General features: G+C 37.7%; 5 protein-coding genes across 5 annotated transcripts; 2 read left to right on the top strand and 3 right to left on the bottom strand.

The window, feature by feature from the left end:
- Window positions 1-4,345: 4,345 nt before the first annotated feature.
- Window positions 4,346-8,816, top strand: grxcr1a (glutaredoxin and cysteine rich domain containing 1 a; the record flags this gene model as incomplete). Its single annotated transcript, XM_079250331.1, has 4 exons — window positions 4,346-4,750; window positions 6,752-6,991; window positions 7,083-7,148; window positions 8,637-8,816. 4 exons carry the CDS (start codon window positions 4,346-4,348, stop codon window positions 8,814-8,816), a joined length of 891 nt encoding a protein of 296 aa, XP_079106457.1.
- Window positions 8,817-11,541: 2,725 nt separating this feature from the next.
- Window positions 11,542-26,753, bottom strand: slc30a9 (solute carrier family 30 member 9). The gene is made up of 18 exons (XM_079250565.1): window positions 26,657-26,753; window positions 26,077-26,223; window positions 25,781-25,975; window positions 25,565-25,612; window positions 25,344-25,443; window positions 24,999-25,091; window positions 24,779-24,861; window positions 23,604-23,662; window positions 23,007-23,074; window positions 21,197-21,355; window positions 20,940-21,075; window positions 20,822-20,861; window positions 20,669-20,740; window positions 19,557-19,664; window positions 19,202-19,367; window positions 18,395-18,524; window positions 13,121-13,234; window positions 11,542-13,017 (listed from the first exon to the last, which is right to left on the bottom strand). The coding sequence occupies exons 2-18, from the start codon at window positions 26,180-26,182 to the stop codon at window positions 12,973-12,975; spliced, it is 1,722 nt and encodes a 573-aa protein (XP_079106691.1). The 5' UTR covers window positions 26,183-26,223; window positions 26,657-26,753; the 3' UTR covers window positions 11,542-12,972.
- A 704-nt stretch (window positions 26,754-27,457) lies between these two features.
- gsr (glutathione reductase) lies at window positions 27,458-32,706 on the bottom strand. Its single transcript, XM_079249573.1, has 13 exons — window positions 32,598-32,706; window positions 31,986-32,157; window positions 31,366-31,392; window positions 31,147-31,235; window positions 30,375-30,444; window positions 30,125-30,272; window positions 29,940-29,994; window positions 29,756-29,855; window positions 29,414-29,668; window positions 28,922-29,033; window positions 28,455-28,586; window positions 28,196-28,329; window positions 27,458-28,059 (listed from the first exon to the last, which is right to left on the bottom strand). Exons 1-13 carry the CDS (start codon window positions 32,651-32,653, stop codon window positions 27,910-27,912), a joined length of 1,500 nt encoding a protein of 499 aa, XP_079105699.1. The 5' UTR covers window positions 32,654-32,706; the 3' UTR covers window positions 27,458-27,909.
- A 3,398-nt stretch (window positions 32,707-36,104) lies between these two features.
- znf518b (zinc finger protein 518B) lies at window positions 36,105-38,615 on the top strand (the record flags this gene model as incomplete). The annotated part of the gene is made up of 1 exon (XM_079250069.1): window positions 36,105-38,615. One exon carries the CDS (start codon window positions 36,105-36,107, stop codon window positions 38,613-38,615), a length of 2,511 nt encoding a protein of 836 aa, XP_079106195.1.
- A 9,509-nt stretch (window positions 38,616-48,124) lies between these two features.
- Window positions 48,125-54,120, bottom strand: clnk (cytokine dependent hematopoietic cell linker; the record flags this gene model as incomplete). The annotated part of the gene is made up of 6 exons (XM_079250068.1): window positions 48,125-48,277; window positions 48,353-48,508; window positions 48,836-48,913; window positions 49,010-49,098; window positions 53,732-53,882; window positions 54,106-54,120. The coding sequence occupies 6 exons, from the start codon at window positions 54,118-54,120 to the stop codon at window positions 48,125-48,127; spliced, it is 642 nt and encodes a 213-aa protein (XP_079106194.1).
- Window positions 54,121-61,957: the final 7,837 nt, after the last annotated feature.

Here is a 61,957-nt window from a genome sequence, read left to right as displayed (position 1 = left end):
TACAAGGTTTCTCACTGTAGCACTGGAAGCTAAAGTAATGCCATCCAGGTTCATTACAAAACCGGAAAATTTAGCTCTGAGTTTTTCAGATCCAACGAGAATTACTTCAGTCTTATCTGAGTTTAAGAGGAGAAAATTTCTAGACATCCAAGTCTTTATGTCTATGAGACAATTTTGGGATGATTTGTTTCATCTGGTTTAAAGGATAAGTATAGTTGAGTATCATCTGCATAACAATGAAAGTTTATTCCATGCTGTCTAATAATTTTGCCTAAAGGGAGCATATATAGCGTGAAGAGTATTGGTCCAAGTACAGAACCTTGAGGAACTCCATGACTTACTGTAGTTTGGGACTTGTCATTTACATGAACAAACTGAAGTCTATCAGATAAATATGATTTAAACCAGCTTAACGCTGTACCTGTAATTCCAATCACCTGTTCTAGTCTTTGTAACAGAATGTTATGATCGACTGTATCAAATGCAGCACTAAGATCAAGCCAGATAAGTACGGACACAAGTCCTTTGTCTGAGGCCATAAGAAGGTCATTAGTAACTTTCACCAATGCTGTCTCAGTACTATGATGAGCTCTAAATCCTGACTGAAACTCCTCGCATAAATTATTTCTGCTCAGGTGGGCATGTAGCTGAGCTGAAACTATTTTCTCCAGAATTTTGGACATAAACGGGAGGTTAGATATAGGTCTATAATTTGCTATCACCTCTGGATCCAGAGATTTCTTTTTAAGTAAAGGCTTGATTACAGCAGTTTTAAATGATTGTGGTACATATCCTGTCACTAAAGACATATTGATAAGATTTAGTAGTGATGTATTAATTAAAGGGAAAATGTCCTTAAAGAGGCTCGTTGGGAGAGGGTCTAAGATACAGGTGGATGGTTTAGATTATGCTATTATTTTAGTTAATTCAGAGGGTTGGACAGGACAGAAACTATTTAGACACAAGTCAGATCCTGGTTCTAAGGATCCTTCGGAGACCACAACAGGCTCAACATTATAGGTAGAAGGAAGAGTATTGTGAATTTGATCTCTAATAGTGTCAATTTTATTCCTGAAAAAATACATGAAATCATCACAGCTAAGTGAGAAAGGAATACATGGCTCCACAGCGCTCCGGCTCCTAGTAAGCCTAGCTACAGTGCTGAAAAGAAACCGAGGGTTGTTTTTGTTTTCCTCTATCAATGATGAATAATAAGCTGTTCTTGCCGTACGTAAGGCTTTTTTGTATACGATTAAACTTTCTTTCCAGGTTAAGTGAGACTCCTCTAGTCCTGATGAACGCCATCTGTTTTCCAAACGCCTTGATGCCTGTTTTAGAGCTCCAAGCTGGGAATTAAACCAGGGAGCCTTCATAATCTTACCTAATTTCTTCTTCTTTAGGGGAGCAACATTATCCAAGGTTGTACGCATTGAAGCTGTTATAGTAGCAGCATGTTGATCAATCTGAGCAGGAGTAAGGCTTAAAGGGGGACTCTCAGTCATGCTAACACATGGTAGATGTGAAAAAATTGATTCAATTGATTGTTTAAATTTTGTAATATTATTGTCTGATAAACATCTACTATAGTAGAATTTATTTTTGGTCAGTGAGTAATCAAATAAAGTGAATTCAAAGGTTAACAAGAAGTGATCGGACAAGACAGGGTTTTGAGGAAATACTTTGAGCTTATCAGTCTCAATACCATATGTTAGAACAAGATCAAGAGTGTGACCATGAGAGTGAGTGGCTCCATTGACATTTTGTGAAAACCCAACTGAGTTTAGAATAGAGCTAAAGGAAATGTTTAAACTATCATTTTCAACGTCAACATGAATATTAAAATCACCTAGTACAATGACCTTATCAATAGTCAGCACTAACTCAGACAAGAGATCAGAGAATTCGGTCAGAAACTCAGAGTAAGGTCCAGGTGGGCGATACACTAATGCTAAAAGGAGCGGTTTCTCTGAATTCCATTTTGGATGAGATAAATTTAATGTCAGGAATTCAAAGGATTTATAGTTAGTTTTGTGCTTAGGATTTATTAAAAATTCTGACTTAAAAATAGCTGCAACACCTCCTCCTCTGCCTGTAGTTCTAGGAATGTGAAAGTTTAAATAGTTAGCTGGCGTAGCTTCATTAATACTAACAATCCTCTTGCTGTAACCAGGTTTCCGTAAAACAGAATTAATCAATGTGGTGATCACCTATCAAGTCATTGACTAAAAAAGACTTATTTGGGAGGGATCTAATATTCAGTAGGCCACACTTTATTGTCTTATTTTCAGATTTTATTAGATCCATTGTTTTTATTTTTATGAGGTTTTCACGATTAACCCCAGAAGTGTTTTTGTGTTGTTTAATTCTTACTGCTGGGAAGTTGTATAAGGTCGGAATGGGGTTTTGGGTGGGCGGCGGCAGGTGGGAAGCTGCAGAAAAGTGTGTAGGACTACAATTCTGCCTCCTGGTCCCAACCCTGAGTTGTCAATTTAGCTGACTAATAAAAGAGTCCATATTGCTAGATAAGAGAGCGGCTCCATCCAACGTGGGATGGATGCCATCTCTCCTAATAAGACCAGGCTTTCCCCAAAAAGCGCTCCAATTATCTATAAAACCCACGTTGTTATCGGGACACCACCTAGACAACCAGCGGTTGAAGGATGCCATGCGGCTAAACATGTCATCGCTGATTAAATTTGGCAAGGGACCAGAGAAAACTACGGAGTCCGACATGCTCTTGGCAAAGTTACACACCGAAGCAACATTAATTTTAGTGACCTCCGATTGGCGTAACCGGGTGTCGTTACCGCCGACGTGAATTACAATCTTACGGTATTTACGTTTAGCCTTAGCCAGCAGTTTCAAATACGATTCGACGTCGCCCGCTCTGGCCCCAGGAATGCATTTGACTATGGTCCCCGGTGTCTCTAGAGCCACGTTTCTGACTATGGAACTACCTATAATCAGGGTTTCTGCCTCAGCGGGTGTGTCACCGAGCGGGGAAAATCTGTTAGAAACGTGAACAGGTCGGTGGTGGCCAGTGGGTTTTGGTTTGGGGCTACGCTTCCGCCTGACCGTCGTCCAGCCCGCCTCGGCTCCCGGCTGCGCGGGAACTGCTGAGGGACGGCTCGGGATGGCTGCCCTGGCTGGTAGCTCCGCACTGGCTAATGGGGGCTTGCTGACTAACTGCTTCCCTAACTGAGTGCGGAGCTGGGCTTCTAACTCACAGAGCCTCGCCTCCAAGGCTGCCAAGCTGCTACACTTAATACACCTACCGTTATCACTAAAGGAGGCGGAGGAGTAGCTAAACATCAGACACACCGAGCAAGAAAAGGCAGGGGACCGGGGTGTGGGAAGAGAGCTAGCAGCCGTGCTAAAACCGAGTGCTTGAGCTGTTTAAGTCAGTAAACAGAAAGCCAAAGATCCCAAAAATAAATGAATATATAGAACAGTGGTTTGGGAAGATATTGTGCGCTAAAGTGAGTGGTTGGTTAACAATAGATAGAAGTTAGAAAGAAGTTAAAGGAGCCAACGGCTCGTAGCAATCCGCAGTGACACACTCTAGGGAAACAGGAAATGACACAATACGTTACCGCAACGTCAGCGCGTCCAGACAACGCCAAGCATCCTGATATCATGATCTCAAGTTAGTTGTTTAACAGGAAGTCTGTCAGTCATTGTAGCACAATCTTAAAGACGATCTTGGTCTTGATACTGAAAGCAAATGGCAGTTTGAACGCAAATTAAACCAAAGGAGGGCATGAAATTTTCAGAAGTCACCGCCCAATTGAACCAAGTCCCCCAGACTATCCTGGTGCGAATGCCCCCTAAGTCCTAGTTTCTGCAGAGAGTTTTATGTCCTGGTTGTCCAGTTTGAGATATATTTTAGTCTGTTCCAAATGAATGGGAGAGTTCTGCAGGTGCAAATGTGGCTAAAAATCAGGTTTCCTCATAGGGCAGCTCTGATCTCATCCAAAGAAAGGGAAATGTTTGTTTGATTAAAGTGTATGAAATCAGGCTGTTAAAAGTCTTCTGTCAAAGCTGTGGTGAAAACTGTGTAAACTGTGATGAATAATTCAAAGAACACTATCATTTTACTTGAGATTAGCTTGCTAGGTTGCCATGGCAGAACTGCATGTATTATTTAATGGCTATGAGAGTGTGACTGTAAGGCAGCTTACAGGCTCCCAGTCATTTTTAGATCTGTTCACACAGCGAGGATTAAACCTGGTAGTAATCCATGGAAAACAAAACAGTGTGTCTGAGTTGCAAATTTACCTCTGAATGAGAGGAAGGGAACTGGACTGCAGTGTATTAGACCATGTAATGTGGGAAAGGGTTTGCAATGGAGGGGACAGTGGTGACAGCGGGAGCGGAGAAGCCACAGAAGCGGGTAAGGTTCCGTGTGGCTTCGGGGAACAGCGGCCGGGTGCTGAAGGAGATGTTCAAAGATGAGGGGCCCTCGGATTCACTGGATTCAGACTGCACCAGCAGTTCTGATGCCGAACGAGCTAGTACACCCTCTACAAGTGGAGACGTACATGGAAACCTGTATGGATGCTTGGGCTCTGAGCTGGACAACAGTGAGAGTGAACCCGATGACCTGCTCTTGTATGCAGGGGCCACCAAGGACTGGATGTTCACCACCAAGAGGGTCAACATCCTCAGTAAAAATGGGACTGTGAGAGGGGTCAAGCACAAAGTCAGCGCAGGTCAGACGCTGTTTGAAAACCTCCCTAATTCCAACAGTGTAAGTATTTCTAAGTGAGCCCGGGTTTACTTAGTGCTTACTGTGGCATTGTTGAAGCCATTTCCCATCACTGTCAAGTCTAGTTACAGGTAGGAGCAATGCAAATGTGAGATTGTGATAAAAGCACACAACAGAGGACAAGGTCATTGTGCAATTAAAGATTAATGATGCATTTCGTTAAGTGTTTCAAGAGAAACTAATCAGGTTAATGATTTCTCAGGACTGCTTTCTAGTATTCCTACTGACTGCTGTTTGTCATTTTGAAGTAATTCTGGGTCTGTTTGCTGATGCAAACGTAAAACAGAAGGTCATAAACTATTCTATATGAAGTTATACAGGGAGAACTCACAGCATTACCAAACTAGAAACAGCTTTTCAGCACAATTAAGTGAGATTATCTTTCTTTTGGGGTAAAGATTAAGTGCTTATCAAGGTGAAGCAGCCTGTCTAGAACCAGGAGGAAAAGTCTAATGTTTTAAAAAGCTTTATGCACATGCTATATCTAATCTGACTCGTAGACCATGCATAACATCTTTTTGGATCATTTTTAATACGCTAAAAGAAAATGTTAACACAATGAAGATTTTCCAACTGATTTCTAAACTCTATTAAGATACATGCCAACCAAAGACGGAATGTGTAAGAAAGTTTACAAATCAAAAGCAAAGAAAATTAAAAATTTACCAAAGGAAAGCTTATGTGACTTTTCTTATCATAAAGCTGCTCAACAGTTGTCTGATGTTTATTTTATCTTGCTAAAATTATACTCATTTATCAATAAAAGTCACACAGTTCCCATAAAACTCCAAAACAGTTGCTCATATATTTGTGTATGTACTTTCCCAAATATTTCTGTCTCCTGTAATTGGTCTGCTCCAGTGTCTGAGGCAGGAACCACCTATTTTTTTTCTTTTGGAATTTCAAGTTACTGTATACCCTTAAGCTTGGGATAGGCTACTGGTATTGCATAATGATTTTCAGGAAATAAAAAAAACTTTAAGAGGCAATTAAAGACAAAACACAACATTTTTGTTATTATTTAGGCAAGATTTTCTGTAAGCTGAAATGAACACATCACACCGAAAATGTAACAGAACTCAGGGTCACATCTACCAAGATGCAATAAACTCATAAGAACTTGATGACTGCAGCTGTTTGACCAGCCAGGTGCAAAAGAGCTGTTTCAACATTCACATACTTATACATGCATAAACAAATTTTAAAAAAGAAACAGAGGCAGAGACAGACAAAAGGATTCCTGCAGTTTACAGAGACAACTTGCATCTGGGTCTAAAAAAAAAAAAAAAGATTTGCAATATTTGTGGTGCAGGGCCAAAAAGAAAAAACCAACCAAACAAACATACAAACAAAGAAAACACCTCCAAATCTGTAACAAAGCCTTTTCTGGGCAAAACTGAAGATGTGGGTAGATGTTGAGGTAGTCATGGCAACATTAGAGTAACATACGTGTGATTGATTTGAATGTTTGGACTTCACTGAAACGTTGCAGTCTATAAATTCTTTCCAATCTCATGTTAAATTAAAATGTAACTTATAACAAAATGAAGAATAGAGTACAGAAAGCAATTCTTTTACTTTTTTTTTCTTGTTTTTTGGCATCAACAAGCAAATGTGTATTTATTCAAGCCAGTACTGATGGAGAAGATGTATGCTCTTATATCCTTTACTGTTATAAACTTGCCATGTTGATGGCGTTCTGCTAGACTACCTGACCAACTCCTGCATGTATGTTGAACACTTAGCTTCTTTTTCTCTGGATTTGGTTAATCGCCATTGTGACAAATTTATGATGGCAAACAAAGTTTTCCTTTCATAAATAACATTCAAATACAAGGAATTGGCTTTTATTAGAAGATCACAGTTTTGTAAAAAGTTTATAGCTCACTTTTTATTGATAATTTTTGTATTACTTGTGTTTCAATAAATGGATACAGTCTGAAATGTTGAAACTGAAAACCTGCAGCATATGCTTTCTCACAGATGGAGCTGGCTCTTGAGTTTGGGCGAATAGTTATTTACACCACAAGTTTCCGTGTGGTGAGGACAACCTTTGAGCGCTGCGAGCTGGTCAGAAAGATCTTCCAGAATCACAGGGTGAAGTTTGTGGAGAAAAACATTGCCCTGGACAGCGAGTATGGCAAAGAGTTGGAGGAGAGGTGCCGGCGTGTGGATGAATCTCCTTCATTACCAGTAGTATTCATTGATGGACATTACCTTGGGGTGAGTCTTGATTACTCTTTTCTAATTATACACTCAGTAGTTCGTGCATCCACTCTAAAGACTGAGCTTTTATATTTCACTTGTTTTGCAGGGTGCAGAAAAAATACTAGGCATGAATGAATCAGGAGAGCTGCAAGATCTTCTGACAAAAATTGAGGTTGGTTTCCTTGTGTTTGTCTGAGAAAAGCAAACCATGAATAATTGATTTAGACCCAATAGATGAATTTCTTGGGAATTTATCTCAGTCAGCCATTTGTTTTTTCCACACTAATTTTAAATTATTCATACATTTTTTTTTTAGCTTTACTGGACAATATTGTGCTGTATGTGATTTGTAGCAAATTAAATATTGAAAAGAAAGTTTGCTTGTAATCATGATAAATTCATGATTTCTTTTTAGTTCAAAATTACTGAGATGAACATATTGCAAACAGGAGAAACCATTTCCTCTCACTTGTCATGTCATCAATAAAACATGAGCAAACTGTAATGTAAAAATGCAAGCACATCAGTAAGCAGGCATTAGTTATGAGGGTCCTGTCATTGATTGATCTTTTCAAACACAACATTACAGAGCAAATGACTCTGAGGTGCAACTGACATGGTAAAAAAGAGACACACATACACGCACACACACACACACACACACACACACATATATAGGCCTATATCTATCTATCTATCTATCTATCTATATATATATATATATATATATATATATATATACATATACATATATATATATATATATATATATATATATATATCTCCATCCATCTATCTATCTGTCTATATGTATATATATATATATATATATATATATATATATATATATATATATATATATATATATATATATATATATATACATGTATATATGTATATATATATATACATATATATATATATATATATATATATATATATACACATATGTATACGTATATGTATATGTATATATATATATATATATATATATATATATATATATATGAAGAAGTGACAAAAATGTCCTTTCAGACACTCATGAATCACCAGCCTCATCACACAAGATGAAGTCCATTTTATAATAGCTTAATATCATTTGAACAGGAAGCCAGGCCACAAGTTGATTTTGAAAGAAAGTACAGCATGAGTACATAAGAAATCTAATCTGTATCTAAATCTAAATCTAAAATCTCATTTTGTGAAGATGAAGCACACAGATCACACAAGGATCTGGTCCACCAGTAAACCAGAACTCCTGTAAGAACAAGTTGTAAATCCTACTACCAAAAAGACCAAGTGGCAGCTTTGTTTTTTTTAACTTGTTGCAAATATTTCCACATGGTGTTTCATATTATTAATGCAAAGATGTTTTATTTATCACGTTTCTCCAATGCAAACACAGTTATCACAGCTGTGTGTATGTGTCTGTGTGTGTGTGTGTGTGTGTGTATTTTGAAAGAGGAATACAATACTTTTCTTGATCCTTTTTTTCCTTCTTTTAATATTTGCCCCCACTGGCCCACATATGTATAAAGTATAGTTCCACCACTGGTTTTGATATGCATTAAGAATACAGGGCTTGGTTATTCTTTAATTTGATGCATTATTAATTTATTAAAAAAGTGACGTTTCCTCTTTTTGTTTTGTTTTTTTAAAGAGGGTACAGCATCCCCAGATGTGCCAGACCTGCGGGGGCTTTGCCTTCATTCCGTGCCCTATGTGCCATGGCAGCAAGATGTCCGTGTTTCGCAACTGCTTTACGGATTCTTTCAAAGCCCTCAAGTGCACTTCCTGCAATGAAAATGGCCTCCAGCCCTGTATGAGTTGCAGCCAGTGAGGATGTTAAGTGCCTGTACCAATATCCCTCCTTTTTTCACATAGGAACTGGAACTCAACAGCTACACAGGCAATGAAATGCCCCAATCTTCCTCCAAGGCCATTGTAGCAAGGAAAAATGGAAATTTCTAATAAAATTTGTGAACTTGTTGATATGAGTATGTTGAATCTATGCAACTTATGCTCTGGTGCTAGTGTCTGTACAGTTCTCTTGTAAATGTGGTTTGCCAGGGTCTAATAAGAGGGAAAAAAAAGTTTACTGTGAGGTCAAGACCTAGTCCGGCCTCTGGTACACCTAAGCTTGTTAGTGAGCAGGCTACTTAATTAACAATTCTCCTCTCAGTAATCCCATATCAGACACGGTTGAGGATAACAGACACTCAGGACAAACAGTGAAAGTCAGGGAATCAGTTTTCAGAAAGTAGATAGCAGGAAACTGGAACTTTATTCCCAACAGGGCACAACACAACAATCTGAAAATAAAGACTCATAATACTGTGAAAATATTCTAATCATTTGAGTATTTATCATACAACTAAATTTACTCCTTATCTATGCAATTTGGCCTGACTGTCCTGTCTGATGGCATTTTAATGGACGGAAACCTTAAAAATAAACAGTAGCAGTGAGCAAATGTACCATAGATTGATATAATGTAAAGACAAAACTGGGTGAAAGTTTTTCTTTCTTCATTGGTCTTAAGAAGTTAAAAAAAAAATTATAAAACATTTTAGCTGCAGTGGAAGGTGAAAACATTATGAGCCTATCTGAAATGAATCAAGAGAATCAAACGATCTTTTCCCCAGCATTTTATGTATTTATACTCCTTCCATAATGAGACAATTTTATCACCAACACCAACTGGTTTAAATGCTTGCTTGCCTTTTACAATTAGACAGAAGAGACCAGGTTAAATTAAATACATGACAGTCTGAAAAGCTGTCTGAAATAATAAAGTTCCACAGACTTTCTTTATAGATTTCTTAAAAATTGATTATTTTTTTTGTACTGTAAACAAACAAGCAGATGGAACACGGTGTTTCAACTCCAGATCTACTTAATAGCTCAAGATAAACACATCATTTATTTTTTTTTTTTTTAGACTGAATTCTAAACAGGATAAAAAAAAAACCAAAAAACAAAACTAAAGGACATGCCACTAGGTAGACCAACGATCCATGCCAGTTCACACGCAATCTCCGCAGTTTTTGTGTATTTAACGAATGATGTCATTAACCGGCTGCCATCCATGGGGTCAGAGAAACGCAGCGCTCGCGCAGCACAGCTCTCTACGCTGTCATAGCCCTGTACAATGCTGCTTGAACATGATTAGACAAGGCAGCACTGTAAAGAGGCTAAAAGCGTAGAGCAGGGTGGTGGTCAACATGATGCTCCTCCGCCATGAAGACCCTTCCTGTCATCTCCGCCTCTCGCACACAGCACCTGGATTCTTCAACATGCGACTGCGCCTGTGATGGAAACAGCAACCAAATCGATCATTTAAAAGACAGGGGAGAAGAAGAAATAAATAATAAACAATGTAAATATAAGGAGCACACACAGATGACAAAAAGTAAAACGAATAGATTGGCTTTTTGCACAAGCACAGGTTTTATTTCAGTACAGCGCTGAGTAGGCTGCTGATGGGATTTAGGATTTTATAACCACAGGCTGGGGGTGATGGAGGGAGGCTTCATGAAAATCTTGAGACCCCAACCGTACAGGTTTAGTGCGCCCCCATCTGTGGGCTGCTGGAGGGGGGAAAAACCCGAGAAAGAAAGAAAGGGAAAAAAAGGAAACGGACATACATCGACAATATAACACAATTGTCTACACTGTCTTTGTTTTCAACTTACAAAAAAAAGAAGAAAAAAAAAAAGAAGAATTAGATGCGCTGAAAGAGGCGATTGGAATGTGCAGAGCTGCAGGACTGAAAACGTGTGATTTCCAGTCTCCAAGCATGTTGCTTTTTATGAGACGACACGTCAATCCGATGATTTATTATTATTATTATTGTTTATGAACTGACGTGCAGAAACGACTTTGTCATGTTCTGAGTAAGGGGAGACATGAAAGGAAACAGGATGGGCAGTGGCACTGGCACAATCGACTTGGGAATGGGAATGAAGAGACATGACATTGATATGCGCGTAACACCCAAAAATGTTAACACAACATTCAAAGGTGGAAAAACCTGCAATGGAGCTCTTGTCCGCACCGTGTCCGCCTCTCTCCAGGATCAGCGAGAAAAAAAAAAAAAAATCAGTCGAGTAGTCTAGCGTGGTCCGGCCGCGGTGCTGCGCGTAATGTTTTGAACGGTTGGTCAATGCGCAGACTGGTTGGAAATGACTATTTTTATTGACGTCAGCGTGCAGGCTAGTGCCCCCCTTTCTCATCCCCACAACTGCACCATCTATTGGACTTGGGTTTACATTCCAGTCAACCATCTGTGACTTAAACAAGAAAAAAAAAAAAAAAAACAGGAAAATGAACCCACAAAAAAAAAAAAAAAAAAAAAGGATGGGAAATGTACCTTATTGTTGTCATCTCATCTTTTGCGCAATGATCTTCAAGTTTGCACACCAAAAACATGCAAGAGAGAGCTGCTCCTGACTTAAAACACCAAAGACACCTCATCATCTGGGATAGTTTAAGCAAAACAGTAAAACAAGAAAATATAAAGCAATTTAATTTAATAAATTATTTTAAATTTATTCCAAGTCCTTCAACAGTGGCAACATCAGTAAAATATTTCACTATTAACACCTTCAAAAAAAAAAAAAAAAAAATATATATATATATATATATGTATATGTATCCGCCTCCCAAAGAGTGTCATGGCTCCGGCCCACCTCCCAAAGCGGTACAAGATGTTGGCTGCAGGTGTTTCCAAGCTGCAGCTGTGACAGATCTTTCAGCAAACGCACACCCAGTCCGAAAATGCAAAATCACAATCATTGCATGTTTTACACAGATTATTCAGCACAAACACCAGCTTTGGACAACTCAACTGATAGTTAAGCACAAATACTGCACAAGATGACTCTGTTATGAGAACATTTTTTTCTCTTCTTTATATATAGTTTACAACAGTTTGTGGAGGTCTGCAATAGAGCATTTATTTTTCATTCCTTTAAAAAAAAAGAAAAGAAATAAAAATAAAGACAATGAAAATGAGGGAAAAGCCATTTCCATGTGCTTTTAACTTCAACTTTGAAATAACAGACATTTGCCGATCAACTAGAAACATCACAGAACGTTTCTCAGTCTTAAATATGAACATCAAGGTTTACAGCGGGCAAAGAGACACAAGAGGAGAGGCCTATAATGTCTTTTCTTTGCTCAGGAGGATGTAAATATGATCATAAATATATAATTAGGTCATAAAATATCAGTAATACGATGATTTAATGTCACTTTTTATACCTTTTGCATAAACATACTTTTCTAGTGCTTCTCTTCCCACCATCAGTTAAGTAAATTACAAACCAAACTGCCGATTCTTCTATAAAAGCAATACAATCTAGTCAACACCATCTTCATTAGAAACCTGCTGATCTTCAGTTAGCTTTAAGATTAAAAGAAAAAAAAATCTAATATAGTCTATGCATGAAATAATTCTTATCTTAATATGCAGCCCATAGGTTTTCCTCTGCACTAATGAAGGAAACGCTGTCACTGTGGTTCAAGCACAACATTAAAGTACAAGTCTCATTAATGATTCTGGTCCTGCTCTGGGTTTTGCTTTTCCAGCAAATATGACCTCATCCAAGTCCAGACACATTTATGGAGGAATGTGAGCTCAAGCAAACAACCAGGAGACCACACCGTCATGTCCGTGGCAGAATTTCTGTTGAAACTCAAGGAGACTCATGACAGTCCGGAGTCCGCTGCCAAAAAACCGCTCGCATGTTGGCGTGAAAGTGGATCTCTGGCAGGATGACCTCAACAGTATCAATAACAATCACTGCTCAGACGCAGTCAGTGTTAATGCTGCTGAACTAATCTACAGTAAGACTTGATGACTTGTTGGGGTTTGATGTGGTGGTCAGAGCAGAGGCAGATGGTGAAGGCGGGTGCAGCCATCCTTCACCTTTTCTTCTTCTAATCTTCTTGGAGCTACAGGATGTTTCCTCAGCAGAGACCTGGAGGTGCTGCTATAGTATTTCCAAGTCTACATGACGAACTTCTGGGTTACGTTGCTACAAAGGAAACAGACAGAGTTACTTACATATCCCAAACTACACCCTATTAAATAGTAAAAACATGTTTCCAGATACTGGATGTTGCATAAGATGAGCAAACCTTGAGCTCTTTCTCCAAGCGGTCCACCTCAGCCCCCAGTGTGTCAATGATGTTCTCCCCGTGTTTTAACATGAAGTTCTCCAGCTCCTCTGGTGTTTTTACCTGCTGAATGTCCTGCAGAGACAAAGACACTCAGACAAATGTGCAATGTAGACATGTAATGGATACGACAAAAGCCAGAATAAGATCTGATGTCTGTTACTACTAAAATATTTCTGTTCTTCCAATTTATGAAGCTCATAAGAACCATCTGGTGTACAAGCAAACCGCTCATTTGAGTGGCTACCAGTCTGTGTTCTCACTTGTTCGGACTGCAAAAATGTCTTAATGCAAGTGTAGGGGAAAATAAGGTTCAAACTAAAGTGAAAAGGAAAAAAAAATTGTAAAACAGTTTTCAGATACTTTAACAGAAAAAAAATGCATATTTAGTTTAAAACTGTTGTATGCAGTTGTGTTTCTGCAGGGCCTGAAAGACTATGAAAATAAATCTAATTGTAATTTTTATGAGCAATATTGATCACAATTTAAACTTATAGATTCCAGCTTCTGTTCAGTATTAAAGCTGGGGTAGGTAATGTTGGGGAGCTAGCAAGATGTGAAAGTAGCACCCTGCCTTAGCTCCTCCCCCTCTGGTTTTGCTCCTTGTGTGATCCAAGCTTTTTTCTTACCTCCACCAAGGAGGTTATGTTTTTACCGACATTTATCCGTTTGTGTTCAAGATAACTCAAAAAGTTATAGTCTAACTATATTTCTTATTGTTCATGATTACAAAATGTACAGAATACTATCAGGATGAGGAATCACTTTGCCCAGAGTAAAAAACAATAATGTCTCTGGGCAAGATTACCTACCCCAGCTTTAATGCAGACATATATCAACATTTTTACATGAAATGGAGGATTACCACATGAGACGCCATCTAAATAGGAACTGCTCTTCATTCTAAGACCTGGAATAGCTTCTTTTATAAACTGCAAGATGCAACCTGGGGCCAAAACACCAACGCCTAAAGGTCACATTTCCTCTACAAAAGGTTTAACCTTGTATTAGAACATAAACAATCTGACAGAGATGGGACTTGGGTTGCATTTCCAGTGACTTGAGACTTGATTTGGACTTACAATCTATATATATTTATTTAAATGACCTCCTCTCGATCGGATCTCCTGTTTGTGTCATTTCCCCAGATGTAACACTTCTATAATGTCACACAAAGACAGATCAAATAATTAAAATAATAGCAGCACCAGTGAACATGTTGGTTGCTGCAGCACCGCTGTAACTTCTGGGAATTATAAACCTCATTTAAAAAGAACAAATAAAAGAGAAGCAAATAGCAACATCTGTGTTTAAGAAATGCAGGATGCTGGATCTACCTCACCCACCTTCAAAGCAGCTCGTCACTGTAATGTGAAAGCTTAATGTTAGCATCTATGTTAGCAACAATGCTCGTGCCACAGCGATGAAAGCAGCAGCTTGTTACTATCTTTATTACAAAATAATGTCAACTCTATCTGCCTGAAAATTTCTGAATGTGTTCAGAGGAAGACAGACATTTACTATGCAAAATTAAACTGCTATCAAACTGGGATCAGACCCACTAAACAACCTGGCTTTACTGGATCTCTTAAAAAAAAAAAAAAGCAGAGCTGATGCTGGTTTGGGAACGCACAGACTGTTGTACCTACAAGTATTGGATCTAAATTAAATATAATCTTAAGTTGCTGTTGTTTTTTCTTCTTTTTTCCAGTTTTTAAATTTTAAAATGAATATTTTCTCTAATCATCTTACTGTTATTTCTGCTCTTTAAAAAATATTAAGATTTTTCTGATGAACTAATGCAGAGATCTCTGCACAGTTTTTTTTTATGTTTACCTGCTGAAATATATCCAAGTCAATTTATTACTGGGCGATTAAAAGGCCTGTACAGAACCTGACTGGCTGTCATTTGGATCAAGTACAACTTTGATCAGGTATGTTGAAGCAGGAAAATGTGTAAAACCTGCAGGACAGTTGGTGATCCCTGCGCTAAAATGTAGCATATTAACTCTCCTTTCTACGTTCAGGGCGAACAGTTTCAGAACATTTCTTTGTGGGTCCTCATGGATTTTTGTACATGTTAAAAAAAAAACCTCTTGTATAATTTATGTTAAGAGAATATTTAGTATTCTGACAAAATTTCCATGTTCATGGTTATCAGGTTTTCATAAAATTGTCCAGTGAAGAGGGAGAATGCTAAAGATCAGCGCTGGAAATAAATTTTGTCAGATAAACGGTGAATACAGATTTTACACTCCTTGGATATCATAATGTAGTCTTCTGGGCAAAGCAGGCGGCAGGTTTCAAATGGGAAATTACTCGTACAAAGTGACTTGCTTTGTAAAAGAAGATGAGTAATCTGCAATCTGACATTAGTTATCTTCTTTACATCACAGCGCACCATTTCTCTCTATAAGCAATCCTCGGTTTACGAACTAGTTCCATTCCGACCGCTGTGATGTAACTCGAAATTCTGCGCAAGTCGGATTTTTATCCTTAAATACCCGATATCACTCCCTTGATCACTAAATAACTATCTAAATACACATATTATACATCATATTAATAGAAATACAGTACAGACAATTAAAATTTGCACTGAGGGGTCATCTCAGCCTCCGTGTCACACGTCGTAAGAGCCTATGTGGGCCCTTGTAACTTTGAAACTCGCTCTATTTTTATTGTTTACATTTTATGTAATGAGCGTCGTAAAGTTGAAACGATATAAGTCGAGAACCGCATAACCTGATGACCACCCGTACATATTTTTTGTATTGGCTACAGCAGAGTCACACCTGAAGTGGAGGAAAGCACACTTTAAGCAACAGACAGAAAACGTTGCTATGTGCGCAGAACATGTTAATTCAGCAACATTTTTTTTATTTTTTTTACCTCTCCCAGGGAGGTAATGATGGAAATGATCAACAACACATTATCTTAGGTCTGAACGTTAAGAACACTTAGCGTACATTCACTTAGTAAAATTCTCTTTATTCGCTTCATCAGGACATTTCAGGCACTGTTTTTTTTTTTTGTCATAGTTTTTCAGTCATTTATGGTAAATGAGTCTGTGATGAGGGTTTTAAAATACAACATGGCTCCATAACTGAGTGTAGCCGTCACATGATGTTTAAATGACTTTAGCATAAATAAAGATGACAGGAAAATGGCTGAAGGAGTGTATCTGTAAAACCTTGGATGCTCGCTGCACTTTCGAAACTGGGATCAGGCAAACTTTAACATGAAAATTACCCACCTCTTTATTAACTTGAAAATTTCAATGTTTTAAATAGCAACTTAATGTTAAAAATGACTGCTCAGCCCTAATTTTTGCACATACGGAACTTATCTGCTGAAAACTCTGATTAGGAGTTATCTTTGTATTATTAGAAATCCATATCAGACTACTAATCATACATATATCAATTTATTACAACACACCTATTCAAAAAATTTGAATATGTTTTAAACCAAGGTGGTGTTCCTATGACAGGAGAGCAGGAGGGAACTTCTGCAAATAGCCTGAGCATAATCTAAGTAAAATGATAATAAAATTAGTTATTAAACGTGAAGTACGTCTGGATAGCAACATACACTATTCACAAAAAGTTAGGGATATTCAGCTTTTGGGTGAAATTTCACAACAAGCCTAAAATGCATTCAAACCTGTACAGGTGAACTTAATGTGATCTTCTCTAAGCTTTTAAATGCACATTTCCAACTGTTAAATGTTTCAATAAATTTTGCACAAGTTGCTGTTCTCTAACAAGGAGCTTAACGGCAAAAATCACGGCAGGTGTGTGATCCTTGAATTGACCAATAAATGTCCTGGTTCAATTAGAGCTGGTGTTTAAACAGTTGTCCTCATCATGCTGTTCACATTTTGACATCATGAGACCAAGACGACACCTAACAATGGAACAACAGTCCCTTGCCATTGCGATGCTTCAAACAGGACGTTCTCAGACAGAAGTGGCCACTGAGCTTGGAGTGTCACAGAGTGTCATCAGCAGGTTGCAACAGAGATATGGAGAGACTGGAAGAGTCACAGAAAGGCCTAGAAGTGGACGTCCTTTGGCCACATCCCGTGCTGATGACCGCTACATTGTGAACACTGCCCTGAGAAACCGGATGATGAATGCCACTCAACTCCAGGCACGTTTAAGAGAGGTGAGAGGCACCCAAGTGTCACGTCAGACCATTCGAAACCGTTTCCATCAGCGTGGTCTGCGTGCTAGACGACCTGCACGGGTACCTGACCACACCACCAGGCACAGGCATCATCGTCTTGCATGGGCCAGGGAGCATTTACGCTGGACGAGGAACCAGTGGGCCTCAGTGCTGTTCTCTGATGAAAGTCGATTCACACTGAGCAGAAATGATGGCCGGCAACGATGTTGGAGACGTCAGGGAGAGCGCTATGCATCAGCCACTGTTGTCACCAGGCGAGCTTTTGGTGGTGGCGGTGTTACAGTGTGGGCAGGGGTGTCCACTTGGTACAGAACCGCCCTACACTTTGTGAATGGTACAGTGACAAGCCCATACTACCTGAACATCATCATTAATCCAGTGATTGTGCCCCTACATGAACAGCACAGGCCTAATTTCATCTTCATGGACGACAATGCTCCTGCTCATCGAGGCCGCATCATCAGGGAACGGCTGTTGGAGACTGGTGTACCTCAAATGGAACGGCCTGCACTCTCTCCAGACCTGAATCCCATTGAAAACCTGTGGGATCAGCTGAGCCGTCGTGTAGAGGCTCAAAACCCTGCACCCCAGAACTTCAATGACCTGAGGGCTGCCCTTCAAGAAGAGTGGGATGCCATGCCTCAGCAGGCAATAAGTTGCCTTGTGAACAGCATGAGACGTCGTTGTCAAGCTGTAATTGATGCTCAAGGGCACATGACGAGATATTGAGACGTTCAAATTTTTTGTTGTGGTGTAACTACCATTGTTGTTACCTTTTGTGTTGAATGAATTTTTTGAGATGAGGAAATCAGTAGTGCATCCTTCTACTTAAATGTCTTACTTTTATCATATTATATCACTGTAGCATGAACATATTGCATTTTCCATAAATTTCACCTGAAAGCCAAATATCCCTAACTTTTTGTGAGTAGTGTATATGTAAATATGAAGAGCAGCATTGTGAATAAAGAAAAATTATGAAATGAGCGTGAATCGTGCTTTGACTGAATGTATATTAATATAAACAGGACACTGAATACTTACATTAAGGATTTGGTCAATGTCTTGTTTCTCCAGATAAGACCTGGTCACCACTCGGCCATCAAAGTCGACTTCAGCCTTGAAGCGCACTTTACTCAGACCCATATCAGTGGCCTTCACATCATGGATGGCTCTGCTCAACAAAATAAAAGACTTCAGGAAATCTCAACACAACATCATCTCTGAATAAAAAGTAGTATTTCTGTAGCCAATGTGCAACTTTTAACACCATATAAGCACATCAAAAACTGGTGATACTTGCATTACTCAAACAGCAGTTTGTAACTCACACCCTCCTGCATCAACAAGCTTAAACTAAATAGGGTTAGAAAGCCTGGTATGGTGAAACACGAAGTCAGGCAAAGTTGCACCTTAATTGAAATGATAAAATTTAAGAATGAAGCCATCTACTTAGTCTTTCAGTTGTGGAATATAAAACAAATCTGTCAACTGAGGAAACCATTTACTGATTAAAAAATGATCAAAATAGTTGTTAATGGCAGCCTTCGTGGCCATGTGACTGAGGCATTAAACTGGATTACTTTGCTCTACACTGAACAGCTGAACAGAAGAACGGTTGCATGTCAAGTGAGTAAATACCAGGTTGTTTATTTTAAGCCTGAATGCTGTTAATCAACATAAGGAGACCTATAAACTCATTGTTAAAGCGGTCTAATGGGCTCACGTGGTGTGGATGCTGGATATATTCCCTATACATGTCAGTAATTTATTGTCTGATGTTAACAGCAGCATGTACATGTTTGAATTCATGAAGTAAGAAGGTCATAGTATTTTTTTCCATTTGCTGACCTCACAGCAGGATCGTTTTCCAGAAACTCTGTAAGCTTCTGTACCCGCTCCGCCTGAATGGAGCGTCCCAGCAGGGCCTCGGTGTTAGTGTAGATAAGGAATGCTGAGACGGTACCCAGCAAAGTGCCAACACCAAGAGAGCCCAGGCTGTCATAATATGGGTTACCTACACGCAAAAAAGGAAAGAAAAAAAAAAAAAAGTCAGCAAATTCTACAGAGTCAAATAAAAATATTAAAATTTAAACAAGTAATCAAAATGCAAAAAATTGAGAGGAAAATTATTATTAGCAAGAATAAAAATGATAGCAAGGACAGATAATGCACATCTCATAACAGTAAAAATATTTCTACATACCTGTTAGTGAGGTGAGCCCCATGCACCCAGCTGCCATGACGACCCCTAAAACAGCAGCAGCATCCTCCAACAGCACCACATTTGTACTGGGGTCTCTACTCTGCATTACTACACAGAAAAATCCAGTTAGGAACAAGGTATTGCTGGGTCTAAATTAAACCAGGGTTTATTGTCAGAGTTCAATCTACTGTCAGAAAAAAAACACCATTTAGAAATGTTTCTGCTCATATTTAATCTCTTTTAGTCTTACTTCTCAGTCGGAGACAACACACTCAGCAGGTCTCTAATGCAAGAGAAAATGTTGATTCTGTTTTGTGAAGAGTTTGAAGGTATGCATTTGATAAAAACACAATAACACATTCATTGTTGAAAGACCAAAAACTGCACATACGAGAATAACCAATCTGGTAATTCATAGATTGAAATTGTCCAAAAAGCACAAAAGTCTTTAGACTGAGGAACGAAATATCTTTTATCCCTCCTTCACAATTTTGCTGATTTTTACATGATGCTATTTGTTGTAGTTGTGCAACAGCAGAGATAGTTGCATTCTCTATATTAGTCACTAGATGGAAGTAGTCGTTGCACGGTTCTGCTTTAAAAAGCGAAGTCGTGCACAGATCTCATCTTATGTCAGTGCGACTCATGACCCTCACATGACTTACCAAATTTTAATCTGTGTGTCTCACACTGCAGTTGAAGGTTTAGTAAAACTGCAGGCAATAAACTACAAAAACATTTCAAACAAACTGGTCCATGACAGAATAGGTTATGAGCACAGATTCATTATAATTTGCTCAGCATTTCTAGGGATCACTGTGCCAATCATGACTTTGACAAATGAATAAATAGAAGATTGATAAGAAAATTAAGACAGTGAGAAAAAATAAAATGTGCAATTTAGGCATTTAATAGAGCACTGCACAGTTGAGACATGAATTGCAGAGTTTGTGTCTCAACTACAGTGGCCAATGTGGCTCTCATGCACAAAAAAGGATTGTTGTTTTATGTGATATCAGTAAAAAAGGATTTGAATAAACTAAGTGGACATTAAACTGTCTTCATGTCATGTCACGTGTAATTAAAATGAGGCAGATTTCTGCTTTACATACCGTACTCATAAAAAGACACTCCCTGTTGTTGGGCACTCTTCTTTATCTCATTAATGGCAACTAGTAGTGTGGCTAAGAAAGAAAAACAGAGGTCTGAGTATAAGCAGCAAGATTCCATTCAAAACAAATGTTTCATTCATCCTTACAACTCACCTCCTTCAGACACGAGAGAGCCTGCCAAAATACAGTAAGCCTGCAAAATAAAGATGTTGGCCCTTATTTAGCCTTCTTATAATATGAACTACACAGCATGACCAGTGCAGATACTCACCCATAACAAAGACTCAATGGGCTCTGGGTGCAGTAATCCCATGATGCCATGATACCAAGAAAGCCCTGCTCCCATCATAAAAATACCCACTCCACTGATGAGGGAGGCAATGTAGCGCATGTTGGAAAAGCCGTACCTGAAAGCCAGCATTAAGGTCGACATGACTGGGAACTTACTCTGAATACACCGACATACAAGTTTGTAATTTAACTACCATACATCCCTTTCTGAGTAGTACAGAAAGGTGTGGTGCTTACGGGTGCACGGCGTCTGGGTTGCGAACAGACTGACTGATTCCCAGAGCGAGAAGAGCTTGGTTGCAGGTGTCAGCCAGGGAGTGGATGGCTTCCGAGAACATGCTAGCTGATCCAGTGTAGACCCAAGCCAGGAGCTTGAAGAAGAAATTTAGGCCATTTCTGAGGACGCAGAGAATATAGAGCACATTTCGAGTTTATACTTAACACTGGTTCTGAAATAGTTTATACATCTCGATTGTGGCTTTTAAAAGTTGACAATGTAACGAAAAATAACTTTTTCTGCTTAAAATAAAAGCCAAAATCAAACCAAAACAGTTTATATTCCGTCGTAATTCTCATTTTCTTTTCTGCCTCTGAAATGCGTCCAGACTAGACATCTGATGACTTGACTGTTAAACGTACTACGTCTCATGAGTCTTTGTGCATTTTTGTTGCGCTTCATGTGACTGCACATCGTTTCTAACAGTCACTTTAATCCAATAAGCAGCAGAAGTGCATGTGATACCAGGTTCCCACCCAGCTCCTATTAAAGACTTGCACATTTACTTTGCAATCTTTTTATTTGTTACTGTCAGACTACATAGTTTCTTCAGTGGGTTGTGCAGATAAATGAAAAAAGCTGCATCACTGTTTTCTTGCCATTTGTTTTGATTTATTATCTAAACTGATCCTGAACAATCTGAAGAAGGTTTTCACTCAGAGATGCAGTAAATTCTCCTAATCTACTTTTCCCCTCTATCCACACTGGAAGGAAAACAAATTCCTGTGTTTGCCTATAGTGACGGGAATAATGAGCTGATGCTCAGTGCCTGGGTTTCCTCACACATAATGTCAGTAACGGTGGTCATCTGGAAACTGTAGTAAAGCTGTTTAATCTTTGCTTCATCAGAAACAACAGGATTTTTGCTACTGCACTTCAGGCTAGGTCTGGAAGACTCCCAGCAGTGTTGTGGCATTTTAGTGAAGAGTGGCTTCCGTCTGGTCACTCAACCATAAATCCTTCTTTGATGGTGTAATGTAATAACAATAACAGTAAAGTTATCTTGTTTCCATAAAAGGAGCTGGATCTTATCCATCATGAGCATTGTCTGGTTGGGTGAAGTCTGACCAAAGCTCTTTGACTACTTGGTCTGGTGGCTAGATTGCTTCTCCCGTTTTAAAAGGACAGTTTCTTACTTTTGGAGCAATTCATATGTGGTCTTTTCTGAAAGATTTCCGAGGGACACCATTTAAAAATAACAGTGTCCTCTTTAAGGTCTAATAAGCTTAAATTCTCAATCTTAAAGCAATTATGAGACATACAGACTAGTCTTTCCCAACGCTTTGAATTAACTGGTATTCAAGTGTTTCCCAGTTAAATCACACAATCACTGATAGAATCAACATGTAAAAGATACAAAATTAGTTCTACACAAAAAAAACATTGTGTTAATAGTAGTTCGACTCATCATTTTAACAGAGCAGTGTTTTTTTGTCATTACTAAGGAAAAAAAAACTATTTTATATTGTTTGAGTCTGAAACTTGACAAAATGCAGAAGACCTTAAAAGATATGAAAATTGTATATCTGATAGGTTCATTGTTTCCATATATCTTATATACATCCACAACAGACTTTAGTTCAGTTTCCAAGCCAATCCAAATGATTGTGTGTAGTAACCCTGCTGTGAACCAACACCCAGTTATTCTCTTTAATCCACTACCTCCCACTGAGTGCCACAGCCCAGATAAGCCACTAGCAAACACCTTCACAGGAAAAACAAACAGCATTCAGAAACAAGTAGAGACAGACCAGAGTATTAGAAACTTACATGCATATGGCTACCATGACCACCTTTCCTGGTCCCTGTAGAAATGTCCCCCTCTTGCCTGATCGTGGCTTTAGGAAAAGAAAAAGGATATGAAAAGTCTGCAAAAGGTCATTATTACCCAATGAAATACAGTTTTGTATTTCAGTGGATGATGTTTCAGTGTTTATGGAGCTTATAAATTCCAAGAAAATGCACATATACATATCTGCCTTGTAGTCAGTAAAGAACTAAATGGTACTGATGTTTGCTCACAAGGCAGGTGGATGGACACACTGCCAAAACAAGCCAGCAGAGTACAGAATATACTATGACATACCAGACAGGTGCAGTATAGTACAGTCACTAAAATAACATCAGCATCGTACAGTAAAGAGAGAGGGCATGAATGTCATTGTCACATAAATGCAGTGACCCCTGCCATGGGAACAAAGACCATAAAAACACAACCTGGTATTATTAAGGCATATGTGATGACATTATTGACACGCTCTACACCGTAAAAAAAATAAAAATAAAAAAAAAATAAATAAATATATATATATATATATATATATATATATATATATCATAATTCAATATCAGAAAAACAGTGTTCACCTTAGTATTTCCCCAGAAGTCTTTGTATTCCTTCAACAGCTGCTGATTTCGGAAAATATCTGCATGCCAGAAAATAAATGACACAAATGAAGCATTTCCAGGTTCAAACAGCACAAAAACTAATCTAGTAGGTCAAATAATAAGTTCCAAAAATAGCCTTTTACAGCAGTCAAAAGTGTGGCTTGAGCTTAGTGTATATAAACATCAACTTAACTGTTTTATTTATTATTGTTTTTTAATGTTTTGTTTTAGCTTAATAGAGTGTTTCTGATCACATATGAGAAGCTGTTGAGCAGAGTGTAAAAATTCTTCCCGTTTCTGACTGACTGGATAGATGTAGGCTACAGTTTTAAGGGTTGCTGCTCAGTTCACATAAGAATCCCTTTCACATTTTGTACATAAATAGTTCAAAAAACAATTCAACAAATAATAGCAACCTATGCTGCAAATTACACTAAAACATTACACTTTACAAAATAAAAAAAGTTTCAATGGAGACATGGGTCTGGCAATATGGTAGACCTGTAAGTTACACAGTTAAATTGCTGAAAAAAATCAAAGATGAACATGTTTACAAGACTCGCAATAACATTATTGCATATTTACTCACTAAAAACATATTTAATGTTTTGAACACCAGCCTCATAAGAGCACCTTTGTTGATTCCTGGGTTACATCACTAAATACTATTGTGACTGGCTTTAAAATAAACACAAAAAACACATCCAAGAATATTAAGTTGTGTCTCTAAACTTTAGTAATGAACATATCATCTTTGTTCAGTCTGTAGAAAGGATAAAGCTTCCTGCAGGACTACTTCATAGGCATGCCTAATTAATTGGCTGCATGGCTCACATTACCTAGTTGCTTTCTGATTTACTCAGAGCCAAGAAACATCAATTCAGAAAACTCACCAATCTAGTGGTCAGTTTCACTTTTTTTTATTTTATAAAGCAAAATAAGGTGGTGTAATACTTTTTGATAGACTTTCTGGAAAGTCAAATAAATTTTCTAAGTGTTTAGTTTTAGGTTTAATGTACAGTATAACTGAATTTTTTCATCAAACTACTTTAAAAAGTGAAAAATCATGTTCTGAAAAATGTTGATTTTTTTTTTATTTTTTTTTATTTTTTTAAGTTCATTAAGAAAAAAGGTCCATGAGAAGAAACACTTACTCTCTTGGTATTCTCTCTCCACCTCTTTTCTTAGTTTTCTCTCTCGGGCTAAAGCCTCATGGCTTCCCCATACATCTAATGCTCTAATGGTCACAAAGTGGAAAAAAAAAATCAATTAACCAACATTTAGGAAAATATGCAGGCCAGAATGGCATTTAAAGACATTTAGAGCTGTATTCTGTCAATTTGAAGATATAAATGAGAATGACTTGACACTAACTTGGCCTCCACGTCTGATCGCAAAAACACTGTGAAAGCCTCTGTGTCATCATGAGGACTGCGCCTTCTGATCTTCCGGAGCTGTTCCAAATCACTGTGAACACGAAGTGGGTAGGGGGGTAAAATGGAAATTTAGATTAGACATGAGTTTAGCAATAGGCAGCCTTATATTAGCTAATCACACCAGCACGCTTACTTATTAACCCAAAGGAATCTGTGCAGCGGTTGTAATGTGCCAAGATGTTAGTCCGCACTGAACAGTTACTAAGTCTGCTCTGCATCGATGCAGTAAATGATGATAAGCCTAATCTAATGTTAAAAACATACATTAAAGAAGAGGAGTTACCTTGGTTTCAGACAGAACTCATTCATAGCTCTTACAGCAGTGATGAAATTGTTCTGAGTGTATTTGGCTCCATATTCCCTTTTCTTCAGGACAGCCCGAACTGTGTGTGACATTTTGGAGAATTAAATAATAATAATTGCTGATTAATATAATTAAAAAAGCAAAAAATATACAATGAGCTGAAAGAAAAATGTAGATGATTCACATATATCACACATTACCTTTAACTTGAATAGTCTCAGCTTTACTTAGCCCTTGAGTTGTTGTACCTAAGAGAGCGAAAAAAATTTTCAGCAGATCAAAGATGTGACATGAAGCCCAATTTTTCTGGAGGACTTTTTGTTTTGTGATGTCACTGTCTCAAAAGATCAGAAACAGGTGAATAATATGCTCATCATATATTTCATTGGCTACTGCACAAGAACATTTAGGTTTACCTGGTGAGGCTGGGGTACGTTTTTCAGACTTAGGTGCATTTTTCTCTGTAGGAGCATCGCCTGATGCTGAAGTTGTAGAACCATCTTTACTACTGCCAGAGGTACAGTAGTACTGGACCTTACCGTGTCCAAAAGAGGCGACACGGCAGTCTGGAAGGCTGAACCATAAGCTATGTATACCTCCACTCTGCCAGCCTGTTAAATACAACAGGACATGACAGATTATCTTTACTCTCGAACATACCAGGGTTAAACTAATATTCTGTTATCAGAGCTAATGTAAAGCGCATGCTCACCGTAGCACAGCTGGGGAAACCTCGGGGATCGTTGGGACAGGGACCTGTGTTGCAGGGAGACCCTGCAGAAGACATGCCATGGTCTTTGGGCTAGGCTGGGGAACATCCTCGCTGCAGCGGGGCTCGATGATGAGGTGCAGGAACTTGCTAGGTAGTCACAAATATCCTGGCTGTTATGTTAGCAGACCGCTTGTCAACTTAACCCCCTCCAGACAGATTAAGGCCAGGAAATAGCCTCTCAAGTTGAGACTGTATTATCAGTCAAAAACGTCATGTCAGCATGGCCACAAACAGAGTCACGTTTCATACTGCTGCCTCTGACTTTTAACTATGGTAACTGTGAGTGGGCAAATCATTAAATGCAATTGCCGGTTGGCTAACGCCGACTCATTACAGCTCCATCCAACCCGGTGGCTACATTTAGCCACACATACATGCTAAACAGCTAAAAAAAAAAAAAAAAGCTAACATCGTTAGCTTCGGGGGTAACAAGTGTTCTGAAGCATCTAATATATTTTCTTCCCAAAATAACAACTGTCTAGACTAGCTTTTAGATAAGGTAACTTAGATAAGCAGATACCTTTCTATTGCGTTGTTTGTCCTGCATATTCTGTATCCATTTTACGAATCTATGGTCAAAGCTTGTGTGAACACTATGGACGTGCAGCGAAAGCGCTACAAACAGACTCACGTGACCAGTGACGTTATGTGACGAAGACATGATCTCGCGTGAGGAGATTTTACCCCAACGTTGATTCACCTTTCTCGCGATAATTTGTACTACGTCGTGCAAACTATGGTGCAAACAAGGTCATTTAATGTTCATATTACTGTCTTTAAAATCTATCATATATAAAGGCTAGCCTAAGGAAGTAAAATACTAAGTATAACTTAAAATACTTTGTTGAAACTATCATAAAATAAAATGTAACATATTTAATTGTAACAGCTGTCTTGTGGGGAAATTTTTACCTTAAGAGATGAAATGGACATGATCACACTGTCCTTTTTCAAATTGCTACAAAACACCTTATAGTGCCATAGATAAAATTTACTGTGACAGAAGATGATAAGTAGATCTAATGGTGTATGTATAACTATAAGCCATTATCTTATCCATCTGAACAAATAAATACACTATGCAAAAACAAAATCTAAATTGCTTCTTCTATTTGACTGCAAAAAGCACTTCAGTTATTGCCACACCTGAGTCAGGTTTAAATACACAAAGGGAAGGGCTCCTTAGGAATGCTAAATGATCCATCAGCAACTGACACAAAAGGAGAAAGTAATCCCAACACATATGAAAAAACCTGCAAGTTTATTAGATCTTTAAAACAGTACAGTAGATATATTTCATTCCTCTGCACTTAGCAGGTGCCTCAAAGAGCAGCAGTGTTTGAAAGATTTATTTGACAAATGGCTGACAAGTCAAACACATACACTAGGAGAGAGGTATTTTGATTTCCCAAGTGATCTCTTGACAACAATACCTGCAGATATATCACTTCCATTTCACAATCATTAAACTTGAATCCAAAGGCTTCGATAACTATGCAAGACCCACAGTACAGATTAAGAGGGCCATAACTCAGTCTTGGTCCATTTAGGTAAAAATTAGTTTAAAAAATAAGAAAGAAAAAAAAAAAGATAAGTGAAACACTGCGTACAAATAAGGTCACTTAAATGAGATAAAATGGAAGTAGTTTCAGAAACCAAGTTGTCAAGCTGAATCAAGAGTAGTACAGAGCAAGGACTCTGTCCTGGTATACTTGTCTGGGTTGCTGATCTTTATGGGAAGCAAGGAAGGTGGGGAGAGGGAATATGTTTACATTAGCGCATTGTGACAAACTCCTCAGATGAGGTGGGATGAATGGCAACAGTTTTGTCAAAGTCTGCTTTAGTAGCGCCCATTTTGATGGCCACGGCAAACCCCTGCAGCATCTCGTCGCAGCCGAGCCCCTGCATGTGGAGGCCCACCACCTGGAGAAATAACATGATTTTAGTGTGTGTGTGTGTGTTTTTTTTTGTTTTTTTTTAATAATAACTACAAAAAATTGTGCACAACAGAGTTGAAAAAATAAAGACACCAAGAATCTCAATAACACAGAGTTTCTACCTTTTCTTCCTTGCCCACACACACCAGCTTCATGATACACTGACTCTTCCTGCTTGTAATGGCATGGTACATTGGAGTGAAAGAGGTCTTGTAGATCTTCATATTCTCTTTTCCGTTGGATTTAATGGCCTCTTCTGTGACACAAACGTCAGTGAAATGTCAGTGAGTGGGTTTCTTGTCTTGCTGGACGCAGGTTAAACTGTGACTGTGGCATAAACATCATCCCAAATCAACACATCCCCGTCAGGGGTGTACTCACCCTCTGTAAGTCCCACAGTGCCGATGGGTGGGTGGCTAAACACCACGGTGGGGATGCTGGAGTAGTCCAGCTTGGAATCCTTTTTGCCCTCAAACAGTCTGTGTGCCAGCTTTCTGCCCGCAGCAATGGCAACTGTACTGACAAATGACATATCAGCGAGGTCTGAATAACAGCAAGCGCGCCACAAAAACATTCAGGTCCTGACTGAGGATAAAATGCTATATTCTAAAACCAGAAAAAAAAGCTAAAAACCAGTATTACAGCCACTATATTTTAGACAGTTTCCTTGGCATGTGAATGGAATAAGGACAACAATCAAATGAGATGGAGACTCCACCATGTGGAATGTGAAGAAAATATCAAAAGTTACTTCTAACAAAGCACATATTCTGCTGAGTTTTAACACTAACTTTGTTTATGTGCTTTAGCAGAACAGATGGGAATTCCTCATTTGTTCTACCTCTTACCAGGTGTAAGGAGAGCTTTGCCGCAAACATCCCCCACAGCATAGATGCCAGATCGAGAGGTGTTCTGAAAATCATCCACAATGATATGGCCTCTTTCATCTGTATCTACACCCTGACAAACAAAGACAGGCAATGTTTAAATTTGTACAATAAGCAGCAAAAAAAAGAGCTCTGAATACATTTTTAAGACATCGTGTTAAATCTCCCCGATTCATTCAGCTAAGGAAAAGAATCAGATCCATCAGTTGTGAAGAAAGTCAGTGACGTGAGACAAATGATTTTGCTGCATCTCTTCTGCTCTATGGTGATAATGTGCTGTGTTTATTATCACTAAGGAGCAAGCTTTGGAGAAATTATGTCTATAGCATAAAAATAATGACTCATCAAACAGCAAATCTGATTTGTGGTACACGTAAATCCTTTTGTAGCTCCAAAGTTAAACAGTAACTCCGACGTGTACATAAAAAGCACCATAAATGAGCAGATTGTTACCAAGACACCAATGTTCAGTCCAGCTGTGTTGGGCTGTCTGCCGATGGCCCACAGAAGGCAGTCCACTTCCTCAATGGTACTGATCTTCTCTTCATCATTCTTGTTCTCTGGGTCTTTGGTGACGATCGTGACCTCCAGGCCTCGCTCTGTTTTACTCACAGACTTCACCTGAGAGTTCTTCCACAAGTCTACACCATTGTTTTGCATTTCTTTGGTGCAGTTTGCACTTATGAAGGCATCAAAGTTCCTCAAAACCTTCAAGGACATATAAGGCATGTTACTGCAGGCCGACATACTGATGAAGGATGAAATATTTATGCATGGTGACCTTTTTGTTCTTACTCCTGTCTGTCGAATAATGAGAGACGTTTTGGACCCCAAGGTGGCAAGAATGCCCGCCATTTCCACTGCAATATAACCAGCACCCACAATCACACTGCGCCTGTCAGGAAGACATAACATCATTTCAGGTGGAAATGTTCCTGGCTGTGTCAAAGAGAATAATAAGTATATTTAAAAAGCTTACTTTGGAAGGGTTTCCAGTTCAAAAAAGCCATCACTAGTGATGCCCAAACTCGCCCCTGAAATTGTCAAGAAAATAAGTGTTAATATGATACATTTGACAAATAGATTGAATCAAAACAAACTGCTCGTTCACACAAAAAAATGGATTTTCTTTAAAAAGTAAAACTTCATTATAGTCTAGATTACCTGGTACTTCAGCATCACTCAAAACAGAAGGCTGCCCTCCAGTGGCGATGAGGATGTGGGGCGCTGTATACTTTTTCCCACCAACCTCAACAGTAGGTTCAGGGTCTTCCGTAAACCTGGCATAGCCTTGAATGGTTTGGATTTTAGCCTGGAAAAGAGGAGATATCATTTCTAAAATAAGGAAGAAAACACATTTATATTTCTAACTTGGGACACATTTAGATATACCATAAAAGAATATCGGACCTACCTTGTCAAGATTGTTACGATAAATGCGATTTAGGTGTGTGACATAAGCATCTCTTTTGGCCTTAAGTGTTCTGCAAACAAATAGAAATCATGAAGGCAGTCGAGGAAATCTAGATCTGTAAGCAATCACCAGCTTGACCAGAAACACTTGTATTACATGTTAATTTGAATGAAACTTTCAGAAGCCGAGTGATTTCTGGATAAGCTACAATAAAAGTTCATGTTATAATTTAGCAGATTATCCTTGCTTTGGATGGGGAAAAAACACTGATGTACAGTATTTTCAAATGATATGTTTGTCATATTGCAGGGCTGCTACCTGTACTGGCAGGATAAAGTGACAGAGCAGGAAACATTGCCCTAAGTTTTCAGTAAAGGGCTCCTAAGAGTATTGTGTTGCAATATCACTGATAACTACTTTTTAATACACATACAAAAGAGTCTTAGTCCACAGAGCCACACCTTAAACCGTTGCCCAGCTTTGTAATCGATCAAGTACCCCTGACTGAAGTTTGCTCACTCCTTCCTTGGGCCTTTTTTTTAAAATAGTCATCCAGACTCAACCACAAGACAGAGAAGCAGGCAGAAGTGAGGAAACAAAAGAGCAACAGATGCAGAAGTTGTACACTGAAATGAACACCACTTTGTTCCTTCCAGCTTTCAAAAAACCTTATTGTAGTTCCACAAAAGAAACAAGTAAAAAAACAAAAAACAAACAAAAAAAAAAACAAACAAAACAAAAACAAAAGACAAATAAAGCTTCAGAAACTTACTCCCAGCTGAAACGAACATTTCCCGTTTCAAAGCCATAATCAAAATGATCATGTAGATATTCTGCATGAATGGCTGCATTCCACATAACCTGCAAAAAAATGGAAAGGCCCTGTGACTTTTTATGGATATTGATTATGTGTTGGGGGTCTTAGTTCAAACTTACAACTACCATAAGAAAAATAGAGGAAAAAAAAACCCCAAACAAAACAAAAACTTACCTTTTTGGGAACACAACCAACATTGACCTAAGAAAAACAGTAGAGGAGAGCATGTCAGTTCATTGAAAACTTAATGAAACTGGGAAAATTGTAAAATTCAAAAGGAAATATAGCACTGCTAATGAGGAACAAACATTATTTAAATAACAGCAAATTGTTGGGATATGAGCCAATTTCCATATTTATATACCAAAGTTAGGAAATGGATCTAGTACACAATCTAGTGTTTATGTAATCACCATGTCATTTAACGGTTTTACATCTATTCTGCAGAAATACTCATAAGAGACAACATTCATTTGCAACACGTTCAACAACTCCGCTTTTTTCATTTCTGAAGCATTCCTGAATAAGGACCATTTTTTGGTGACATTTTAAACTGTGATAATAGTTTACACACTATTATTTTGCCCCCCTTGTGTGTTTCTTCTTCGCGGGTGTTAGCTGGACTGTAGGACCGCTGTTTTTAACTAAATAATTAGTTAAAAACAGCCAACAAAAAAAAGAAAGAAAAAAAAACCACAAGAAAAGCCCGGATGCTTCCCACTGAAGCTATAAATGTGTGTCTATGTGTGAGAAAGTTGCAGAAAAAAGTGGAAAACTGTTTTATTTTTACTCACGCAGGTACCTCCGAGTTTGTGGCTCTCGATCACGGCGGTCGATGCTCCGAGTTCCGCTGCGCGCCGAGCCCCCGCCAGACCTCCAGACCCCCCACCAACAACCAGAAAGTCAAACCGGATTGTCTCCGCTGCTGACGGATCCAAAGCCATGGTGCGGCGGATAACCCTGCGTCTACGAAAAGACGAGAAAAGTTCCTGTCTGAGAATAAAGCTGCTAGCTTGCGTCCGGGTTAGCTGGACTAATACTGCCATAACCAGGAAGTTTGCAGGCGTGTGCGGTCGACGAATGGGGAATGGGAGGGTCAAGTGAAAGCCACTGCTGTGTCATTGTGAATTGCAACAATGGTTTGTAAATCCCAGAAACTAGTTTCACAATAGTCATGGTGATCCTCACATGAGCAAGCGTATGAAGGTTACAATAACAGATATAAACCACAGCAGATTCTGTAGCAAGGTTGGTTTTTAATTAAATACACACGTCCCTGTTTTAGTCATTCAGCTCTCATGACTGAAGATCAAAACAAATATCCAGTTATAAAAGTGTTTCATGATATCGACCTTTTAAAAGGTGGTATCAGCCAAGACTGAGATCACAAATACACAGTAGCTCACCTTGGTAGAACCAGTGACACTTTGGGAAATAATTTGCAGATTCTTTTTAGCAGCATGCTGTTTGTTTTTATGGCATTTTCATCCCACAGCGTTCCCGTTTTTCCGTGTCCACGCTGAGCTAGCAAAAGCGTACCGTTTGGTTTTATCGCATAAAATACAAAAGCTTTAAACCACTTCCTGTGTCGTTAGCTGTGAGCTCACCTTGAAGCCCGGTATAAATAACCACCGTTTGTCTGTCTAGAGATAAACACCGACCTGCGGGGGAACTCTCTGGAAATGTTTAAATTTAACACCGTGATGGTGGAAGGGGTCATATGAAAACGTGGGTGTTACATGTGGTGATGCTCTGTAGCTTTGCGTTGTTTACAAACGTTTTTCCAGAAAATTAAGAATTGCCGCGTTACCTCTTTGGGAATTGCACCTTGCGCACGCATCGTTTGTACATTTGTCAACTTTAAATTATACTTCCGTTCAGATCTTTCAAAATAATAGCCTCCTTCACCAAGGCGTCAGAGTACACTGAAAGATCAGTTGCGGAAAATGAAACAAGATTAAAACTGTAATGTGTAAGGGCTATTTATTTGTTTATTTATTTATTACATTCAACAGATAAATATTCTGTGGATGCCCAAGTCTAGGTGTATGCCGCATGTAATATATTTGTATGCCTTACTCTATAGTCAATCTAATAGTATCGCCATGTTTTTGATCATCATTCGGGATTGAAACATAAACTTGCAAACTTCCTGAGAAAGTTAAATAGCCAAGAATACAAGAGAAAGCACAGTTAAAACGTTGGCTAAGTACAAGTTTTTCTTGTTATCAGTGAAGCTGAATTCTGTGGAACCGAGTTTTAAGTATACGCTATACAATGCAGAATGTCTCTAAGTAAAGAAATGTTATAAAATGTTATGATATATATATATATATATATATATATATATATATATATATATATATATATATATATATATATATATATATATATAATATATAATATATAAACAAACAAACAAAAAAAAACAACTTTTAAAATAACCATTGTTTGATTGCCTTCAGATTAGATTCGATATTTCTTTATTTTGAACAAAATAACACAATTTAATCAACAGGTTAAAAAAGTAACAATTATTATAAAGTCCGAAAAAGGGGCTGGATGAAGCAGTGCTGATTTATTCCTGCCCCCCTTTCCATCTTGTTCATGAATGTTTTTCCATCAGATGGCCACTTCAGTTGTTCTAATCAATTTAGTTTCACCCACAATATTCTTGCGTTACCTCCCAACACTTTTTCCTTCCCTTGCAATATTTTTGTGTTACCATGCAAAACTTTTCTTTTGCAATAGAAGATTACAGACACTGATTACATGGCAACAAGAGTGCACACAGCCTGTTAATTTTGTGAAAAATACATCATAACACTAAATGTATAAAACATTTCTTAGGTTGCTTTGTCTACATTATTCCCCAAAGGCATCATCTGACCTCTGTGATGTGGCTTTATCAGCTGTTATTCATGGCAGATCCTGCAGGCAAGACAAACGTAGCCTATACTAAAGTTATTAGAAAAGTGAGAGACAAACACAAAATATTAATTAAAGAGGAAATAAGAATAGAAATGATTTAAAAAAATGGTAAAGAACACAAACTACAGGGATGAGGACGCTTTTGTACTCTCACACGGAGACCATTGTGTGGTGGGGACTAACCAGGCAGATCTGTCGGCCCATCAGCTTGTCCATACCTAGGAATAACAGCTGATGATCAGACTTATTTTGTCTCCACTCTTCATCAGAAGTGTCATATGGCCACTGTGACATGTCATTCATCAGCTGTTATTCTGAGACATGCACAACCTGAAGGACCTGTCAGATTGTGAAGGAACGAAACATTATTGCTAGGTAATGCAAAAGAAAAAAAAAACAAAAAAACAACTTCCCTGTGTCCCATGGGGGCCTTTGTACAAAAAAAATAAATTTTGGAGTATTTTAAAAATCTATTTTTTTTATATTTACTGAAAAAACAACCAGTTAAATGAATACACTTAGTATTGCCTGTAGTAAAAACTGATTAAATAAAAATACCTTGAGAATACTTTTGCATTCCTCACTACATAAAGTTATCACAATGTGGATGAAATGCTGTTTTTAAATCAATAGGTGTATGAAGGACTTTGTATTTTATAATTCAAAATGTACTAATCATGGTAGCAAAATTTATAACAAAACTATCAATCCCAGAGAGAAATTATCAAAGTTAGGCTAGGATTTTGATATATATTTAAAAATTGATTACTTAATCCCTGATTAATCAAATTACAAAAAATATTTTACAACAAATATTATTAAATATTTTCCAAAAGTTGCCTGGACAAATTATATTTGCACAATTGCTTGCAGCTGGATAATGTAGACCTAATTATGAAATCATTATTTATCTGGATTTGATTATAATATCATTGTCCAATGTTAACGTAAACCACATAAATAAAATTGAGTAAAGTTTCGGTTTTTTCTGTGGTTAAAAAACACAGAAAAATTTAAAATGTAAATCTAAAAAATGTTTATATATATATATATATATATATATACATATATATATATATATATATATATATATATATATATATATATATATATATATATATATATATATATCATAAATAAATCACAATATAAATAAATTATTATTATTATTATTATTATTATTATTATTATTATTATTATTATTATTATTATTATTATTATAATAAAAGAAGTAAAAGCTTGTTTCAAGTTCTTATTTTGAAAATTAAAGCTCTTCCGGAATAATGTCGTCTAGCTGCAGACGGCTAATGATAGCTAACTCAAAAGCGATTTGCTTTGCTGCGTAGATTACCTTTAACATCACGTCCAAATAAGGTAATTTTATTGCATTTATTGTCTTTAAATATGTATACTAGACCAAAGCGTTGTTTAATGATACTGTAGATATGTATTTGTTAGAGATTATGCATGTCTGCAAACATAAACATTGCAAAACCGAACCGTCGTGCCCGAGACCCTCCTGAAGGGCCTTTTTCCTACATTCAAAGGAGGACAGCTCGGGACGGCGGCGGGATGCAAATATATACAACTGCCTTCGACTCGATTTATCTCGTCGTATCTTTTGCATAATCCGCTATTTCAAGAATAATAAGTCACCGTTGTAAGAAAATGCGGCATGAGCTGTGTGTGTATGAGGGGGAGGGTTTATGGGCCTCGTCCTAGTGTCAGCACTGTGCTCTCTATCGTAAATTTGACTCACTCATAAAGCTGTTAAAACCTCTTTTTTTATGTTCACACAGGTGGAAACGCCTGAGTTGTATCTTCACTGCTGCATGTGTGCGTGTGTGTGTGTGTGAGACTACCCGAGGAACAAACCCAGGAGGACATCATATGAGGATGGATGTTTACTCCATTGTATCATTTTTGCTTTGGAGCCTGTGAGACCACCTGCGCCAGATGACCAGCAGACAGCATCACTCACCATGAAACCTGTCAGCTACCAAAGTATGCCATCATCTGTTAATGGTGGACATCCAAATTTTGCATTGGACCATCTATTGAGCACCACCAACGTGTTGTGTTGTGAGAAATGTGGATTTGCTTCTGCGGATGAAGTTGTGCTTAAGAAGCACATGACTGAGCACATGGGGACAAGGTTTTATTGTTTTTACTGCAACAGTGTCTCCTTCAGTGAGGCAGAATTAAATGAGCACTTGAAACAGCACACTTCAAAGTATCCATACAAGTGCCCTCACTGTGGACAGGACTATATGAGGAGGCGGTGCCTTGTGAAGCACATTGACCGATTGCATAGTAAGAATATTAGCCAAGGACCTGCTAAGCCCAGCATGACTAAAAGTTTACTTGACCCTGTCTCCAGTGCCTTAACAAGTGCACCCACTTCTGATCCATCACCACTACGACCTCTTGTCCGCGTGACAGTACCTACCCCAATTGCACCTACTATCCTATTGAGAAAAGATGAACAAAGAGGGAAGGCACTGGATACAAATGTGTCAAATTCCACCAGTGGCAGTATTGACTGTGTGCCCCCTTTAAATGGACTCATCCAGCATAACAGGGCTCTAACGGTTTCTCTGCCAGAGGAGGTAACAATCCCAGCTGGCTGCCTGGTTGAATTAGTTGAGGTGAAAACTGTAAATGGGACTAAGGAGCTAAAGTTGAGGCTTGTTTCTTCACAAGAAAATGAATCGGTGATAAAGGACACGAAAACTGCAGTTTCTCAAATCACTTCTGGGGGAAAGTCATTGTTATCCACGTCACATCCCACAAACGCAGTGAGGCCCGTGACGATGAGCATGTGCACAGTTAACAGGAAACAGTGTGAAGTAAAGACGGTAAACATGGAGCGGCCAGCTGTCGTCCCAGCCAATATTTCCTGCAACCCTCCTGGTCTGGTGAGCAAAGAAAAAAGTGGATTAAAAAGGGCATCATCAGAAATAATCAACTTGGAGTGCAACACAGTCATCCCAAATAAGGTTTCCAAAAGCTCCCTCAGTCCCATGAGGGAAGGAAATAGTGGAATCAGAGTTACACAAACTGCAGCTGTCAACCACAGTGCAGCTTCTCCTGCTGCCATCACTGCCAGGGTTGCCAACAGATTGAGTGCTTCTTTGCATCCAGGCTGCATGGGAGCGAGTGTTCCTCAAAGAGTGTTGGATGAGAGAAAAAATCCAACTCTGCAACATTCCAAGAGTGTTCCACTCAGGAGAGCATCCGACACGAACGACGTTCAAGATGTGTCAACGGCTGTGAAGCTGGAGCCGAGGGAGAACTGCATCAGAAGCAGCAGCTCTTCTAAAGCAGTGACGGAGGTAGTGTGCTTGGACCAGCAAAGCTCACCATCTTCTAAAACGTTGAGTGTTCCTGTAACTGCAGTTACCCAAGTGAGACCTTCACCGAGTTTAGTAAGTAAAGACAATGTTGTAAATCAATCTTTTCCAATCCCAAGGACACTAAATAAACCCATGCCAATAAAAGTATCCCTCAAATCTTGTCACACAAATCCAAAACTGTCTCCTTGGACCCGGGACGTCAGATGTAGTGATACAGCAAGAAGGAAAAAAACTTCAAAACCTGAACATTTTCCAGTCATTTCTTCGGTGTTTTCTTTAAGTGAGCAGCAAGAGGAAAGCCAGGGTCCTATTCGGCCGTTGGTAATGGCTCTGCGAGGCATCGTGATGGATAAAAAACACGGTTCTGACAGTAAAACTAAAGATCCCATTACGATAAGCGACACAGAGCCGATATGTAAGGACCCAACGTCAAAACAGTGTGCTCAGGGGTCCACAAAAAATGGATTCTTCACCCATGATGTGTTGCTGACTGAGCTGGAAAACCAGTCTGTAAAAGCCGAAGATCAGAATGCAGGGGTTCTGCATCCACCTGCGCTGATCCAAAACAGCAGCCTTGTCAAAGAGGAAAAGAGCGAGTCTAAAACATCCGGTGGTGACAAATGCAGTCACACTCCTGCTTCTGAATCTTCAGCATGCGCAGAATCTAAAATTGCCCCGCATGTAGATGAAATTGCCTCGCATGTGCAGGTGTCTACAGCCACCGATCCCCTACAGGAGACAAACAAAACCGAGCAGGACATCTCGTCAAAGTTCCTCACTATTTCTCTGAAACGGGTTCAGGTCGGTGTGTGGAGGAAGCGCAAGAAGGGACTTAAACTTAGAATATCCAGATACAAGCCTCAGGCGTCTGCGAGCACCATCACCGACTGTACGTTTATTTCTCTGATGCCGCTGAAGGAGGACCAGCTGGTACAGCAACCAGGACCGAACCAGCCGGTGGTGGTGCTCAACCATCCGAAGCCTCGGCTCTCCGTACACGGAACGAAAACAGACACTTTTGCTGACGTAAAAACATCTGAGGCAGTTCCAAAGTGCCAGATCTTAAAAATGAGGCTGAGCAAAGTGATGGGACAAAAGTACGAGGTAATGGGATGCACGGTCGGGGTCTCTCCATGAATGTATTGTTCGTCAATGGACTACATATATGGGAGAAGTAAATGGTGTTAAAATGGAATGGAAAAACTCAGAAATGATGGCAATTATTTTCCTAATGTCAGAAATATGGACATAAACAACATTGTCTTATTTGTACTATATGGAATAACCATGTGCAATGCACTTTGACTGTTTGAAATCATAAAACCTGAACTGTCTGCCACAGTAGATTGTATACAGTAAGTCACAGTGTTAAGTACTGTTTCAGAAGTTAGAGAAACCAATAGATCTGCCTAAAGTATTGTTGCATGATGTTTATTTGAACAAGATCACTTTTTAAATTTGCATCACAAATTTTCATCTGGCCCCTTACACATATTAAGTGGGATTAGTCTGCCAGTAAGTGATGGGAAAAGTAGAAATAACGTTCTTGTGGGATACAAGTCTCATGCAATAAAGCATATAAAAGTCTTATTGCGGTAATAATCTGTGTCAAGAGAGGAGCTCAAGACAAAAAGTTGATTTCCACGTGTAAAATATTTAGCATTTTCCATCAGTTCTCCTGTTCCTTTTGTGTTGTGGGATGATTAAACACAAATGTTTGTGGCATCTTGCTGAGGTAAATATTTGAAACTTGATGACCTTGTCATTGTTCCAAAGACCCCAAATATTAGAAAATCAACTCCAAATTGGCCAAATAGATCAGAGCTGGTGAGCTGCTGTTGATTCTGTGGTGGTGCTTTCAGGGACACCTTAAACTCTTGTATTTGAGAAACGATGAAGATGTGAATAGTAAAATTAGATCATTGTAATTATTTTTTTTTTTTTTCCAAATCAAGTTTGATTATTTTAAATAACTGGATGTAATTGATTTCAAAACGTTTTTTTTTTTTTATTTTTAGATAACCTGAAGTCTGAAGAGAAATGTTAAATGTGTACTTTAAATTGTGTTTGGAATGTGTGAAGTTCACTGGTATTTGCTACTTTGCTGGGTATTCTTGGTCATGAGTTTGAACGTTACGAAAATTGCCCTGATGGCGAGAGGTGCTTGAATGTGCCAATTTTTATTGATGTCTGGGAGGCGAGATTAAACCTTAACAGAAGGGAGTTAACAATTGCAGAAAAACTGAGCGGTAATTTCTTTTTGGTTCAAAACTACTAGTCTAAGGGTCTGAAACAATTATTGTGCAATCTTATTTAAATTTTTAGTCCTAAAGACACTATTTAAGTTACAACTTGCTGTCATTGAATTCAAATGTGCATCAAGTCAACAGTCAGTGCATGCTTGTTTTAATTTTCCATCCTATAATTCAGAAAATGATATTTGACCTTAAATTTTGCACTGTGCATGACACTTTAAGGTCCACCTGCAGCTATTGGGGGGAAAACGGCAGAGACAAGAATCTCAAGCTACTTTATTACTGAAAGAAAGACATATACTAATTCATTTTGTGTTTTCTCACCACGAAGATGCTCAGCGTCTGTGGAAATCATTGAGCTTTCAACAGGAACATTTTTCAAAGGTATCAAATGGACATAATCTTCTACCCTATTTGAGGATTTTTAATTTGAGGATCTGCTTCTCTAATGGCAGCATTTTGAAACCTGTGTGTCCTTGTTTATAATATAGTCATGTTTTATAAGGTGCTAGACCTGTGATTCAATTTATTTGGTTTTAGTTTGCCACAATTTTTACTGATGTTTTGTTTTTTTTGTTTTTTTTATCCATAATATTTGATTGTAAATATACCTATAAATATAAAAAAAACCAACTGGTGTTGGGACTTGGTATTTAATGGTGGACTGCAACATTCATGCTGTGCTCTCCTTACACTGCAGTATCTGAAGCTGTTTTTAAGTCCCCATCATATATTATAATTTAAATATTTGACCGTCTGGCCTGTCAGCCATTTCTCATTGTCAGGTTGTCATGTTGCAGTCAAGTGTTTTTAATTTTATATCATCAGTGTTTGTTATTGTAACATGCTTTTTTTTTTTAAATAACATTTGTGTAACTTCTCTTTTTTCTATTAAAAAACAAAACATATAACCCAAGTTTGTCTGGTTGCCATGTTATAGTTTCTTTTTACTGTCTTTGTTGAGCAGGGTCTCATTAAATGAAGTGTTAATGGTATTGGTAGTTTCCCACACTGGCACCAGTGGCCCTTTGATACACAAGCAACCTGCTTTACAGCACATCAGACCTTTGATGTCTGTGAGTGTGTGTGTTTTAATCAGCAGACAATGCCAGATGTGACCCTCCGGGGAGCCTATTCCTTGAGAGTCACCTCAATAAAGACTCTTACAATGTGTTTTGGCTCAATAAACATCCTCAGCTCAGGAATGGAGACCTAAAAAAGAATTAAAATATACACTACCAAATTTATTCTGACCTTGCTGAATGAGTGGAAGGTTACACATTGGAAGATGCTTTTATTCTACAGTAATTTTTTAATGTTTGTTCTTAATTGAAAAAATAAAACAGTAATGAAAAAGGAAATAAAGTAAAATGTAAAAATACTTTGAGTCAAATACAACACCTCACAAACACTTTTTCCTATAAAGTGATTTCACTGTCAGTACTGACTAGGCTGCTGAGATTAGGGATTAAAGTAATGAAAATATTGTATTTTAAAACAAAATAATGAAATCTCTTTACTAAATTTTCATACTTTTAAAATAAAGAAAAATCTTAATTCAAACTGCATCGGTAAATGATTTCCTTTGGCCAGTTGTGATATATATTTCAAAGTATATTAAACTCTGTTTTAGCTGGTTTCATGTCCTTTTATTTTCTCAATACTGACTAATTACTGTTCATATGTATTTAAAAAAGGAAGATGCAAACTATTAGTTGAGTTTTCATCCTGTGTTAAAAAGTTTCTAACAGTTTCTAACCAACTCAACCCTACATGCATCCATTACTGGCCTGCTTATATTAAATTTCCACACAAGAGACTGCTAAAATCATACAGGATCCTCCTCAGGAATTACAACAGTAGCTTGAGCAAAATCGGAATGGGAATGTGAAGGTCATATGCAGTGTCACTTTGTTTATCGTAGTATTACTTCCTCTCTTTGATCTGCTTCTTATATGTTATAGGTTTTACAATCAAACCTTAACATTGACCTCTTATAATCTCTTATTCATTTTTTAATTGTCATAAAGACATCTGTCCACTACATGTTAAACAGGCTGTTGTACTTTTTTACGAGTTTGAAATAAAAATTAATTGTGCATTTATCAAGCAATATGAGTTCGGTGCCAATACTCAGAGCTGGTATGTTAAGTGTAGAGATTCCAAACCGCCCCTACACACTACCCTACGCACTATTCGTTTAAGCATTCTTGTCTTTGCCATGTTAGGGGCCATCCCACACAACCTAGTGTGGAGGGCGAGTGGACCATGCAGACTTCCCATAGAGAGTCTGCAGCACTCCACACCCAGGATGAGTTTTGCAGCAGCTGCAATGGCAGAATGGAGGAAACAGCTTTCAAATCTGAGTTCCACATGTGTCCTGCCTGATGTCACACTGACAGAAAACCACTAAAGGCTTAGGAAGAGAGAGAGAGAAGTAGACAGACAGACAGACAGATAGATAGAAGTGAAAGGAAATACTTGGTGAATCACAAAGTTTTTTTTTAACTGTAACATAACTCCTGTCAATGTAATGGTCACTGAATTTATAATATTTAGGGACAATAGAGATAAAAGAGGCAGCTGATGTGGCTCCGATATGAAGGATGTTTCATGAATTAATTTCAATAATCACAACATCATGTGTCGCTATTGACACTGTGTGTAAAAAAGGTGACTGGGTCATGTGATTTAAGTAACATTTTCGCTTTCTGCACGTGGCACAATCCTTATGCCCTGCAACCTGATCCACAGGACTTCAGCCATACACATAGGCGTGTATATGTTATCATGTGGATGAGTGCTTTCCTTTTCCAGGGGGGGGAAGAGGGCTTCCTACCCTTGTCATTCTTATTAATGCCCTCCCCCTTGGCTTTAAGTGCCCTCCACAGCTGTGAGTGTGACTTGAGTGGAATTGGCACTGTAGTGAAGGAGTGATTTGAGGTGGGCAATTTGGGATTGAATCTCTGTGTCTTGAGTCTCTGAACTCAGTCGTCTTCTCCCTTTGTTTCTTCCTCTCCCTTCCCCCATGCTGTCTTTCCCTCTGACAGGTTCCTCGGCTACAGCTGCACCTTGTCAGTTCATCAGCCCTGCAGTCCACCCCTGCCTTTCCTACAACACCAGATTATTGAGCTTTCAGCAGATGTACATCTGGCCTGGTATTTTCCAAGTTTGCTACAATAGCCGAGACTAATTGCGTGTTTTTAAAATAGTGCAGAAAAGCACTTTTACAGTTCTCTTTTGGATCCTGCTGCTGGCAGAATGACGCTCCCCAGATCTCCTTTTACTGAGCCACGCCTGCACCCACAGTCCTACAGAGGTCTTTCCTCGGATCCCTGTCGCTAAACATATACTGACTGGTGGACCTAAAATCTATTCCCCTTGGAACATCTGTCTGCTTGCACGCCAATTCATGTACTCTGCTGTATTCTGTTCCTCGCTCTCTTTGGCAATAAAGATCATTACACCTCATACATTCTGTCTGCTCTTGGGGTCCAGATAATGATGTGTCTTGTCATTAAAAGAATATTTAGTGTGTGAACTCTTTTTTTTTTTTAGGGACCAGGTGGAAAGGCTTGGATTTGGAAAAGAGTTGCACATGTAAATGGTCTAAAACCTGACATTTTTTCTTTAGTTTTTTTTCCAAAATTCTAACCTGTTTATAATACTTAAAGTGGCTAATATAACCAAAAATATCAAAATATGTCCAATCATAATGGTGAGTTTTGAGACACTGCACCAATATCTTTGGTAGTGTTTATTTAGCACAAATATCCATCAAATCAGGAGTATTGAATCAAGGAAACATATCAAAGGTTAGAGCCCCTTGAGGACCAGAAGTGAACTTTCCTGTTTTGTCTCTGAACACGAGACACCCAATTCACAAACAAAGACAACGCTTCAACGTTGTAAGCTTTTCAACCACAAATGGATCAGAAACCTCCCATTAAAGAAAAGACTAAATTTACAATAGTCACTCAAATGAGTAGAAACTGAAAAAAAGTAATAAATTTTAAGTTTCTAAATTATAATTGAGAAAAGAGACATTCTGCTTTTAAAAGAACAAAACAAAAACAAAACTGTCCCAGACAATTTAGAAGACTTTTCTGATGAACAGTAGGATAAAATCTCTGCCAACAGGAACAGAAATGGGATTGAGAAGAGTTGCAATCACTGAAACACCTGATGGCAGTGATTGCCTCAAAGGGTTGTTTAACAAGATATTCGTTTCTGGGTCCCATCATGATTGATTAATAAACTGTTTCCTTTGAACCACAATTCAAAGACAATGTCAGGATTTTCATTGAAGTTTTATTGATAATTTTTTTTTTCATCAATTTGAACACATTTCAGTGACAGATATATTTTTTTCTTTATTTAACAAGAGGGTGCCATGAGAAAATTTTTCTTGCAAAGAGTTCACTTCAGCACAGATACAGAGACAACTAACAGTAACCAGTTTAAAGCAGGCTGTGAACTGAATATGAGCTCAGAGCAAACTGAACAATAATTGTTCAGATCAAGTGTTCAAACTGCATCATCTTCTTATCAAGGTCATGTTTGGCTTTCCCAAGAGAAAAATGAGTTATGTGTCTACTTACAATATGCTCTTGGACAGATGCAGTTACAATGTAAATTTCAAAGCACATATGATTCCTACAGATGCTTGCAAAGGTATTCAGTTGACTTGGGCACCCCAGTAGAAACACACAGAACTCACTCATCTCATGCTAAATGACCTTGACAAAAAAAAAACAAAAAAAACCCAAAACAAACAAACAAAAAACAAAGCTTTAATGCTTCTGGAGACCAAGTGTATCTGTACTCTGTCATTCTGATGACACAAACTCCTTGTAAATAAAACTTTCTCCACCAAAGAGTTTGCTGGTCTGTCTTTTCCTAACTACACAAGTCAATACTTTGACTTTTGCTTAAACCAGAGGTGTCCAGCTCCGGTCCTCGAGGGCAATAATCCTGCAGGTTTTCTATGTATCCCTGCTCAGACACACCTGATTCAAATGAATTAGTAGTAGAGCTTAATCAGTTGTGCACGTCATTGGCTGTTTGATCCATTTAGTGGAAGCTAGATGTGTTTGAACAGGAATACATGGGAAACCTGCAGGACAGCGGCCCTCGAGGACCGACTTTGGACACCCCTGGTACACTTTTTGCTTATGTTTCTTTATTAAAGTTTTTTTTTTTTTTTAATAGTAAACCACTTTGTGCCTACAACAGTTTGAGCAGGCTTTACCTTCTTTTCATTTTACCATTTGTTTTTATTAAATACACACAGAATCTATCTATCTATCTATCTATCTATCTATCTATCTATCTATCTATCTATCTATCTATCTATCTATCTATCTATCTATCTATCTATCTATCTATCTATCTATCTATCTATCTATCTATCTATCTATCTATCTATCTATCTATCTATCTATCTATCTATCTATATGGTTACTAGATACAGATGCTGACTTGACTCTGAGCACCTAGCAGCGCATATGAACCAGCTACTGAAAGATGGGATCCACCCTGAGTGGCTGGCCAAGGGACGAAAAGTTCTAATTTTAAGAAGTTCCCTATGAAGAAACAGTCCCATCCAACTATTGACCAATAACCTGTCCTCCTATCAGGTATCATAGTGGTTAAGATAAGTTCGTCATGGACCAATCATGACAGGTGTACAGAAAGGCACCAGTAAAGGTACCAGAGGAGTAAAAAAACTAGCTGCTGGTTTACAACACTGTTGGCCGAGACTGCAAAACCAGACAGACAAGCCTGTGCACTGCTTGGATTGATTACCAGAAAGCCTATGACTCATGCCACATACATGGATCCTGGAATGTCCAGAAGCTGTGCAAGACCAACAGCACTCTAAGGCCTCATTGCAAACCTAATTGTGTACCATGTCAGCATGGTGTGTAACATGCATGCATGTGGACCAACAGATTGATAACATTACATAACATTACATAGAGGAGGTACGACACTTTTCAAGCATTTGTGAGTGATGCAGCAAGTGTTGGTGAATCGATGGATGTTCATGTTACAGGAAAACTGACTAATAAGATCGCTGTATGAAGCTACTGCACAAGGTTTTTTTTCAACAATTTCAAATTGCTCATTGCTGAAGACAAACATGGCTGGTATGATCAGACATGTAGATCCTTTCATAAGTTTGGTGTGCAGTGGGAGATGTCTACTGAATGTTTTGAACATTTTGTGCTCACAAATGACAAATGGGATGCCAAAGAAAGTCGTGGTGTTGCTTACTGTGTTGGGGGCAGAAGATGTATGGATTACTGTGTAGAAATGTTGCCGTCATGAAGCCTGAAGACATGAATTATGAAGGAATTGTGAATGTTTCACAGCATCATTATGAGCTGAAGCCACTAATGAGTGCTGATATACTGAAACCAAACAAAACCAGGAGGAAGCAGAATCAGCCATGCAGTACGTGGCAGCATTAAACTTTCAAACATTGTGAGTTTGGTATGGATTTAAACGACACATTATTTAACTGATTTGTCTGCGGACTGAGGGACAAAGAGCATCAATGCATCTTGCTGAAAGTAAATGTTACACTCTCGAAGAAACCCAACGACATATGTATAATGTGGGTCACACTTATCTTTTTGGATATCTGTCAGCATCTTTACTCAAAAATTATTTGCAAATCTGCATTTGTTGCCTTTGAAAAGTCCTTAAATTTGATAGTTATCTAATTACAGCCAAACATTGTACGTTTTTTTCATTGTATTAAAATATATTGAAGTAAGTTCTAAACTGCAAAATGATGATAGTGAATTATTTTTCTTCCTTTCCAACCTAATTGTTATATCAAAATTAGGAACCAAATATTGTTGACTTTGCTAGGAGAAATAATTGGAGAACATTTAAACCAACACACACACATGAAGCTTTTATTCATGTGTGAAAGAAACCTACCTGACAGTGACTTGAAAATGTTTTGGATTTGGTGAGTAAAATGGGAAATGCTAATTTAAAATTACATGGCTGGACATAGGGTCAACTGGCCTGGTTGACCTATTTAAAAGCTTGGTCTGCCTTGTGCACATCAAACTGTGAATGATCGGATCAAGGCTTTAGAGTCGCATGTATTGGACATGTCCAATACATTTCTCATCATCCTCATCAAGCCACCTCTCTGCATCAATATTCTAGTATGCAGAGTCCTACTCTTCTCTATTCCATCATATCCAGCAGGAAACACACATTTGGGTGTGTGTGCGTGTGTGAGAGATTGCACACGTGATAGCAGTACCCTGTCAGATGTTCCACAGATGTTAAAACACAGAAGCTGTTCACCATACATGGAGAATTACACTCCAAGTCCACTGTTTAGTGGCTATGCACTAAGTACAAAGAAGGAGGCTGAGGACTAGTGAGCATCAGGGCCACTATCCAAGATGAATGCATCCAGAATATTCCCCCAAGAGAAGAAGCACATAGTGAATGTTTTAGACACTGGAACCAGGTGAACAAATTGAGGAACCATCATAGCAGGACAAGTCGTTGTGTGGATGTACCGCAGAACGACAGCTGAAATGGCCGATATAAACAAATCCTACAAAATTCTTTTTAATTTGAATTTATTTTCTTTTTGCTGTTCTTAATGTTTCAAGGTTTATTTGATCTTTGGTTTTCATCTGGTGATCCTCCATGCTGGGAGCTCTGCTTGCTTGGTCTGTTGCCATGGTGATCATCCTTTGTTTGGGTGGCTATTGCGCTGTGTGGTATTGACTCTAGCCAGCCCTGAACTAGATGGTCCTGTGGTGACGCTCTCTGTGAGTGAGCTGGCTTGTGGTATGGAAGATTTTCCCAAGATTATTTTTTTTTAAAATGAATTTTTATTAAATATTTTTACATTTAAATTCAATGAAGACACAGAAAGTAGGGATTGGAGTTCATATTAGAGTAGAATAGGGAGAGAGAGAGAGAGAGAGAGAGAGAGAGAGAGAGAGAGAGAGAGAGAGAGAGAAAGAGTGCATGACAAAGAGACTAGAATTCAGGCAGGGGCTTTTAAATAGTTTAATGTTTAATTTTTTTTTTCAGTAAAAGACTGAGCTACTTTTTGCATTAGGTGGTTTATGAATAAAGTTTAATCTGATTTGATCACTGTGTATTAAATTATTGCTGCAAGAAAAATATACTTACAAGATTCTATTGACATTTTTCAAATAAGGATATATGTCCTAACATTCCCAAGTATTGGAATATCAGAGTAAGTTATAATTAAACAACATTTTTGTACAAATTTTTTTATCTTTATTTTTCCAACCTAATTTTTTTGTGCATAATCAGATTCAGAATCAGATGTGTTTCAACAAATTTCAAATTATCTTTTTTGAACGGTCCACAATGTTACTGTAAGAGTTGTTCAACATCTTTTCTTGTTATTGGACATGTCAGAATGCAGTTTTCTGGGTATTTGTTCCCAGGCATACTTCTCCCACTGATGAATATTATTGGGAATATGGAGTGGAACTTGATGATGTCTGCCACAGAGTCAAACATCTGCGGAGAAACAAGGTGTGAGTTATAGAAAATGTAGTACTTAAGAGCTTGTTTGTCATTTATCAGGTTGCTTACATCATTTGATTGTTGTCCTGTTCCCAGTGCATATTTGCTGGTGCTCTCAATGAACCGAATTTTGATATTATAAACTTTCTTTTCATGATAAACAACCAGCACCAAGGGCTCTTTGTCGGTGCAGGTGGAGCAGTCCCGAACCAAAAAAGCCCCATCCTAATAGCAGGAGTAAGAAATAGAGATGTTCAAAAAATATAGTTTATATGTACTCTATATGTATATGTATCACAAATGAGATACATTATGCTTACTGTTATGCCTTTGAGGTACTATATATGTATTTTTTTTGGCCTTTGGAGCCTTTCTCAAGTGTTTTCAGCTTCAAACTAAGCTAAGGTGTCTTTCCATAGTTGTTGCATATGAAGACAGTAGATGTGCTAATCTAACATTTAGCTAGAAAATTAATACGCACATTTTCTAAACCGCCTGTCTGAGCTTTAGAAAGGGTAGAATACATTTTAAACTCATTTGCTATTGATATACCTTGTTCACCAGATGTAAGGCGTGCTCAGCATCTATGCGTTTACAAGCGCCAACATACCAGTCTTCCTCATAGTAGGTCTGCAAGAAAGAAAGAATTTAGCGAGCAATTATTAATTCAACAATTATTATTATCCATTACTTAGGTAGTAATTATATTAGCAGCAGTAGTTTTACCAAGGGCTTCTCCACTGGAACAAAATCATGCTGGTCAATGTCTTCTCTGGTCTGAGGCCACTCATGATGACGTCTTGATGGCACCCTCTCTAAATAAATCCACATGTATTGTAGCATTTGTTAATTTAATAAATTGATCAAGATTATTACTAACATGCTTACCTAAACTTTTATGAAACCTAAAAAAAGAGGGAAAAAAAAACACATGTAAGTAGCTTGTTTTATGCCGTAACCGTCAAAATGAGCTGGAGAATTGAGTACTACACCTTTTGTCTAAATCATGTGTCTCCAAATCCAAAGAACGTCTTTGATTGGTTTGGTGAGCAGAAGCATTTTGAGTGTTGTATGGACCTAGAACACATTCAATTAATGTAATGAAATTTTCCTTCAGATATGGCATACATTATCATTCATTTGGATGAGATTTCCAACCTACCTTCTACATGTGAACTGAAGTCTCCCTGACAAGACATAACAATTGTTGTGATTGGCAATTTTGTCCAAAAGTTATGATCTAAAAAAAATTCATATTTGACTACTTACTTTTTCAGTTTTTCTCAGTTGTTTGCTGAAACAATAAAAACAAACAGACAAACAAAAAGAAAAACAAAACAAACAAAAAAAACAAAACAAAGTTATTTTGCAGAAAGAAAGAAAATTGTGATTTTTTTTTCTCAGCCAGCAGATGGCGATGCTGCTACACAGTAGCAATGGTTGCATCGCCCCAATGAAGGAAAGTCACGCTTAGTTACGGCCAACAAAAAACAAAACAGCACATATGATTCACTGGGAGTAAACAGTAAAACTGTACTCACTCTCTCTTGAAGGATTCATGTAGACCCACTTCAGCAATGTGATTGGCTAACTCCAGGGCTAAAGAAGCAGGTGTTGGGTGCCTGGTAGAGCAGACTCAACCCGTAAGTCCATTCATGTTACATTGAAACGTGGTGACAAATACTATGAGCATCAAATGGAATCATTACCTTTGTGATGGCTGGGATATTGGATAAAAACAAAGGGATTCTGTAATTATTGAGCTGTAATCAACACAATTTGCTGTTGTAAGTTGAAAAGTGTTTACCTCCTCTTCTGGTGGCAGAGGTGGGGGCCTTTTATCTGAAAATATAACTTGTGAGTATTTCATCTTATTTTTTAATCCAGATTGACTAATTTGTTTAATTTGTTCAGAGGTATTACTTGATTTGGTCTTCCTCCTGCCTGGCTTCAGGTCTCTATTTATAGCAGGTCCTGTTTATCAAAACCAGAAACAAATGTGAAAAAGCATTGTTTAGATACTCAAGCAGTTGTAAGCAATTTGTTCTTAAGGGAGATATTAGCATTGTATCTAGTAAAGGTAACATCCCATGTTTCCTTTTCTACATTTATGGAGCCTGAGGGTTGACAGCATTGTAGAATCTTCTGAAATCACCAAATATACTTTTCAAAATGACTTGAAAATAATCAGGGTGATTGTAAACTGTTAAAATCCCGAGTTGCAATCCTGTTCGTAAAAACCTTGAAATTTTCATTTAGCTAAGACTTCAAGCAGCTCTAATTATGTATTTGCAACTTTGATGTTGTCAAATAAAGTCTAGTGTTCAGAAAAATCAATGTCAGTCTGAAGTTATTTAGTTTATCAAGTATGTGTTGAACTGGTTTAACTACCATCACGCTGTAAGAAACTTCAGTTTGATGATGATTTGGAATAACTTCGGCCCACCAGATATATATTAAGTATATTATTACCTCATCTCTTAATTCCTCTTAGATGTTGAGCAATAGTTGAAATTGATGTCAAAGTTTGTACTTGATTTTCACCAAATTGCTTTCTGTGCCATAAAAATAGTTTTTTTTTTCAATAAATATTTCACATCCTGAACTTTGCAGTAACTGTACAATAAACATTATTTAGTTTGTAAAAGGTCTTGGATAATTCATGATTCTGTGTTTTAAGAAGATGTCAAACATTTTAAATTTAGTGCCGTTTGCTTTAATTTGCAAATTTCCTCCTGGGAATAATTAAGTATTATTTATTTCATTTATTTGTTTAATTTTATTTTGTTAAATGTTGAATCTTGAATAATGACAGTAAAGTGAATATTAAAGCTTTTTATGAGTAATAGTACATGACTGACAGCAAACCAGATACTTGTAATAGCAAAGTCCCAATTATGTGCTTGTTCATTTATCAATTTTTATTTTACATTTTTAGAAAAATTCTGTCATTTAAATAACTAATGTTTTTATAAGCTTAAACTTAGGTTATTTCAACATCATACAATACAAAACTGACATTTCACATTTACCTCTTATTTGTGGGACCTCTCTGGATGGACATGGAATAGGGATGTTGGCCTGAGTATAAGAAAGTGGAACAAAGCATATTGTAAGCAATACAGCAACCCCAATTCCCGCTCCAAAAAAAGCTTGGATTCTGTTAAATGCAAATTACAACAGATTGCAATGATTTGTAAATCATATAAACTTTTTAAAATGACTTAAAAAACTCGATTAAACGTTATAAATGCTGAAAGTAAACTGTTTTACGATTCCATTATTAGCTCAGTTTGATGTTAATGGCAACAACTTGTCTTAAGAAATAATGCCTAGATGGAAGCACGTGTTACTTGGACACATTTGTACACGCCTCGATGCTGCCTTTCCAGATGTGCAAGGTGCAAATTTCACAGCTACTAATGCAGTAAGCTATATGGTCCTACTTTATTTTAATTTAGAGAATACAATGTCCATCATTTCACAAAAAGAATTCCAAATACTTACCACAAAACAAATTTTCACTTTGCTTAAGTCCAACTAAAAGGAGCTTTAGCCCAGAAAAGACTTTCATGGTCTCATATTGCTTATTCTTTGTATGAAAGAGCTTTAACTTGTATTTGTTGATGGCCCAGTAAGCTGTGCTCACAAACACTTATTTCTGGAAGTATTCCCAGATTGATGTTGGGAATGTGATTTACATAGAATCACGCCACAGAATCACGCCTGCTTTCAATGTTTTTCTGTATTAAGTCCAGACAATCCCAGCCTTCAGTATTAATTTTAGCCTGTACTTAGAAAATGTCTTTCATTTCTTTGAATCTTTTGATGCTAACAGTAACAAGAAGGAATAGTTACATATCAGGATTCGACATTACCCTGAAATTCTGCCCCTCAGAACCTCTGCCTAGCTTTATATCCGAGAGGCTCTGTATCTCCAACATGATCATCTTTTATAACCAATCAGATTACTGGTCTGTTCCAATTATCTTTAACCATTTCATTTTCTTTATGTCACCTAACTTCTGTTTTTCTCCATCTGAACTTTTTAAAATGCAACATCACCATCACACTTATGAGTTAATATTTCTCATGAAATTATAAAATGTCTCACTTTTAACATTAGATGTTTTGCACGTGTTAGTTTTAATTTTACTGACTACCAACTTTTTTCATGTGGAGATTGTATTTTTTAGTGAAAGCAATGTATTCATTTAATGAAATAAAAAAACCCAAAACAAAACAATGGAATGACAAAATAAAATTGGAAATCTTACACTGGAAACCAATGAAAGTCTCGGCCCAGACGACGACCTCGGAGGATCCCTGTCTTGAAAATAAAAGGCATTGTGATCACCATTCTTTTATTAGTGGCTATAGTTCTTGTTTAACTTTAAACACTCTGAGTTGGCATCTTTTTTGTAATTTCCAATCCCAGTAGCACACTGCCGTAACAGACTGTATTGATAACATTGTGAGAATACTGCAAGTGTGAACATTTAAAAGCCACATATATGTAGTAGGAGACATGCAGCTGTGAGGCCCCTGACTGCGGGTTACATCCGAACGAAGTGTAAAGGGGGGCTGTTCCCCCTCTTCTTTCTCAGCTTCTGGATAAAATAATCTCACAATCTGACTGAGCCAACAGATGGCCCTGGAGACCCACTAGCAGATCTTGCTCACTCAGCATGAGCTCTTCCTTACATCCAGGCTGTTTTTATTCTACTTTTCCAGATTTTTGGCCTACGCTTTATTCAGTTTCACAGAAATTATGTTAATTTGAGTTGTTGAAACTTTGCCCTGTAAGAATGTAAAGCAACCACAGTAATATGCTGCGGTGAAATAAGTGAAAGTAAACTCACATTTAGAACTTCTAAATTTATTCATATAGTTTTGGATGTTAGAAATTAAATTTGATTTTGAAAACAATTAATAATGAAATGTATGTTTTCTTTTTTTCTACTACAACAAGAATATTGATAGGTTGTCATGTTCATTGATATCCAGCAAAGTTCTGACTCCTACAGTTTTCTGCATGAGGTTATCACTTAATCTCATAAGAATAAGAGTCGTTTTATTTATTAGAAACATTATGCACAATCCAAAATATTTTTAACATCAAAACCAGTTTAATATACGTTTCGAAAAAATATTAATAGAATGCCAAAACTAAGACTTGGATTCATTATCCACAGAAGGTACTCTTTAACAAGCACAGAACCTCAAAGAACGCAGACCTCAGCCATGCTGTTGAATTGCTTTTTCTTTTTTTTTTTTTGCCCATGATTGTGGTAAAGACAGACATACATTGTTGAACACACAACCTCCATCGTGGCGGAGCTTATGAAGATTAAAATCTCAACTGCCTAAACAGAAGTGACTAAAGCAGAAAGTGAAATTGGGACAAAGAACAAAATGAGCAAACAAAATGTTTGTCACTGTTTATACCTGCATACTCTCTTTCATCGTTTAGGGGCCTCGCAGGAAAGATGCGCACATTGAACACTTTCTCCTGGTCATCAATCTCGTCGTACTCAGGTTCTTCTACATTGTTACAGCTGCCACATATCTGAGATCTGTTTCTATCTATCCTGAAGTCCTGTGAAGAGAAAATTAAATAATCTTTATTCTGCATATTATACATTTAAAATAAATAGATTTATTTCACCTCCAGTCATCTGGTGTACTTGCTTCTTTCTCCGCTTTACATAAGCCAATATGCAGTAATATATTCTGAGAAGACAGCTAGTGTCGGATTCTGAATGAGTGTGCATTTACTGATAAGCACAGGAAGTTATTATGAGGTGTTGCAACATAACCACCTTCTCATCCCCCATGGCGTTTCCTTTTTAAAGCTCTATTTCTTGCAGTCACATTAACAACAAGACTGACATAATGACATTATGTTAAATAATAAGCACTGTTTGATAATAGCACATGGATGAAGCTGTCAGCTAAAGAGCTCCTGTAGTGCAGCTGGACAAGAGAGTGTGATGATGATAGATAAATAATCAGGGTGCATTCATCATGCTCAGTGAAACTAGTTTCAGTCATTTAGTTTAAAATTGATCGACTATTTATCAGAACAGGTTTGTTTGTAATTATGATTTCGCAAAGACTTTTATCTCTGAGGACATTGACATTTGTGTGCAGCAGGTGCAATTTCATCGCTGGGAAAAAACATTTAACCCACTCAAAAAAAGAAAAAATCATTCATAGATGTTCAGATTTTCAATTTTATATTTGTGGTGATGCAATCAAAAAAAAAAAAAAAAAAAAAAAAGCATAATTGTCCATATATGTCAAAATGTTTCTTTATCTCTAGTTTAAGTAAGTTGTTAGTATTTATCATTCAGAGAAAACTGAAAGAGACTGCATCAAACCTCCCCCAAAACGCAATGATAATGTTGTCTCATTGAGATTTAAGCACCTTATGAAATACAAAACAGTTTGACAAAAAAAAACAACAACTTTAAGTTATGTGGGATTTGATTAAATGTGAACTGTTATGTGCATCAAAAGCTTGGTGCCTCTTTCACCGCAGTGCACTGAATTCCTCGAGCTTCTGAAATACTGTAAAGTTTTAACCACTCTCTAACAGAGTTCAGATGAATCTAACAAACTCAAGATTTTCACCTTATAGTTAAACTGTTTAAGCTCTCAACAGGCTTTTGAAGAAAAAAAAGGTCTTTCTCATTCTTCCTAAAAACAGACGCCCAGAGCTTTCCATAGCTATAATGATACATTTAATTAATTCATACATGATACTGAGTAAATATAGAATAAAGACTCAAGACATGAGATTTAACTTGACTTGACATTAGATATTATCCCAGTAAACCGTCCATGAAAATGTAATATCCGACGTGCATGAAATCTGTAGACAAGTTCTGCCAAGTTTTGGAAAAGTGTGTGTTAAAGGGGTCAAGAAAGTTTATCATAAAAAGTACTCCTCAAAGAGTATATAGTGAGTATATTAGTGTGGAAACAGTGTGGGAAAACACATGTGGATACAAGTGTCATAACTCACCATTATCACAGACTTTTTGCTGTTCTTTCTCTCTGCTGTTAACTAAGGGGGTGAAACACAAATGAAAAACATCATCAGTTGGGTGGTCTGCTCAAGAATGTGTCCTTCCGACACAGTTTGGCCTTGGATTTTTCTTCCTCCAATGTTTGACATGCAGAGGAATGAGGTTCATACAAAAAAAACACAACAAACAAAAAGAACAAAACAACATAGAGCTGTTTATGCCCTCACACTCCTTTTGCAGTTTTAATTTTTCCTTTTTTATTGTTGGACAAATGAATGCTAGCTTAATTTCAGAAAATGAAAGCTTTTACTGTTTAGCTACTTAATTCTTCTCTGTTGAACAGACGTGTTTGATCCTGCCGTCTCCATGGCTACCATCAGGTCAAAGCCAAATAGGGGCCTGTTTTAAAATGGAGGTTTCACAAACTTTGAGTTGCAAATCAGAATTCTGAATTGCATAACTCTGAGTTGTCGGTTTCAGGACAGGAGGTAACAACTGGGTAGTTTAAGCATCTCAGATTTCATTTACCACTGTGTTGAGCACACTCAGAAGTGAGTGAAAAGACACCATCAGCTAAACAAAAGTGTACTAATACTAAGCCAAGTATACTTGGGCAACACAAAGTTTGCAACACAACACAAAGTTTGGTGTTGGCCCGTGACAACTTTGTGTTGCCCGTGGCATGAAAAGTGCTCAAGAAATAAAGTTTGATTTGATTTCATTGGATATACTAAGCCATGTAAAGAAAAGTCAAACACTAAGAAAATTAATACTACAACTTATATATTTTATTACTATAGCTTATGCTTATACTGTCGTATACCTTTCACTTTTTTACTTCTTTCCACCAGAAAGTAAGGATACTTAGTATGTCGTGATCCAAGTAGAGAATAAGGGCAAGTCGCTGACTTGTGCTTCTCTTAGCAAAAAGTAGGTTACTTAAATTTTATTTTATTAAGTATGCCTGGGTATAAGTTCAGTATGCTACACACCATGTACTTGTAGTGTTCTAGATTGCATTCTAGACTGTGTCAAGTGTAACTTAATACCTCTTTGGACTAAACTGGAACATTTTTAAATTAATAAAAGTATATCTCTAATGTATACTTGAAAAAACGGACCAGAAGTATTTAACAGTATATTATACTGGCAGTATATAAATAAGTCTACTTGTTGTAGATTTTAACATGTACTTTTCTAAACTTAAATAAATCATAAAACCCAAAAAGAAATACAGTTAAAGTTTGGTTGTTGCACAAGTTCACAATCAAATATCTTGCATTACAAAATGTTTACATTGTTTTGCATTTTACAGTAAAAGGCTTTAGAAATAAATAAATATGAATTTTAAAAGTTTAAAATAGTAAATTGTATACCTACTTACAGGAAATAAAAACATCAAATTATTGTGATTTTTCTTTATTTGACACTGATTCATTTGAAGCGATTACTGCCTGACGGCTCTTCCATCCACTGCATCTATACAGCCATCATGTTTTTATACATCAACAAATGGTTGCCATGAAAGTATGCTGCATATCACCAATACTATACAGAAAACTGCCACTTGCAAAAATAAACTAAAGTGCTATATAAAGATTTTGTTCTGACATAAGACTCATTTTGAAAAAATTAAATGAAGGCTGAGAACTTAATTCAAATAAATAATGGACTGCAGGATAAAATAAAAGCGCTCCAACAAAAAAATCATCGGGAAATGATAAAATATCTAAATGAGGTCTGATCACACGCTTACAAAAGTAATTCCTGTGAATGATCTACAATTCTTTAGAATGGTTTTTCGTGAAAAGGTCATCGTGTCTGATCAATATTTAGTTCAATCTAGTTCAGCTGAAGAACATAAACTCAGAATTGCCCAATTTTTGACCCTCAAAATGCAAAACACAGAAATGACTCTTCATAATTAGTCAGATTTTTAATTAAAAGATAATTTTGAATGCAGAGGAAGTGGTACTTATTTCCTTTCTATTTGCAAAATTTATCCAAAGATCTGTTAGCTGATAGCTGAAATTTACCTCAGAAGATAAAGTGACAACTTTGGCTTTAACATAGAAAACATTTACCAAGGGTTGCATTTTAATATTCATCCATCACTAGCTAAAATCCTTGATTAACTCAGAAACATGCACTTTGTTAAAGGCTTCAAATCAAAATGAAGCAACTTAAGAAAAGGAAAATGGTAGTTACACTTGGATTCTCTTTAAGTGTGGGGGTCTTTGGTGCAATCTGTTTCCGTTCATTTCAGAATTTTGTTTCTAAGAAAACGTGCAAGACTAAAGAGGAAGCTGCTCTGCACAAAGCCACAGCTCTATGATTGACAGGTTCAGATCTTTGAATCCATTTCACTGTGAGGGAAAGCAAAACAGGAAGCAGGAAGGAAACATACTGAAAATAGAAATAAAGATGTTCTAGCAAAGCCAAGTGATTGTGAAAATGCCAGCACACATTGCAGGCCACCAGCTTACTGTCCCTTAAGACTCTGTCTCAGTATTGGATTTGGCACTGTGGTACAACACTCAGTGGAGCTGTCTGGATACTTTACAGAGCTTACTGGGCTATGGCAAAAGGAGGTGGGATGAGTTGTATGAAAAAGGAAGGCGATTAAATACTTGGAGTTTGTGTCTGCTGTTGAGGAGTTCGTATGGAAAATAAAATCCAGCCATAACAAATGGGTGCGGGGGATTTATATCGTGTAAAAGCTCCAGACTTCTTAAGGATTTGGGACCTGACTTTGCTAGAAGCATCAAGTGTAAGCTGTAGAGAGCAGGGAGAGACGCAGTTTGATATAGAGAACACTGTTACCAGGACTCCATTGGACACACCGTAGATAGTAGAAGTATTTGCACTGACAGATGTAATGATTTAAAGATTTGCATTTTTAACAAGAAATTCAGGTTTTCAAATCTCCACACTTTCAAATCACAAATCAAGACTTACTGCCTGACGTTAGCTTCTGTACCCAGAAATACAAATATGCTGGTTGAGAAAATTTCAAAGATTACTTACTTCTTATGAAGACTTGTACAGAAATGAAGCCTACGTCGGTAACTATCCAGCAAACTCTGCCTCTTTGGTATGTAATTGGCTTAAAAAAATAAACAAGATGCAGTTTTTCTCCTTCTCATATACATACAGAAACACTGGGACGGCTTTAGCTCTGCTGGAGTTCGACCGCCTACTGCAGTAACCTAAAATAACTTCCTGTGTGGTGAATGACTGGCCTATGACTTGAGGTCTTCACTGTCTTGGAGAGTAAGAGGTGGTGTTTAAGGAGCACTTTGTATTCTCCATTCTGTGTTTTACTTTCATTGATCTTTAAAAAGAAAGTTCAGACAATGAGCAGAATACTTTTGGAAGCATCATTTGAGATATATGCATTTCTCTATGACATTTGTCGCGGTATTCTTCCTTCTAAAAAAGTCAGCAATATTTCCTGTGCTAAGCTTTTGTCGTGCGCCGTCATCACCTCTCGTGTCAAACTATTTCCATCAAACAACTGTGTGAAAAAAATGGCTTTGCAAGGATATATTTAAAGATCAAGTCAAGACCACTAGTTCCTGTTAATCTGGGGTGAAAAGAAATCAGATGCTAGGATGGGTATTTCTTTTAGAATGAGCAGGAACATACTGACATTTTAACGAGTGCTTCAAAAGGAAGCGGGGTGACATTAACTCTTTTCATCATCATTTCAACTTGTTTGTACTAAGCAAGGAGCTGAAACCAAATTTGAATTAGTAACAATGTTTGATTCAACCTTAACCTTTACAGCAATACTGAATGCAATATCTTGATTTTTTGAACAAACACCTAATAATAAAGCATTTCCTTCTAGTTAATTTGTATACAGCTAAAATAAACATTTTTAATAGACCTTTGAGCAGATTTGACGTGTCTCTTAGAAACCAGTGCTTTTTGGGAAGTTTCCACAACACTCAAGGACGCCTTACAATTAAAACAGTCATTTAAAATATTGAAGGGTAACTGTGCAGGGATGTACATGTTACTTTAAAAGCATTGGTGGTGGTTTAAAAGCCAAAAAACAGGCAGAGACATTGAAAGAATTGTCATGACATATTTTTCAGTGAGAACTGAGAAGCTGACTTTCATCAGCTTGCCAAAAGGGCACGCTGACAGCAGTTAAAAGGCTGAACATTGCTCATTGTTTAAAACCTTGAGCAAATCCAGGAGGTTTTCTGAGTGATGTTTTAATTAAAAGGCTCATTCTGTTTATCTTCAAAAGCTTTGGCCTACTGGCACTTTTGGAGAAACATTCAGTACAAATAACACACATTTAAAAGTAAACTCTGGCTTTTTAGGTGGAAGATTTCATATTTGTTGCTACCTTGAGATGTTCTATGGGTCACAATAAAATACTGAAGGTAAGCTATCCCTCTTTATTTAGACCTGAAAGAAGCACAGTGATAATCCATATTTGCTTCTTAATGTCAAGTGAGACGTGAGAAAAAGAGGAAGATGCAGAATTTTCAGCCTTTTAAAATGGAAGAAAATCTTTTTGAGATAGTTTGACAGATTTTCATCCTGTGTGTGGATACTTCTGTGTCTGCACTCATTAACTAGAATGTCCCAGAACACTAAGATTATCTTTTCTGACAAACTTCTGTAAGACTGTTTTCTATTGCTAATATTTCACAGTAAATGGACCTGTGATTATAAAATACTTTTCCAGTCAGGTTGACCGCTCAAATTGCTTTACACTACATGTCACAGTCACCCATTATAGGCACATTGGGGGGGCAATCCAGGGTTCAGTGTCTTGTCCAAGGACACTTAGGCATGTAATCAGTGTATCAGTCTCATGACCTTCCGGCTGTGTGACAGCTGCTCTTCCACCTCAGCTGCAGCCACCCATGGTGGGAAACTTGGAGAGTATAGTGTTAGCTAACAGACTTTGAATTACAAATATAAACAGGGTGGTTGGCTTGGTAGAGCAATGATCCACTTTCAAAGGCTGCATCACAGCAGATGTCGTCTCTGTTCTGGCTCAGCTCCAGTTTTACTTCCTGGATCAGTTAATACTCCACACGCATTATCCTTAGAAATAACCAGTTCGCTAATTTTTGGGGAAGAATAATCCCTTTGTCTCAAGAAGCCTATTGACTTAAAAAATTCTCAGTAATATTGTTGAGGTTACATGTACAACTAAAATAGACAGATTTTTTGGTTTTCATGAAGCTCTGCAGAAAAGTCCAAATGACAATCAGATAGAAAGACCAGTCGTCTATTCTTTGTCTTTACAGAGTAATGATATGACTGATTATCTTCCTGTCAGCAGTGGGTAGGAGGCCAGGCCTCTTTCTAAAACCAAAGCGACACAGCACACGTACACAAGGTCAGCCTCTCTCCTGTGGTTTCTTCTGCAATGGTATAGCCTGACTTCCTGTGAAAGATTAGCATCTAGCCTCTCATATTCTTACTGATGCTTATCTTTTGAGCCGCAAACGCCAGCTCCCTGATCATCTCTACACCTTGGCCCCCCGTGACAGCTCAATCAGTCTGTCAATCTGGCAGCCCATCCTCTGTCCTCAATTCCCCCTTTGTCTTTGTCCCAACAGACCCCCAAAATGAGCTTGCCTGTACTGGACCTGTCACGAAGAAAGAAGATATAGAGTCCCCCTCTGGGGGTTGAGGTTTACAGACGTTAAGTATGAGTGAAGTTTGTGTTTGTCATTGTGCCCAAATAAAACTTTTTTCATGCTTCCTTGAAAATCAGTCAAGTACTTCATGCCCACATGGATAGTAAATGTTAAGATGTTCAATTCCTAGCTCCAAAGAAAGGATGCACATAATCGCTCTGATAAATTACAGAGGTGGGGTGCAGTGGTACCCTCTACGCAGAATAACCACAAAGTAACAGTAACTGGGAACTGGCATTTCCTTTTGAGAAATTACCTCATATGACTCATATGACCTCATTATCTGAAATTCCTAACAATTACTACTAATTCATGAGTTCATATATTTCAATTAAGTCTCAGAGAAAAATCTGACACTCACAAAAAATATTTTCCATTTAAGTTTTTAAGTTTTTATACTGTCACAAAACAAACAAACAAACAAACAACCCCCCCCCCCACACACACACATTTTGAGGTCAGAGTTAAACACACACACTTGATGTTAAGTGACTTTTTGTTGAAAATGTAAAAAAAAAAAAAAAAAAAAAAAAAATCCTTGTCAACATGCAATACGTAGCCAGAATGCTGCATGCTCCTTAAGCTACCTGTTCAGAACGCGTCTTGACCGAACTAGGAAGGCAATCACTGTCATGAGCTCCTCTCAACTGTTCTGTGCAAGCACAGCTTTTCCGACAGCAATGACAGGTAAACTCATTACAGTGTTTTTCCCCTTAATGCGAGGGCTTTCAAAGATTTAGTCTCAAAACCAAAACAACAAAACATTTGGTGGTGTCAGATTTTATATAGTTCTACCGCTGAAGCCTTGGTTCCAGCTTAGAGTAGTGCTAATTGTACACTGGTACTACAAGCAAGAAAACAAATCTTGCCCAAATCAGTACCAGCTCTGAATTGGATTATATAACAGCAACCTTTGCAGGATATTCTGACACTTCCCTTTTTCCGTATTGTTGCCAAATAACGAA

The sequence above is a fragment of the Telmatherina bonti genome (genome assembly GCF_933228915.1).
Source record: "Telmatherina bonti genome assembly, chromosome: 12".
NCBI classification, from domain to species: Eukaryota; Metazoa; Chordata; class Actinopteri; order Atheriniformes; family Telmatherinidae; genus Telmatherina; species Telmatherina bonti.
Note: the sequence above shows the minus strand (reverse complement) of the source record. Positions and strands in the feature narration are given on the sequence as shown.

What these genes read in the sequence shown, in the direction of transcription:
- slc30a9 (XM_079250565.1), bottom strand. Translation starts at nt 26,182, where the DNA reads ATGTTCCCCAGCCTAGCCCAAAGACCATGGCATGTCTTCTGCAGGGTC. An exon ending in GGAGAGAGAATACCAAGAGA is followed by an intron (nt 23,663 to 24,778) that starts GTAAGTGTTTCT and finishes TCTGGCATGCAG; the next exon opens with ATATTTTCCGAAATCAGCAG. An exon ending in ACTTCTGGGGAAATACTAAG is followed by an intron (nt 23,075 to 23,603) that starts GTGAACACTGTT and finishes CTTTTCCTAAAG; the next exon opens with CCACGATCAGGCAAGAGGGG.
- gsr (XM_079249573.1), bottom strand. Translation starts at nt 32,653, where the DNA reads ATGCTGCTAAAAAGAATCTGCAAATTATTTCCCAAAGTGTCACTGGTT. An exon ending in GTGTCACTGGTTCTACCAAG is followed by an intron (nt 32,158 to 32,597) that starts GTGAGCTACTGT and finishes GTCTTTTCGTAG; the next exon opens with ACGCAGGGTTATCCGCCGCA. An exon ending in GTGTGGGCAAGGAAGAAAAG is followed by an intron (nt 28,060 to 28,195) that starts GTAGAAACTCTG and finishes TTATTTCTCCAG; the next exon opens with GTGGTGGGCCTCCACATGCA.